This window comes from Ambystoma mexicanum, chromosome 8 (genome assembly GCF_040938575.1).
Source record: "Ambystoma mexicanum isolate Mex_15411 chromosome 8, UKY_AmexF1_1, whole genome shotgun sequence".
Classification (NCBI taxonomy): Eukaryota; Metazoa; Chordata; class Amphibia; order Caudata; family Ambystomatidae; genus Ambystoma; species Ambystoma mexicanum.
The window spans coordinates 1,441,342,665-1,441,414,753 of NC_090929.1; positions in this window are offsets into that span (position 1 = coordinate 1,441,342,665).

The following is a 72,089-nucleotide window of genomic DNA, read 5'->3' on the forward strand; positions in this document are numbered from 1 at the left end:
ATTGAGTAAAAGTGGAGCATCAAACGTGGGCTCAGGTTCAGGGCGATCTTTGAACTCAAGCCCTACACCACTCTTCATGGAGCTCACACCATTTGTAATGTGTCCCGCACGGCATGCAAGGACTCGCAGCATTGGTATTTGATGAAGCTTTCCATCATCAATCGTAAAGTTTGCTGAGAAACCGGCAGTAAAGTCAATAAGCTGATTTGGAACCAGACAGTTGGGGAGTGGCCGTGATCGGTTACAGACAAGGTACTATTTTCATTTGTGGTTCCAAATTTGCAATCAGCACTATCTAAAGGTGCCGTGGGAGGCATCACAGGTAGGACATTAAGTACAGTAGTTTTGTCCACAACAACTGCGTCAGATGCATCAATCTCAACTGCGTCCTTTATGTTAGGTGCATCAATCTCAACAATCTCATCATGGTTAGATAGGGGGGAAACAGTACTTAGGGGTCACACTGTGTCGGCTGCATTCCGGCGCGCTTCGGTGACAGAGTTGACTTACTTGTTTTGCCTGTGTTACGGTACACTGTCCACACTGTCCACAGGCTGACATTTTCGAAGAGTTCTGGGCACGTTCTTCCGCCTCGATGGGAACCGCTGATCTCACCTCCTGGATCATTTCGGAGGTCTTCCAGCTCTTGACACATTTGGGCATGGGTCTTCGGTTGCACAGACAAGGACAGGAATGCCACTTGAGTGGGGACGAGAGATTTTGTGTGGGCACGTGGATTAGACATAGTCAGCAGTAACAAGATTCCGCCTCACCTGCCTCCTCGCCTCCAGAGATTCCAAAGACTGCTCGACTCCACAACCGCTCCACAATGCGAGTCAGATTTTAAGCAGAGTTTACGCCCACCAGGTAAACACTGTAGAGTTACTGCTGCACAGCTATTCAGGTTGACTCCAAAGACTCTGCTCGACTCTGCGACCACTCCGCGGTGCGAGTCGTATTTTAAGCAGAGTTTACGCCCACCAGATAAACACTTTAGAGTTACTGCTGCACAGCTGCTCAGATTGACTCCAAAGACTCTGCTCGATTCTGCGACCGCTCCGTGGTGTGAGTCGGATTTTAAGCAGAGTTTACGCCCACCAGGTAAACACTTTAGAGTTACTGCTGCACAGCTGCTCAGATTGACTCCAAAGACTCTGCTCGATTCTGCGACCGCTCCGTGGTGTGAGTCGGATTTTAAGCAGAGTTTACGCCCACCAGGTAAACACTTTAGAGTTACTGCTGCACAGCTGCTCAGATTGACTCCAAAGACTCTGCTCGCCTCTGCGACCGCTCCATGGTGTGAGTCGGATTTTAAGCAGAGTTTACGCCCACCAGGTAAATACTGTAGAGTTACTGCTGCACAGCTGCTCAGGTTGACTTCAAAGACTCTGCTCGACTCTGCAGGCCTAGCTTTGTCAGAATTCACCAGGCGAGTTTCGTTCAATCTGCCCTGGGACTCTGGTATTTGTGCCAGTGATATTAATGTCCTCACTGGCAGAAGATTCTTGGTCAGTGTGTTTCTCCCTCCACTCAGTGTGCTTGAGTGCGAAAGTGTTGTCTTCTGTATCTTATGGATCTGCAAGAAGCAAATGAGAACACTGTCCAGAAAAACAACTGAAAGGTATTGTGTGAAGGACAGTAGTATCAAGCAAGGCACACTTAGGGGGGGATCAGGGACTGAGGCTTCCCCAACTCTCTCATCCTGCCCCTGCGGTAGGATTTGCTCTGCCATACACCCTAGTAGGCTTCCTATCCCAGGTAGGGTGGAGTCCCTGCCTCCCCTGACAGGGCCAGGCCCCTGAACATGTCACACCCTATGGTAACTCAATATAGCCCCCACTGTGATTTGGCTTCACAGAAAACTAATTTCAAAAACTGATCTTCTAGCCCACTTTGTCAAACATATAAATAAATATAGCTATGTATCTGCAGCTATAGTCCTTCAAGACACCTTAGATTTATACACAATTTTATCAAATAATAAAAGAAAAGATCCTTCCATGACCTGGCCAATATATTTAATCTTGGCAAGCTCCCATTGATAGAATGCATAATCCTGTGCAATATTATTTCACCAGAGGGGACGCAATTCTTTGATCCAATGTGTGATCTGGGTTTCGAACAGCTGGTATGTGGGCCAACCCACTAGTTATGTAACACACTGGACTTGGTCTTCTAGCTAAATCACTGGCTACTGTGTTCCCTCCTTTTCCGATCATATGGTCTGACCATCTCACAGTCCCTTTATTCGTTCATACTCAGATTCCCAGACTGGGTTTGGGTATTAAAGAAGTTCTTAAACACAGCTGGCATAAGGTAGCCAAGGATGACATCATAACGGCCATCCAAGATAAATGTGGGTCTGCTCATATAGTGGACTTTTCCTTTCTAACGCAGACATTTACCTCTGCAGCCGACTCTGTGGCTCCACTAAAGCTGGAGAAGGCTGGATGGTGGCCCTCCAAATCGTGGTTTATTGTAGAGTTAACATCTCTTTGCCTTACAAAACGCCGTGCTGAGCACAAATGGCGGTCTTCTTGCTCTCTTGAAGGAATGTTTGAATTCCAGGAAAGTTCCAAACAATACCAGTCAGTGATTCGTTTAGCGAAGTGTGTTTTTTTTTAAACGAATAAGGTGGAAAGTGCTCTTAATCAACCCAGCTATTTATTTTCTCTGGTACAAAATACTTTGGCATGTGCGACCCCCACACAATCACCATGTGATTCCCTGCCGAACTTCTTTATTAAGAAGGTTGACAACATTCGGGATAAGATTGTCTTATATGGGCTAAGAGCTGACATTCCCAGCACAGAGTGGTGTATCGGCCACTTTTACTCCCTAAAAATAGGCAAATACTTCCAAAAAATTAAAATAGGGAGTAAAATACTCCCAACAAAAAATAGGAAACAGACCTTGTGCCCCTGCTTTCACCCACACAGATCCATGGCTATGTTTGGACCAGTATTGCACGTAGTTCCACAGGAAGAAACTACTGTTATAACTGCCTGATCAGAAGAAGTAAAGCTGTAGCTTTTAATGTGCATGGATAGCTAGGTGCAAAGAAATAATTATTACCCAAAAAATTTAATTTTCCAGTTAAAACATATATTTCCCCACTTATAAAATACTCTCATTGGGTATTTCAATTACATATTTACTCCCTAAAAAGTAATTTTACTCCCACCTTAAAAAAATATCTGGAGCACTGCCGGCACAGATGTTCCATTAGTAGTCTCTGGCAAGACTTGGTTCATCTTCCCGTTGTTCTCTCCAAATGACATTATAGGAGCCACCAAGCGCCTTAAATAGGCTTCCCCCCTGAATCCTATTCCCCTGGGTATCCTTCAAAATTTCATGCCAAAGATTACTTCCTGGATGGCTCTGGCAGTGAACTCGTCTTGTTCATCCGACACTATTCCAGTAGAGCAAAACAGTTGCTCATTATCCCTCTTTTTGAAAAATCCCTCTTTGGGCCCTCCTATTCTTGCTAATTTCCAACCCATCTCTCTTCTTAGTTACATGTGATTTCATTGAATGCAAAATAACTAATCCAAAGACAACTAATGGCAAAATAACAAATTCCAAAGTAACGAAAACCTTTTTGTCTTTGTTTTTGGGGAACCCCCCCGTTCCAAAGCCCCCATTTTTGTTGTTCCATCATCTCATCCGTTGTACGTTCTTTTCTTGCCCTCCAAACCCTTATTCCAAATAACACGGCCATTCCTACTAATAAACAGCCAACTATCAATTTCAGTCCATCTGACAGCCATGAGGGCATCCATGACCATAAAAAGGAGAACCAGCTGTCACCTTTCTTTACTCCTTTATTTTCTTCATCCATTTTCGAGTGCATCAGGGCAAGTTATGATACTGCTTCAGTAAGTGTTCCATTGTCTGCGTCATTAGCAGGGGTAAATGTGCAACATGATTGTCTAATTTTAATACTTTTCCCCACCCCCAAAACCACTATTCCCACTCCCAACACCTTTTTTTAGGTTTTTTTCATATTCATTATTTTGGAATTATTTATTTTGTGATTTGATATAATCACTGCATACTCTCTTCTTCGCTTCTTTATGAAACTGCTTGAAACATTGATCTTGTTTCTTCTTAGTTCCCGTCTAGAAAGCTCTACACTTCTTGATCCCTTCCAGTCAGATTTCCGCCCTAGCCGAGGTACGGAGAGTTTTCTTGTGTCTGTGATAGACGATCTCACTCGGTTGGTGGATCAGGGTGGGTGGGTGTGCTGATCCTTTTAGACCTCTCTAAAGGCCTTTGACATGATGGACCACTCCCTGCGCTTGAACTTGCTGTCTCTGGTTCACGTTTTGGGGAATGTTCTATCCTGGTTTGCATCCTTCTTGTTGGACAGGGGCCAAACACTGGCCTTTTCTTCGTTCTACTCTCAATCTAATACTTTATGTTACGGGGTGCCCCAGGGCTGCGCCCTGTCTCCAACATTATTTAACATCTATATCCAGCCTCTTGTTCTTGTCATCCACTCCCATGGCTTCTGCTGCTACTCATATGCTGATGACACGCAAATCATCGTTCAGCTTGACTTGGCTCAGCCGGTCAGTGCGTCTCAGATAAGGGTTTGCTTGTCGATGGTTTGCAGTTGAATGAGTGACAACTGGCTTAAGTTGAATGGAGACAAGACAGAGGTATTGGCGGTTTGTCTCTCCTCGGGTCCTCACTCTGGCCCCTCAGCTCCTTCTACTCTCTGGTCTCCTTCCTGTTGCCCTCTCGAGCTGGGTCCCTGTACTATACCAGTGCCTGTGTTAAAAAGCCCTGGTTTGAAAATCTCTCTGTCTGTCCACGAGGCACAGGTTAGCTCAATTTGCCTTTCCTCCCCTTCCACCTCCACGCTCCAGTGGTTGCTTCCCTTATCCTGAGCCATATTGACTACTGCAATTCTTTGTTTCTTCCACAACCATTGTATCTTTCTCATTGATTGCAGCTTCTTCAAAATCTTGCAGCATGGCTCGCCACAGATACCCCTTATGGCTCACATATCTCTCCAATAGTTCGCTCGCTGCATTGGCTGTCTGTCCAAAACGTGTGATGTTTAATTAAATCCCTCTGCATTGTTCGCTGGGCCTATTATGGCTGAGGCGCAGAGGACTTGCAGGAGAGGTTTCTACCTTACCATTCAGAACGCACGCTACGCTCACAAAATGCTCATCTGATTTCTGTTGCACGCTTTTGGCTCACTAGGCTGGGCAACCATTCCTTTTCAATTTCTGTGGCAAAACTCTGGAACTCTCTTCCTCTCTTCCCTTGGGTTTATGTAGAATCACTTTAGGTTCCGCCGCTCCTTAAGAACCCATCAGTTTTAGGTTTTGACTGGCCCTGTTGTATCTCGTAGTGCCAAGATGCCTCTGGCAAATGTGCACTTTGTACATTTATTTAACTAACAAAACATAACATTAGCAAAGAAGCACTAAATCCCTTCAATAAGAGCGTATTTAAGCACTGTGCCAAAATTAACAACCTTAGAAACTTTAACCCAATCACATGCATATGTCTGAGGAGCAATAAGCACCATATTCCAAATATGCTAAGCATTGAAGAATATCATGTCCTCTCGCTCTGTAAGTAAAATATCCAAATCTATGTATGGCACATGTCTACCCTATCATGAAGCAGGCAAGATATTCATATCCAACTCCCCTTTATTGCAGCTTTGACTGAGATTACCAAAACTTTGCTGTGGTGTCTTCCTAATTGAATTAAGAATGGTTTTATCGTTTTATCGTTTTCAATTGTGAAGATGTTAAAAAAAAGGCATAGCCTGAAAGATACTTGGGAAATATTGACACTTTGGTTTGGTTAATGTTTCTAATAAATAACTGATGCAATACCGACCAACTCTTCAAGCAGATCTTGATCTCAGAAATAATTTTATCAATATTTATAGTACTGATTTGCTTGGGCTCATGATCATTTTCAATGCCTAAGTATCTTACAATGTAAGTATTGTCGGGGTGATCTCCCGGGGCCGGCAGAGCCTTCCGCGGACCTCCGGGGCTGGGGAGGCCCCAACTCCTCCCACGTCCCAAAAGGAGTATGAGACACACACAAGGAGCAAGGCAACTACTGCTGTTTATTAGAGTAATGGCAGGGATACGCTCAGTCCGTATGCATCCAGAGAGGCTCTCGTCATTAGCGGGGCTCGCAGGCCCTTTTTACAGCAGTATGACGCACTACTTGCGTCACCTCGGAAAATCATCACAAAACCTATCACCACTTCGGGTTAGTTCCCGAGTGGTAGGGTTAGTATAGATCCTCTGTGGGAAGAAATGTTAGTGGATGAGGACGGGTCAGGTGGTACACTTGGGTTGTCCCTAACAGTTGTTACATTGGAATTGTTACAAGGGGACCATTGGTGATTGGTTAAGAGTAATAGCGTCAGTGATGAGCCCCCCCTGTATTCCCGCGAGCCCCCAAGCCTGGGACCATCGTAGTTCCCAGCTCACGGTGCAACTGAAATTGGCAACAATGTGCAACTATGTGTTTGTGCGGACAATGGACAGGTCTGCTTACGGTGTCCAACTTGCCGCTTCGTTGTTGCAGATTGTGTCCCAGACGTGGGACCCTGGCGGTTCTCCGTCTCGTAGGCTTGGCACCTTGTCAGTTCGGCTTAGTCACGTGTGGGGAGACCGTAGCTGGAGTAGAATTATGAGCATTAGAGTTTGTATTTTGTCTCTGAGGGCTTGGCACCTATAAGTATAACCTTGGCGCTGGGCGCGCGGCATGCAGGTTGCAACATCGTGGCCTTGGCTGCGTGCTCTCGTTGGGGCTCGTTCTGCATGGTCAGCACTTGCATTTCATTCTGAGAGGATTTTCGTTTGCGAGGCTCCTGCCTGGGGACTCTTGCTTGCGGCCTACTTGGGCCTAGTTCGTTGGTGGCCGCACATAATCCATACCGTGGGTGTCGCAGGGTGTCAGAGTGTCATATGCCGCATTAGATATACATGGTATCTTCATAGTGATAGGTAGAAAGAAAGCATCGGCAAGCATATACACAAGCTCTTCAGGCGTCTTGCATTTTTGCAGTGCTGTAGAAGGCCTATGTGAAAAATAACAATGATGCATGTCTGTGGGTATGTCAGTCCGCTACGTCATAGCACTGAGTATATTCTTCGTGTTGGTTGGTGTGTGAGTGACCAGTGTGCATGGTGGCACGTGTGTTCTTGTCTGTTGGCTATGTTGTCATGGCATCTCTAACGATGTGAATACTTGTGGCTGTTGTTCTAGTCGAGCTGATCCATGTCGCAGGCGTCGGCTTGAACCGGGCGTACTAGTGGGCATACTCTTCGTATATGCATGTTTTTGAAGCAGGGTACTTTGTCATCTAGTAAATAAACGAACTACTCTCGTGGGGGGTGCCTGGGCCGTAATCCCCTAGGCCATGGTCTGAATGAGATTGGGGGGGTGTTATCTCATTCTCCCACTTCAGTCCCCCCTCTGGTCGACTTGTCGACCACAAAATCATCCTTCTCCTTATCTCCTTTTACTCTCCATGCTTTTGTTATTCCAGCCAGGTGTCCATAGTGGTTGACATGATCTTCAAATGACCAGTACATATAAACGCATCCGCCACCGGGTTTACAATATACCCATCTTCCAAAATAGCTCCTCGGGTTCCTCTGGTTCTCCACCTTCACAGATGGCGGGTCTAGGTGATTTTCAAGTATCTGTTTGCGCAACCTTTCTCTTTCTTGTATAATCATGTCCGTGTGCTTGTCGTCTTCGGCTGGTAGCAGGGTGTGCATGCCGACCATTTCCATCATCTCATCTGTTGTACGTTCTTTTCTTGCCCTCCAAACCCTTATTCCAATTAACACGGCCATTCCTACTAATAAACAGCCAACTATCAATTTCAGTCCATTTGACAGCCATGAGGGCATCCATGACCATAAAAAGGAGAACCAGCTGTCACCTTTCTTTACTCCTTTACTTTCTTCAACCATTTTCGAGTGCATCAGGGCAAGTTATGATACTGCTTCAGTAAGTGTTCCATTGCCTGCGTCATTAGCAGGGGTAAATGTGCAACATAATTGTCTAATTTTTGCACAAACTCCTCCTTCCATTGCCCTGGGAGGTCTAGCACATATCTATTTTGTAGGGCCACCATGCATAAAGCCCTCAGTTCTTCTTTTATTGCATTAAATCCATTGACGGTGGAATTAATTGTCATCATTAGCTCCCATCGGGTTGTCTTGAGCCACGTAGCATTTGCATATGCCTGCAGTCCTGGGTGTATTATTGATGAGAAGAACATTGCTGCTTTGCTAAATAGTCTGTGTTCTGGTGGAATGGCAGTGAGAGCTGTTTCCGATCTTCCCCACAGGTAGTTTCCCCTCAGTGGTTCTCCTTGTCTTCTCACTCTTGACAGAATGTTTGTGTCGTCGTTCTCGTCACTTTCTTTAAACGTCACATATCTTTTCCTTCTTTTGTCTCCTTCGTCCATCTTGGGGAAGTTGGCCATGTTGACATGTTTCTGAGGCACAACCAGAGATGGTACGTTGATGTGTACCACAGTGCATATGCCATTCCATGATGGAGGTAATGTGTGGTATGCTCTATCGCCGCAGGCACAGCAGGCACAGCAGTGGTCCATTAGAACTGCTGTGCCGGCACCCCCCTCTCGTATCAATATTGTACTTTTACAGTTGTTGTTATTTCCAACATCAACATCACCATTATGTTGATAGCACAGTATGGGTGCAGTTAGCGGTAGTATAGTTATTGGATCTTCATCTTTCTCCAGCCATGTTAATAGTGGTACACTTTTTACCCACTCCATCCAACACTTGTGGTTTGTTTCATTTATTGAGTTCGGATTTTCGTTTGTTACCATATTGCTCCCCACCACTCCCTCTGTCCATCCTTCATTTGTGTATATCTTCCCATATATTACAATGAGAGCTCTTTCCCAGCAACCTTGTTCACCAGCAATTTCACTTGCATATCAATCACACGGCAGGTATTGTAACGTTACTTTCTTCGTCTCTCCTTTTTCAGGGCCACCCGTTATGTATCTGAACCCTTCAGTGTGTAGACGGTAGCTGTTGTACATCTTAAGTGTTTTGATGAAGTTATTTTCACATGGCTATGAGTCTCTTGTCTTCCATTGCAATGATTCCACTGTCACTTTAAATCGTCCTTTTGTTTGGAACAGTGCCATATATATCAGGCATTCAACTATCCTTGCCGGTACTTCAGTAGCTACAAACGTCCTTGACGCGCTCATGGCATATGGGATCAATGAGCACACACAGCAGTTGTCCTTAGTTGTTTGCTTACCAATTTTGGACATGTGCTGATACCACATGTTGTTCGTGACGTGTGCTGAATCTGTGAGATATGTGTCAATCCCATTATTATCTCCATATGTGCTACGTTTAACCCTATTCCCATTACCTCTTGTATTACTTGCACCACCTGACACGTACCTGTTGCAGCTGTGGGAGGGGGTACATTAGTTTTAGGTGCAGCCACATTCGAGAAGCATAGTATGTCTGCCAGACAGAGGCAGCAAGTAGACCAGTGATGACTAACACTCCTATAATTTTTATTACAATAGCTAATATCACTGGCATTTTGCTCTTACCTTTACTGCGGTCCTGCAGCTAATTCTTGGTGATGTTAAAGGTGCCCGCCTGAAAATTTCTAAAACATATGCGTTAAGGTGTTAGTTATCAAGCTCTCCCTATCAGGTAGTCATTTAATGCCCAGGCGAAAAGCTGTTCCCATGCTAATCTCAGCGACCTATCTCTCAGAGCTGGTAAGTGCTCGTGGAGATGTGGGAATGATTGTTCTATGGCCAAAATGAACATGTTGTAATATACACGTATCCGTCTCTTCTTCAAATATTTTGGTCTTTTTTATAGCGTATACAAATTGGTGTGACAAAGCTTCAGGGGTGTTATCCTCTGTGGGTAGCATTTACCCCTGGGTAAAATGCAATGTTAGTTTCTTCACTTTTCTTATACAGAAACAGTTGTGTGCAGTACCTGCATGTGCGAAACAAAAAAGAGAGAGAGAACATGCACGTGTCTACAGGTGTGGTGCAACGTAAAAATTTGTTAGGCAATGTTCTTTATTTGGGTAGTGGCAGGGGCGGGCTGGCTGGGGCAGGGTTTTGTTTGACCTGGGATCTCGTGACCATGGGGTGGGCTGTGGCCGAATGTCCAAAGTTTTTATAGTCTGTGGTTGGGGAGGGGTCAGGGGCAGTGTCGCAATTATCTTTTGTTGCAGCTGCTTCTGTGTTGTCCTTTGTTGTGGTTGTTGCGGTGTTGGCCCTGTTGTCAACACAAGGGCGGGTCTGGTCTTTGTAGGGCTTGACGTCATGTAAGGGGTTCCACACTTTCTTATCACAGAGTTTTACAACTCGAGGAGCTACTTCTTCCATGTGGTGGGGCCCAGTAAATCTGGGGCTGTTCCACCTGCGGTTGAAATTACGGAGGAGAACAGTAGTCCAGTTAGCTTGTTGTCCTTGCTCCTCATTTCTTTCTTCTTGTCCAGTTGTTTTCGACCCTCCCTGCGTGCGCTCGAGCTGTTGAGAGATAAAGGCGACTCTAGTAATCAAAGAAGACACATATTGGTATATTTCATCACCAAAAACATTTGCAGAGCTTTCATAGTCGGTCAAGGCCCTTGGCATTAGCGGAAGGCGCATCTGACGTCCAGTCACCACATCGTGGGGTGTGAGGTGGTGATCTGAGCCTGGCCTATTCCTTAACTCAAACAGAGCCAAGAGGAGGCAGTACAACAAGCTTTTCTTAGTTGTCTGTTGGATTTTTGCAATCTCTTCTTTCAGGAGGCCGTTCAGGCGTTCACAAACACCGTTAGCCTGCGGGTGATATGCGCATGCAAACTTGTGTTTGATGCCAAGTAGTGCAGTTATGTGTTCGAATATTTTGTTTGCAAAGTGCGGGCCATTGTCTGAGCGCAGCACTTCGCAAACTCCCCACCTCGGGAAAACTTCCCTCACTAGAAATCTTGCTGCCCTGAAGGCGTCTGCATGAGAGCAGGGCCCAGCCTCTATCCACCTCGAAAAATGGGCATACTACTACAATCATGTATCTGTGTCCTTGACATACATTGATCATGTCAACATAGTCAATGTACAGGTGCAGGAAGGGTCATTCTGGCCGTGGTATAGTGCCTTTTATCACTTGCAGCGTGTGACCGGCTGTGAACTGTTGACATGTTAGGCATTTGCTGATAAAGTTTGCAACATGTGAATTTAACTCGGACAGAACCAGGCCTCCTTTATTCGTGCTGCAATCACTTCCTTTCCTGTGTGCGCTGGATAGTGTAGCTGAGCCAGGGCTGTTTTCAATAGGGCTAGAGGCATAACTACCTTGCCTGTATTATTCTGGCACCATAATGCATCTGTGGGGGACATTGTGCACCCTCTTTTGACCTATAGCTCCTTTTCCGCCATGGGTGCTGCTGCCTGTAATTCCACTATGTGTTTCAGGGATGTGAGTGTATCCCTCCTTCATTAGCATCTGTTTTGCTCCCGGACCATCCTTTATGTTCTTGTTTTTCTGGGAGGGTCCACATCTCACCAAAGTATGCAGCATGTTTGGCATGTGCGTCTGCTGTTTCATTTCCTTTTGAGATAGGGTCATCCCCATTAGTGTGTGCTTGACACTTCACCAGGGCTATTTCCCTAGGGTCATTAATTACTTCAATCAGTTCAGCAAGTAGTAGGGCATGTTGTACTGGGGTACCATCAGCTCTTCTGAAACCCCTTCATTGCCATTTTATTGATCCTAAGTGTACCGTTGATGTGACATATGCACTGTCTGAATATATTGTTACTCTTGGACTGAGTAATGTGGCAGCTGTACACATTTTACTGGGACATACATCCAATCCTCTGTCAGCCTAACCACTGCTGCTCCTGTCCTTCTAACCCCATCACTCTGGTCAATTGTTGAGGACCCATCAATCTACATTATCCCCCCCCTAGGGCACTTTCCTCGACCTTTCTTGTGCTGGAGTAAATTTCGATGGCCTGTGTGCAATCATGTGCGTAGTCACCATCTTCAACTACCTCCGCTATAAACCTGGCTGGGGTTACATTGCTGCACCTTACAATTGTTAATTCTGGTCTAGATAAAAGTATTTCGTAGCCTGATGCTCTGTGTGTGGTCAATGTTGATTTGGGCTTGTTCAATATTGCAAAGATGGCGTGTTCTACAAATAGTGTCGTGGGGCAACCCATCGTTATGGATGATGATTTTTCCACTGCAACGGCTGCAGCAGCCAAACTCTGTTCGCAAGGGAAGTGACCTAACATTACAGGATCCAGGTGTCCGCTGTAAAATGCTACAGGCTTGTGTCCCATGCTTGTCTTTTGTGTCAGTACTGCCTTCATTACTGCTGAGTCGCAATGTGAGAAGATAAAAAATTGATGGTCATAGTTTAGAGTGGCTAGTACTGGTGCTGTTGAGATGGCATGTTTTAATTCGTCAAATGCTTCTTTCATTTCTCTTGTCCACCCCAACCTGTTGTCCCCCTTCTGTGCCTCCCTGAGGGTCTTGATCAGGGGTCCTATGTATGAGCTGTAATCAAAAACGCATGCCCTGCAGTAGTTGCATAGGCCCAGAAACTGCTGCAGTTCTCTCACTGTCTGTGGTTGTGGTGTGTTTGTTATTGCTTGTGCCCTTTGTGGTGCAATGATCCTTCCATTCTGTGAGCTGAGCTGACCAATGTAGAGTACCTGTTCTTGGCAGTACTGTAGCTTTTCCTTGTCTACCTTGTACTCCTTCTCAGCCAACACTGTGAGCATCTTAATTGAGTCCTTCCTACACCTTTCTTCTGTGGTGCTGCAAATGATGATGTCATCTACGTATTGCAGCACCGTGCTCTCCTTCTCGATGTTTCCCAAATCCATTTGTATCACTCTGTTGAAGATGAATGGTGACTCACAGTACCATTGGGGCAACCTTGTGTGTTTCCATTTTGTGTTGCGGTATGTGAAGCTTGTCAGATCCTGTGAGTCTGGGTGCAGAGGTATCTAGAAAAAAGCATTTTTGAGGTAAAGCACGGTAAACCGTGATGCCTCTGCTGGGATCCCACATAGTATGGTAGCCGGGTTAGCTGCTATGGGGTACTCTGCCTCTACAATGTGGTTCAAGGGCCTTAGGTCCTGGATAAAATGCCAAGACCCTCCTTTCGCTTTGCGTACAGGGTACACAGCAGTGTTGCAAGGTGATTCGGTTGGTACTAGTATACCATTGTTTATTAGGGTGGTTATTGTTTCATATATGCCCTCATCTGCCTCTTTCGATAGTGGGTATTGTTTCACTCTTGGTAGCATTGCTCCTTTTGTCAATTTTATTTTTACGCCACCAATGCTCTTGATGCAGCCAACGTCATATGGACTGGTGGTCCACAGTGATGTTGGTACAGCTGCCATGTCTTCCTCGTAAAATGGCACTGGTGTAGGGGCAGGTGCCTTGAGTGCCATTGCCATTTTCTGTGCCACCTGCTTGTACGTTACCTTCAACCAAATGTTAATGCTCATCCCAAACACCATCTCTCCCGCTCAGTTGTCGTCTGAGAAGAGCTCCTCATCAGACACCTGTGTAAGCCTGCATCCCCCTGCCAGTGCTATTACAGCTCTCCAAGCTCTCCCATCCTTGTCTTGGGCATGTACTGCGATGTAGTTAGCAGTTGCCATAATGCTCTTGATGCTCACTGAAATCATTTTCCCCTCAATTTCATTTGCTGGTGTCTCTGGTCTGAATAGGTATGCTGCTGGCCTCCTCCAAATCTTCTTTTCAATTCCAGGCAACCATGCAATTGCCATGTCTGTCCCATATTGGAAGATCTCTGCATCTACAGGCTCAGCCCGGGCCACTGTTTGGCCAGAGTAAGCCTGCAGTATTTGTCGTGCTGTGAGCATGTTAATTGCTGGTGTAGAGCAAATTATGCCCTTCTCCGTGAAGGAGATGGTCATATTCAACCTGCTCATTATGTCCCTCCCAAGTATGTTTACTGGTGAGTCCTTCGAGTACAGGAGTGGGAGAGACATGTCGTGATCTCCAATAGATAAAGAGATGTTATCAGTGCAGAGAACCAACCCTCGAGCCCCAGAGAATCCTTGAGTGTGCATGGCTTCGCCTGACAGCTTAAATGTACCCTCCCATATGCAGGACCTAGTGGTCCCGGTGTCAACTAGGAAGGAACATTTTTTGTCACCTATCTCTACCTGTATACGTGGTTCCTCCCCAGTATTAGGTGTTACTGATAGGATGGGACACATCAACGACATCTGTGGGCTGTCCTATTGTGGATATAGTGACTGACCGCTTCCTGTGTAAGGGTTGTGACCCAATATTGTCACCTTCCCCAGCTGTGTCTGCTGTAGTGGTTCAGCAGTTGTTGATATTGCATTGTCCTGTATCTGTGTAAGCTGTTGTGCCGGTTGTACTTGATGTTGTTGCGTTGTTACCGCCTGTTGCTGTGGTGGTGTGTATGTTTGTACGTGCTGCGGTGGTTGTTGCAGTGGCGCTTGTTGTTGTGGTAGGCATTGTTGTATTCCTTCTTGTTGTTGGTAAGCTTGTTGTTCCCCATAGGCCCTTGCTGCCCTTGTTCCTCCCAGGCTGTTTGGGTGGGCCTCACCTGCAAGTGCGTGACATGTGTCCCACCATCCCGCAAACCCAACATATTGGTGGTTCTCTGGCTTGCCATGGGAAACCCCCCGTGTTGTTCTGGTACCCTTGTTGTCCGTTTGGGTAGTAGCCTCGGAACCCTCCCCCTTGCTGTTGTGCAGGTTGGCTATAGCCCCTCCCTCTTATCATGCTGCCCCTCCCTCTGTAGTTGTTATAGTATCAATTTCCCATTGGCATATATCCTCCTCCTGCGTTTGCCGTGTATGGTGGGGGCGGGGGCATCTGCTGTGTTATAATTTGGGCTGGCTGCTGTAATTGTTGTACCTGTTGTTGTATTGTGTCTTGTGCAACTGTTACTTGTGTGGGGGTTGGTGTTACTACCGCGGGCGTTGTTATTAGTGCTCCTTCCATTGCATATTTAGATAACTTTTTCTGTACCAATTTTGACTCCTCTGCCTTTCTATCTTCCTCCTTTTGTTTCATCTTTTCCTGCCACATCCTGCAGTGGTGTACTATGGTTAGTTGTATTTCCGGCCAGGCCTTGGCTTCCATCCCCACTATTTTCTTCAGCTGTCTCTGTACTTGCTCCGGGAGCCCTTGTACTAATATATGGTAGAAAATTGCTAGTGTTTTATCCCACAGCTCCCGAGTTTCCAGGCGCCACTTCTCCTGAATCTCCTGGATGTAATCAACAGGATCTTCATTCTCAAGCATCTTGCGTGATGTTATAGCTCCTATGTCTAATGTGTCTGGGTACTGGACCCTTAGAGCCTGCCACAGTGCATGTCTGCAGTTGGCAAATGGTGCTCCATCATGTGATGTGTCAGTTATAGTGACCCCTGGGAAGCACGCCCTTTTCCAAATGCCATCTGCAGCATCCCCCAATATTGATATTAGGAGTCCCTTCACGTCCCCTACTGCTAATTTTTGCCATGCAGTGTGTTTTTCCATCTCATATATCCACTTCCCTGCTCCTCCACTTAGTGATGGGAGTCTGCATTTAATATTCTCTTTATCGGCATGCTTCCAGGGGACGTATTGTGGTCTGGCCCCTCCCTTTCCAGAAGTAGCATTAAATTGTACCCCCTCATTTCCCCCTGTGCCCGTGGGGTTATGTCTGTGTATTGATCATCTTCCTCTGTGTCAGGTAATTCTTCAATCATATCAATATTCCAGTTAATTGCTCTATCGTCCTCTTCATTCTTCCTCCCTCTCCTGTTACCTTCTTCTCTCACTGTGGGCGTTCTTACCCGTTCTTCCTGTCTGCGTCCTGGGAGGTCCCTAAGTCTATCGACATATGGGTTGTGCGCAGGGGTTGGTGTCAGTGGGAGTGGTGCTAGAGGTCGTGTTGTTAGAGTGCGTGGCGTTTGTACCGGTGTCGGTGTTAATAGTTGTGACGCTCTCCTTGCTACCTCTTTTACCTTCTCTTCATCTTTCGTATCTTCTTCCCTCCTTTCGCACCACCATGGTGACTCGTGGTTGGTGCGTGTAATGTACAGTTTCTTTAAACTTTCCCCATTGCCTTCTCCTCCACTTTTTCCTAAACATTCTTCCTCCTCGCTGCAAAATCCATCAGGAAAAGACAATCCCCACTTTGTGCATTTTCCACCCACTGTCACCGTCCTCAGATCTATTAAGTCTGCTTCCTTGTGCTCTCCTCCTTTAACAGCTGCCCCTTGTGTTGACGTTGTAGCCACCTCCAAATCCTGGCGTGTGTATGTTTTTAAACCATGCTCCACCCTCCTATCTCCACTCTCCTCATCCTTTTTTCCTATTATTTGACCACCTTTTTCCGCTCTCTTCTTTTTTAATTCTTCCAACACCTCCGGACTTCGCTAGTATCCTCTCTTCCTCTTCCTTCCTTTCCCATTTGACCCGTTCCCTTTTTAATATGCTCTCTATTACTTTACCTTCTTCATATTTCTGGGCGCTTTTTGATGGTATTTTCTTTTTCCACAGTTCCATTTCCCTTTCCTTCTCTTCCTCCCTCCGTTTCATTTCTCGTTGCTCCACTCGTGACACCCTCTCTGCTATTGCCTTCATCTGCTCTGCTTCCTTCTTACTCTCTTCCATTCGTTCCTTCATCCTCTTCTGCTCGTCCCTATTCTCCTTTCTCTCCTTCTTCCTTCCTCGTGTTTCTTGCTCGAACTGTCTGATCAGTGCACTTCGTGTGTCTCTTAATTCAGCCAACCTTTCCTCCAACATTTCTTCCTCTGCCTGTGACAGTTGACCTTCTCTTGTCTTACTCACCTCGGTCCCTGTCTGTGTGATACCCATTTCATCCTTTGCCATCTTCCTCACTACGTCCTCTTCTTCCCCTGTTAATGTCCCTCGGAGCTTTAGGCGCACCTGTGCTGCTACCCATTCGTCTGGTCCTATGGTTGCGATGTGTTCCCCACTTTCCTTCCCTTCCTTCGTTTCTGCCTGTGTGGAGTTTAAGTTCATCATGCTCGTCACCTCCTCCCCTGGTAGCTATCTGTACGGGCATATGGTGGAGGGCTGTATGCGGGGTTGGAGTACCCCTCAGCGGCTGTCAGTTGTTGTCTGGCGGTTTCTCTTAATTCCGTTACTGGGTACAACCCCCCTTCTTCCTTCTTCACTACCTTCTCCAGAGGCATATCTACTGTCCCTTCCTTCTTCACCTTCTCTTCTGATACTGTTCCTGATCCTTCTTTCTCCTTCTTGCTCTCTTCTGCGCATAGTGCATTGCTGCTCGCCATGCCTGTGCCCCCTCTGTTCTCATTCTCCTCTTTGCCTCCCTTTGTTTCTTTGCTCCCTTTCTCCTCTGCTGCCCCTTCCATAGTAAACATCCCCATTGCCCCTGGCCTGGCTCCCTGGAACATCTTCCATAAGTTAAACATCTCTATATGGTAAGCTAATTTCTTTCCCTCATACGTGTTGTGTATGTATGTCAATAGCGAGTTTTATGTGTATGAGTCAAAACTTTCATTCGGCGGCCATGGTGTCAGTATTTTGTTGTCTGTTCTTTGTGTCCAGTCGATAATGTACTTGATCATTTTCTCCTTGTATGGTGATAGTGACGTGCAAATGTGTTGGAGGGGTGTAGTTAAAGCGTTTCCCCTCACCCCAGACCCCGACCCGTAGTATGTGGCCATGTTACAGTGTTTGTTTTCTCAATATCAACCCTCTTTACCTGGCCCCGTAAACTGGGGACTTCCGACCATCCGCTGAAAGGTAATACAATTGCAAAATATACAGTTCTTTTCTTTTAATATTTGTCCCCCTTGATGTCACCAGTATGGCCCCCTACGGCCGTGGCGCACGAAGCCCCCTGCGGCTGCGTGCTCTGTGTGGCGTGCTTTCACAGCCGCCCCACCTTTCCTTCTTCTTCAGACCTCTCCCTCCCCTTTTCCAACCCCCTTGCTGAGCGTGAACGGCGTTCTCTGTGCACGGCCACCTCTCCCCTTTTCACCCCTCCCTTATCGAGAGTTGCTGGCGTTCTCCGTGCGCGGCCCTCTCACCTCTTCTATCCTGCCCTTTCCCTTTTCCTATCCCCCGGCCACTCCTTGATCAACCCGAGATGGTCGCAGTGTCCTATACAAGCCCTGCGGATGGCGTCACCACCTTCTGCAACTATTGCCGGTAAGAAACCTGTATAAGATGAAAAAAAAGCACGGGGTATGTTTTAACGCTTTTGTCCCCCGTAAACCACACAGCTGTCCTCTCGCTTCAAATGGGGCAAGCTAACTCACAATAAACTCTTATAATCGGACTGCGCACGCTGCGTCGCCTCGCGTGCGATACGCCCCTCACCAGGGGAGGTTAACCAGCCAATTATCTTCCGCACTTGGAACCAAACTAGCTACCTCCTGCGGGGAAACTTATCCACCTAACAAGCTTTAACACTCAATTAGTAGGGATACTCATCTACTCATTGATCTACAACGCCAATTCATAGGAAAGCCACACCCCTTCCCTGCAGGTGTCCGCGATCTGAACAAATCAGTGCCTTCTGACAACCACACGTGGTACCTTTCGGCTCCACCCAATTTGCTCCGTGACGCGGTAGGAGACGGCCCTCATGCCTGTCCAGCCACCGCTCACTCGTCTATCGTCACTTATTTATCAAATCTTTTGCGGCACACTGTAAACACATCCCTCCTCCCTTTTCACAATTCCTCCCCCCTCCCGCACATCATTACATTGCTTGTTGGGTGTGTCATACTCACCAAGTCCTCTTGAGGGGGGGCCGCCCGACTGCGTGCACCCCTCCAAAGCAGCTTGCCACCTCCCCTCATCTGGACCACGTCTGGACACTCGCCAACCGCGGGCGGGATACTTCTCAAGTCGGCTCCCGAGGGCCAATATCCGGTTTGTCCGGTCTTCTCGCAGTTCCGCGATGGTCCTGTAGTCCTCAAAAGGGGACAACGGCAGAGGGGGCTGCGCTGCCGGGTCTCCTCGTTGCAAGAGGTCTTGGAGTGGTGCTCTCAGGATAATAGACCTCAAACAGATCTCAGCAGTGCCTCCAACTTGTCGGGGTGATCTCCTGGAGGCCGGCAGAGCCGTCCGCGGACCTCCGGGGCTGGGGAGGCCCCAACTCCTCCCGCGTCCCAAAAGAAGTATGAGACACACACAAGGAGCAAGGCAACTACTGCTGTTTATTAGAGTAATGGCAGGGATACGCTCAGTCCGTATGCATCCGGAGAGGCTCTCGTCGTTAGCAGGGCTCGCAGGCCCTTTTCACAGCAGTATGATGCGCTACTTGCATCACCTGGGAAAATCATCACAAAACCTATCGCCACTTCGGGTTTGTTCACCTATTGGTAGGGTTAGTATAGATCCTCTATGGGAAGAAATGTTAGTGGATGAGGACGGGTCAGGTGGTACACTTGGGTTGTCCCTAACAGTTGTTACAGTGGAATTGTTACAAGGGGACCTTTGGTGATTGGCTAAGAGTAATAGCGTCAGTGATGAGCCCCCCTGTATTCTGATTGGTTCTCCCGCGGGCCCCCAAGCCTGGGACCCTTGTCGTTCCCATCTCGCGGTGCACCTGACATTGGCAACAAAGTTCAACTATGTGTTTGTGCGGACAATGGACAGGTCTGCTTACGGGCTGGTGAGCAGGTCTTTCCCATCGCTGTAGGTGTCCAACCGGCCGCTTCTTTGTTGCAGATTGTGTCCCAGACGTGGGACCCTGGCGGTTCTCTGTCTCATAGGCTTGGCACCTTGTCAGTTCGGCTTAGTCACGTGTGGGGAGACCGTAGCTGCAGTAGAATTATGAGCATTAGATTTTGTATTTTGTCTCTGAGGGCTTGGCTCCTGTAGGTATAACCTTGGCGCTGGGCGCGCGGCATGCAGGTTGCAACATCGTGGCCTTGGCTGCGGGCTCTCGTTGGGGCTCGTTGTGCATGGTCAGCACTTGCATTTCGTTCTGAGAGGATTTTCGTTTGCGAGGCTCCTGCCTGGGGACTCTTGCTTGCGGCATACTTGGGCCTAGTTCGTGGGTGGTGGTACATAATCCATATCGTGGGTGTCGCATGGTGTCAGAGTGTCATACGCAGCATTAGATATACATGGTGGTATCTTCAAAGTGATAGGTAGCAAGAAAGCATCGGCAAGCATATACACAAGCTCTTCAGGCGTCTTGCGTTTCTGCGGTGCTGTAGAAGGCCTATGTGAAAAATAACAATGATGCATGTCCGTGGGTATGTCAGTCTGCTACGTCATAGCACTGAGTATAGTCTTCGTGTTGGTTGGTGTGTGAGTGACCAGTGTGCATGGTGGCACGTGTGTTCTTGTCTGTTGGCTATGTCGTCATGGCATCTCTAATGATGTGAATACTTGTGGCTGTTGTTCTATTTGAGCTGATCCATGTTGCAGGAGTTGGCTTGACCCGGGCGTACTAGTGGGCATACTCTTCGTATATGCATGTTTTTGAAGCAGGGTACTTTGTCATCTGATAAATAAGCAAACTCCTCTCGTGGGGGGTGCCTGGGCCGTGATCCCCTAGGCCATGGTCTGGATGAGATCGGCGGGAGGGTGCTATCCCATTCTCCCACTTCAGTATTAAACCCGATACAGCACCAAGTCTAGGGATGATATTTCAATTTCATGCATAGCCTCTGTAGTACTTGTTTACAGACTATATTAAAAACTCCAGTCTTGAGAAGGCACTCAGAGCAATGCAATGAGTCTTGCAGGGCTGAGTCCTGCATCCCACAGTTGAGGGGAAATGAGCAGGAGGCACTCAAGCAGTTTTGGACCCGATGTGGGGTGATTCAAGCCAGCATGGGGGACTCACCGGCAAATAGACCCCAATTAAACATATCCACAACCACAAATGAACTCCATATCAATAAAGAATTGAGTAACATACCAAAATAGATAAATAAACAATAAGGAACACAGAAAGGGTGATTTAGCTTGTGCTGGCCATCAGCCAAGGAGAGGATGATTCTGCAACCCTTACCTTATTTATACAATAGAACAGTACCTAATTAGTAGATTGGAGGTCATGACCTGGCCATCTATGTTGGTTTGGGAACATTTCTCTGTATTGTCGGAAAGGAAAAATCTTTATTTGTTTTGCAGAAAAGTGTGTTTCTTTGTTCCCGTTGTATAGTGAAGAACAGTGAAAGAAATTCTTTCAATGCAGCACCAGATATAGTTCCTAGTAATTAGTGCAAGCAACCAAGCACAGAAAGTGATCCATATGAACACAAGTGAGTTGGAGGTGGGGGTGTAAAATGGTTTGTTTTCCAGTATGCTATTTGTGAAAGAAAAAAGCCACACAACTAGTTTTGCATGGTAACGTGTGAAAAATACAATAGATGCCAGGTCACAGGAGCATAGTTTAACACATTTTCGGGATGCATCTGCCCACAATATGTGCCTGAATTGCCACTGCAACAACACACTCATGATGGCTGTGCCCAATAATGCTAGTACTGCCACTGTGAGAATACACTTGTGTAGAGAGGCAGATGTAGAGCTCACAGCTAGAGCCTGTCCCCTCACCTCCGTCATACTGGAAGAACAGTAAGAGAGCATTATGTGTGACAACAGCTATTGTCCCAATACCACATCGAAGATGTGAAAGATGTTATGCACTCAGACAACTGTATTGAATGCACCCTTGCACTGATGTGGTGGAAGGATGTCTGCATACACCACTGATTATAGAAGAGCTGTAAGTGAAATCAGACCAGAGTAAAGTGACGTCATGAAGAGGAGACACTAGGACGCACTGAAACGATATGCGAATACTTAAAGAATGATGATGTTTCTGAAGTAACAAGAGAAATAGGTATGTAGAGACAGATAAATCATACACACTAAGAAGATAAGTGAGAAGAGAATTAGCAAACATATATACACAGCAACAGAGAAATGAAATGTAAATGAGACCTATAGAAGCTTGCTGCAGGAGAAAATATAATGCAGGTAAAGTGGGTAAAACGGATAAAGCGGCCATGATGGAAAGATGGATGTCGGTTTTGTATAAAAGTGAGCTAATGTCAGAATTGTAAAACTGACTGGAAAACAGCTTTGTGCGAGGAACAAAGAACATTTGTTTGGTCTGGGATCAAGGATGCCACATCAAGAAGCAACTGTAAGGCACATGGGGAGTCAAGGTTCTTAAGCTACATACATAGGACATATTTCTCTTAGATTAAGTGAAGGGGAAAACATTTGCAAGAGCCAAGTATTGGACGATTAAAAATGTAGAATGCATATGCAGGATGGAGCAACCAAGTGTCCAGAGGCCAAGAGGAGTAATAGACACACACACAAGATTAGGAAGTACCATTCTGAATGTGTAAGAGGCACGGCTGATAAAATGTATATTCCTTGGCCTCAAGAAGGTTCATTATCAAGTAATGTATTACAACACATGACAACATATTTACATGCTGCATATACAGGGAAGAAATTACAGAAAAGGTTAGCCATTTTAGAGCTATGGAAAATATATCAGAGCGAGAAGGAAGACCCACCCAAAAAAGAGTGGATGCTTAATCAGCATAAAGGGGAGGACGAAACGTACTTGGCTCCTCTTTCTCCTTCAGAAAACAGTAGTACAGATACTGAGAAACAGGAATTCTATCTTTTAAATGAGTTAATGGTGGTGGCGGGGTATGTTAATTGGACATGTGAGTGCCCTGCTTATAACAGTGAACACAAACATGGAAAAAAGTACAATTAAAGAACGTAAATATATGTCGACACGCGATGAATATAAAGACTGTGACGAGAGAAGGGACAGACAGTTTGAGATAGAGATTGAAGCTAAAAAACCAAAAGAAGGGAAGGACAAAGCTAACAGTAGTACAGAACGAGTGGATGGGAGGACAGATATTACTGATGATTTTTATTTAACAACTTTATTTTTCCAATATTTGGTGAATGGTTATTTTCACATTACAGTGTATACTTGCATTTCTGGTACAATTCAGCTATTCCCAAATCATAGTATGCAAAAACAAAATCAGTGCCCCCAAGAACATAGCCAGCATACATAGTTTCACTCTGAAATTTCCGAGAGATACAAGTGAAAATCTTCCCATATATCTTTAAGGCGGTTTACTGCACTCTTATGTTCAACATAAAGTTCCTCCCTATTGTTTGCCCATACCATATCATGTAGCCAGTCTGAGGGGGCAGGTGGACGTTTCCATGTCCAACACATCAAGATGGCTCTCTTGGCCATTAACAGTCCAAAATTCAATAGCCTACGCTGTTGTGTTTGGGAAGCTTCCCTTTATGCCCCAACATACAGTCTACCACTGTTAGTCCTAGCTCCCACCTCAGCATATCATTAATTGCTTGACAGACATTTTCCCAGTACCCCACCAGAACATTTGTATCAATTTATATAGTGCTGATATTGCACTTTTATCTGTCACTGCATGTGACAGAATATACACCAGGATGTGTATGCGGCTCGCTTGGAAACAACGGCCATCTCGCTGCCACTGCTGCCTTAAGGCAGTGGTAATAGAACCTTTGTAACATCATATCCCCAACATGCGGTTTCAATACTTCCCACGGTGCAAACACACCAGATACAAACAAGTCACCATACAATCATAATACCAGTATCGTGCCTCAGTCACAGATTACAATCACTTTTCCGCGTCCATTCCTATGGACGCGGAATGGACGTGGAAAAGTGATTGTAATCTGTGATGGAGGCACGATTCAGGGTAACGTTGCCCTGTGAAGATGGAATAATCCTCAATACTAATGACACAGGAGAAACCAAAAAATTAATATTATCCCATGGGATTGGTCGCCCAGTGTGGAGCAAGACTTGGAGGAACAGGCAAGAAGGAGCTATTCCTGTTGTGTGTTGGAACAATTGAGTCCACAAAATAGAAGCAATTCCAGAACGTGACCCACATCGAGCTCCAGGCCCGAGGTCAAGACATCACTGTCTGGACCCAGTGAAGGATTTATTCCAGTTCACCTTTTCTTGCATCTCCTATATTACATGTGGAGGTGGAGTGGCTCATATCAGTCTATGTAAGGCAAAGAGACAACACGATCTTTGTTCAAACGTCCTGAAGAAGGTCAAGATTTTGTGGGCTGTACCTTTAGTGCCTGGAAAAAGACTGAAACATATGTCGACAATCATAAAGTGTTCAAAATGAGAATGAACAGTGAACAACACGTGTATTCCTGATAGGGTTGAAAAATGTATAAAGAATATTGCAATAGTGATAAAAATTCATGATTTCACTGGAAAATTGAAAAGAGTTTTTGCCAATGTGGATAACGTGGGAATACATGAGTCACTGAGAGAGACATGTGTGTGTAAATTGTACTTTGGTTGTGAGTTGATGATTAATGTCAATCGTTATTAGAAATCGGTTAAATGAAGTATGAGAATTGTTTTAAACACATAGAGATTGTTGTATTGAATAAAAATTATTTTTAGAATAAAGTTAAGTTATGTTATGTTACTTTGCATTTATATAGTGCCTTATGTACCATTGGTATAGTCTCAAGGCGCTGGTAGGTTGAACGCCCTCGGGATCCGAAGTTCAAGTCAGTAGAGAGAGTAGGGAGAGTCAAAGGTGCGTGTGAGCACCGTATGTGTGCAGCTGGTGTGGCATTTGTGTAATAGCTGCTTCTTAGCGTTAGGTGTGGTGGTTGAGAGATCAAGAGTATGTGTTCGTTCTGGCAGGTTTTATCCAGATCGATTCTGGCTGCGTTAGGCCTGAGGAGAACGCCTGGCTGGAGGGTGTGTAACCAGCAGTGTTTGGGGAGTATGAGGCGGATGTTGGTATGAGAACAGTTATACCGAATGGTGTCAAAGTATCTCTGTGTTCTAGTTGAATGGTGGTGTAAAGAAGAGAGGTAAGCGTAGTGATGTGATATGATGGTTTACATGCTCTTTCAAACGTTCTATTTACTCAAACCATTCCATGTATGTCGTGTAATTCTATGCGCTCCAATCTGTTCCTTGCACTCCAATCCGTTCCATGCAATCCAGTCCGCTTCACGCACTCCAGTCTGCTCCACGTACTCCAGTCCGTTCCACGCACTCCAGTCCGTTCCATGTACTCTGTCCGTTCCACGCACACCAACCCGTTCCATGGTCTCCAATTCGTTCCGTGCACTCTAATCAGTTCCATGCACTACGATCTGTTCCGTGTATTCTAAGTTGATTTATGCACTCCATCTACATAATTCACCCATACCTTCCACATATTTCACCCGTACCCATCACATACTACACCCCTTCCATCCACATATGTTCCCCGTTCCATCCACATACGTCACCCGTTCCATCCACATATGTCGCCCATTCCATCCACCTACTTCCCCCGTCCCATCATTTACGCATTCATCCGATCTATGCACTCATCCGCTCTATGCACTCGTCCGCTTTAAGGCACTTGTCCGCTCTGGGCGTTCGTCCGCTCTAGGCACTCGTCCGCTCTAGGCGCTCATCTGCTCTAGCCGGTCATCTGCTCTAGGCGCTCGTCTGCTCTACTCACTCACCCGTTCTGCGCACTCACCTGCTCTGTGCACTCACCCGCTCTATGCACTCACCCGCTCTATGCACTCACCCGCTCTACGCACTCACCCGCTCTACGCACTCATCTGCTCTATGCACTGGTCCGCTCTAGGCGCTCCTCCGCTCGACGCATTTATCCGTTCCAAGCATTTGTTCTTTCTACACAATCACCCACTCTACGCACTCACCTGCTCAATTCACTCACCTGCTCTACGCACTCACCCGCTCTATGTACTCACCCTTGCTATGCACTCACCCGCTCTACGCACTCACCCGCTCTACGCACTCGTCTACTCTACATACTCACCTGCTCTATGTACTCGTCCACTCTATGCACTCGTCTGATCTAGACACTCATCCTCTCTAGGCACTCCTCTGCTCGACGCATTCATCCGCTCCAAGCATTTGTTCTTTCTACGCAATCACCCGCTCTACGCACTCCCCTGCCCAAGTCACACACCCGCTCTATGCACTCACCCTCTCTATGCACTCACCCGCTCTATGCACTCACCCACTCTACGCACTCGTCTGCTCTAGGCACTCATCCGCTCTAGGCGCTCGTCCGCTCAACGCATTCATCTGCTCCAAGCATTTGTTCTTTCTACGCACTCACCTGCTCTATTCACTCACGTGCTCTACTCACTCACCCGCTCTGCGCACTCACCCGCTCTACGCACTCATCTGCTCTACGCACTGACCCGCTCTATGTGCTCTTACCCACTTGTCTGCTCATACGCACTCCTCCGCTCTTACGCACTCCTCCGCTCTTACGCACTCGTCCACTCTACACACTCATCCGCTCTGCACACCTATCTGCTCCACCCATCTGCTCTGCACACCCATCTGCTCTACATACCCATCTGCTCTGCACACCCGTCCTCTACACACTCATCCGATCTACACACTCATCCGCTCTACACACTCCTCCGCTCTACGCACTCCTCCGCTCTACGCACTCATCCGCACTCACCTGCTCTATGCGCTTTTACGCACTCGTCCGCTCATATGTACATCTCTTCTCATACGCACTCCTCCGCTCATACGCACTCCTCAGCTCTTACGCACTCCTCTGCTCTTACGCACTCCTCCGCTCTTACGCCCTTGTCTACTCTACACACTCATCCGCTCTGCACACCCATCTGCTCTGCACACCCATCTGCTCTGCAAACCTATCTGCTCTGCACACTCATCCACTCTGCACACCCGTCCGCTCTACACACTCGTCCGCTCTACACACTCATCCGCTCTACACACTCATCTAATCTACACACTCATCTGCTCTACACACTCCTCCGCTCTAAGCATACTCGTTCACTCTAAGCATACTTGTCTGCTCTGCGCACTCGTCCGCTCAGGGCATTCATCCGTTCAACGTATTCAACCACTCTACTCACACCTTCGCTCCATGCACCCATCCGCTCGACGCACCCATCCGCTCGACGCACTCATCCGCTTAACGCACTCGTCCTTTCTGCGTATTCATCTGCTATATGCACTCATCTGCTCTACACAGTTCTTCGCTCTTACGCACTCATCCGCTCTATACACTCATCCGCTCTATACACTCATCTGCTCTATGCACCCATCCACTCTATGCACCCATCCGCTCTATGCACTCATCCGCCCCACACGTTCATCTGTTCTATGCGCTCCTCCAGGTCTATACACTTGTCCGCTCTTACACACTCATCCGCTCTTACACACTCATCCGCTGTGCACGCTCATCCGTTCTACACGCTCAACCGCTCTACACGCTCATCCGCTCTATACAGTCATCTGCTCTGTGCACCCATCCACTCTATACAGTCATCCGCTCTATGCACCCATCCGCTCTATGCACCCATCCGCTCCACACGTTCATCTGTTCTATGTGCTCCTCCAGGTCTATACACTCATCCGCTCTTACGTACTCATTGGCTGTACACGCTCATCCGTTCTACACACTCATCCACTTTACACGCTCATCCGCTCTATACAGTCATCTGCTCTGTGCATTCATCCGCTCTAAGCAGCCTTCTACTACCCATCCACTCTACATACTCATCCACTCTACATATTCATCTGCTCTACACACTCATCCGATCTACACACTCATCCGATCTACACGCTCATCTGATTTACACACTCATCTGCTCAACGCATTCGTCCGCTCAGCTCACTCATCCGTTCCACGCGCTTCAACCATTCTACTGATTCGATTTCATCCGCTCTACACACTTCGTTCATTCATCATGCATTCATGCACTACACCCATCTCATGAACTTGAATCGTCTATTCTGTACTGTCCATTTATGCCATGCACTCAATACATTCCATGTCATCTGTCTGTGTTCTCATCATTTTCCCGTATTCATCTTTCCATCGTCATCTATTAATACATTTCATTAATTTTGTTTGTTTGTCCATTGCAATCATTACATCCATTTTATTAATTTAAACCGCAATTGCTGTTTTTGTAAGATTTATTTTTTTCTCCATTTCGTTGCTTTGATCTACTTTCATCATTCTATTCTATTTGTCATTTTAGTTTACATTAGCGGTTATTAGGTGTGGATTTCTTGCTTGGATCTTGATGTTGTATCGTTATTTGTCTTATTGTTATTCAACGATCTAGTAGTTTGTTGAGTTGATGTCATTGCGATGCTGTTATTCAGTTTGAGTACAGGGTTGGTTTTAGGGGAAGAGCCAAGTTTTCAGTAATTTGCGGAAAGATATTAGATCTTCAGTTAAGCGGATGTCGGGTGGGAGTGCATTCCATAGCGTGGGGGCCAAGGCTGAGAATGATGATCTGCCTAACCTGACTGAGTTTGTTTTAGGTATGACTAGGAGGCCGGCTGAGCTAGTTCTTAGAGTACGTGGAGGGTGGTAGGGTTTTAGCTTGTCTTGAAGATATTGAGGTCCGGTTTTATGCAGTGCTCGGTGAGAAATGCATAAGGTTTTGAAGGTCACCCTTCGGGCCACCGGAAGCCAGTGCAAAGTTTTGAGGGCTGGGGAGATGAGGTCTCTTGGGCCGAGCGCTAGTAGCAGTTTGGCTGCAGCTTTTTGTGCTCTTTGTAGTTTATTCAGTTGGTAAGCATGGACACCGAGGTAGAGTGGGTTAGCGTAGTCCAGTCTTGATAAAACAATTGATTGGACCGCAGAGAGTCAGGTGGGAAAGGAGAGGTATGGAAAGATGCGCCTAAGAGTTTTAAGGTGGTAGTGGCAGGATTTTGAGACGTTGTTGACTTGGCGCAAGAATGTTAGGTCAGAGTCATGGGTGCATCCAAGGTTTTTTACTGACTTAGAGGGAGTCAGTGAATTGCCCATGGCAGATGGCCAGGGTAGTGGGTGTGGAAGAAGTTTAGAGTTGCCACATACCATGATTTCGGTTTTGGAGTGGTTTAGCAAGAGGTGGTTTCTGGTCATCCAGAGCTCTATGTCAAGGAGGCAGGAAGCGAGGTCCGGTCGGCAATTGGGTTTTGAGTTCAGGAGTTTTAGAATTAGTTGAGTGTCATCAGCGTAGTTGTAACACAGGATGTTGTGTGAGCGGATTACTGGTGGGAGGGTGATCAAGTAGAGATTGAACAGGAGGGCAGATAGGCATGCTCCTTGTGGAACTCCCGTGTCGACTGGTCGGGCGTGGGAGGAATAGGTGGCAAGTAGCGTTATTTGGTACCTATCTTTGAGGAACGAAGCTATCCATTTGAGAGCTGTTCCACAAATTCCTAGGGCGTGGAGGCGGTCAAGGAGGATTGAGTGATTGATTGTGTCGAAGGCGGCTGATAGGTCGAGAAGGATTAATGCAGCGCATCCTGCGGAGTCTGCCGTGATTTTAAGGTCATCCCAGATTGAGGTTAGGGTGGTTTCAGTTCCGTGTCGGCTCTGAAACCTGATTGTGCGGGGTCTAGGAGATTGTTGGTTTCGACAAAGGCATTTAGTTGGGAGTAGGCAGTTTGGTCAATGAGTTTGGCAAGGAACCTGGTGTTTGAAATGGGACGGTAGTTTTTGGGCTCGAAAGGGTTGAGGGAAGGTTTTTTTATTAGTGGTTTAACATGGACCATTTTGAATGCGTCGGAAAAAATACCTGAGGAAAGGGATTCATTTATGATTGATCTTGCGTGTTCTCCTGCGCAGGTAGCGGCGAAAATTTCTTTGGTGGCTATGGCCGGGCAAGGGTCTAGTGGAGAGCCGGATGGTTTGCGGGCAGAGAGAAGTTTGAGAAATTGGTGGCGTGATATTGGACTAAAGGAGTCGAACGTTGGTTGCGTAGTGGTCGCAGGTGGTGGGTTGGCCGGTATGGGCGCAGGGTTGCCTGGAGGGTGTAGGAGAGCTAGTTTGGTGGTTAGAGCGTTTGTTCTTTCGAGAGCTGTGGCGTAAAAGTGGAGAGAGAGTGAGTCGCACAGTGATTGTGAGGCGATCGCGGCGGTGGTGGTGCATGATGGTTTGGTGAATTCGGTGATAATTTTGTCAAGTTCTTTGCTGGGGTTTTTACAGTTTAGGATTCGAGAGTTGTAATGGTCTTATTTTGCTTTTCCGATTTCGGCCTTGTACAGATGAAGGTGCTGGGCTAAGGTGCTCAGGTGAGTTTTGCCCTTCTGCCATTTTCGTTCTACGTATTTATATAGTTGTTTACTGGACTTCAACTCAGGTGTGAACCATCTAGGAAAAAGGCCACTGCAGGCAGATGGTTTGTAAGAGGGTGTGTGTCGCATTAGTGCGGTGTTGAGCCATGAGTCAAAGGCGTTGGGGGATAATTGATTAGTGAGTGGGCAGGCAGGCAGGGGAGACTGGAGGAGTGCGTCGGATAGGTCAGGAAGGATTATTAGTTTCTTCCAGCATTTGCGCAGATTCGGACGTTCAGGTTTGGGTACGGGAAGCGGGTTGGGCGAGCGAATTGTGAAAGAGACAAGGAAGTGATCGGACCAGATGATGGGTGTGCGGGGGTTTAGCTGTATCAGGTTGTGGGAGCTGAAGATGGCATCGAGAGTGTGTCCTTTATAGTAAGTCAGGCCGTTTGTGTGGGGTTGGAGGTTAATTGCGTCTAGGCCATCAACCAGAGAGTGGCCCTCATTACGACCCTGGCGGAAATCGAAAAACGATGGCGGAAATGCAATACCGCCATCGAATAGCGCTCGGTGCGATTATGACCCGTCACCGTAAAGTACGATGCCATTAGCGACACCGTAGTGAACGCCAACGCTAACTGCACCAAGTACGCGCACGCGCGCCATGCCAAACCGTAATTACCACCATGGCGCAACGGTACGCGAATTCTGACCCTAGCGGACATATACCTAACGCCATCAAGCATGGCGGAAAGTACCATTCCGCCATGGTGAGAAGTACGGCATCGCAAACCAACCGTAAAAGGCCCTACTGAGTGCCTGTACACCACTCCCTGGCCACATTGCACAACTCCTCGTAGGTGCAATGAAGTCACAATGCAACCAGTGAAATGTACAAGTCACCCATGCATGCCAACGAACAAATGAATCTAGGGGCTCCAAGTGCCTTGTGAGTGGCCATCTATATTTGCCATGGCACCATTGCCGTACTGATGCAGCACAGGCATGTGAAGGTTCAAGTCCAGCAACATGAACTGAAATATGAGACAAACAAAAACAGGCCCCCCATCGACTGACACCAGTGTAAGGCAACATTCAAAGCAGTATCCTGAGTGAGACTGCACCAGCCCTGTACTCCTGCCAGTAAACAAACCAACCATCAGCATAAGCATGTACCACACAAGTTGGCAGAGTGACTGAGCAGCCAGGCTCATCTCAAGAGGGGCCAATGGGAGCTGCAGGGCACAGATGGCACGAATACAGAAGCCATTCCAATGGACATGACCTCAGTCTCCCTCCTAGAAACGCACGCAAACACAGGCACCTGTGACCAGCCATATTCCGATAATCACATCATTCCACCAATCCACCTGGCTGACCGCCATCTGTTACACAAAAGCTAATCCCCCGCCCCTGAGCATGACATCATTAAAACAGTCATAATGGTAGCCCCTATCCCTGACCACACTGGGCTTCGTAGGCAAACGCGCCCAGTACAGTACCACGCAACTATACTCAGAAGCCGGAACCCAATACAGATCTTCTCACAATACATCGCTCCACAAATAGGAATATGCTACATTACTTGCAAAGAATAACGCTACACGGTTAATATCATAATAAAAATTTAATGCACAACAAAATCACCAAGCCCATACAGCCATTAGGTCATGAACTCCAAAATATATTTCATTATTGTGGGCTGCATCCGCAATAAATGACCAGCTTCTTCTTGTGTGAGGCCCTGTTCCTTCATGGTACACAGGGGCTACATTCATGTTCAAAAAGGCAACATGGAAGCGCCTAGAACCGCAGGGCCATCCCATTAGGTAGGCACTAGTCCAGCTGAAAGGTCGATATGTTGCTCCTAGCCACTAGTACTGCGTAAGGGCATGTGGCCCATTGGCGATCGTCCCATAAGATCGTAATGGTGCTCCACTGATTAACACGAAGCAGCAGGTGTCGGGAGTAAAAGCCATCTGCAGGAGTGGCATACAGATGGCAGCGGCAAAAGGGGAGGAGATACCTGTCACCCAAATGAAATGAAAAAGAATAGTATGGGCATCAGAACTTCATTTGAATTACTCACTTCAATGATCACACTAAATCCACAGCCATATGCATGCTAGCCCACTCAAAAGGATTATTCCCACCCAAAAATCACTTGCGAATCATAACTATAAAAATCGAGGTGAAAACACTATTACAAACGAGTGTTTGTGTGCATGCGTCTGTTAAAACAGAATCCATTAGATGGGATTAGTAACGTGCATAGACACAAGTGTTTGAAGGCGCGTCGAGACAGGGAGGGTTCAACAAGGGCAGATAGACGATGGTCCCACTATGGCAGCCCTGCATCACATAGCGCAGGGGAGGTGGATAGATTCCAAAAAGCCCTGTACATGGCAAACTCTCCATTAAATCATCTGTCCATGCATCCATACATCATTCCCTCATCCCGGAATGTAAACGCCTGATTATTTACTCACATAACATGTGAAATTTCCATTGAGTCTGTGCGTAATGCAGTCTGCAAAATCCACTGTGCTCCAGGCCGGAATTCCAGTGTTGTGAAGTAACATGTATTTGGGAACGTCCTGCCTTATCGTCCACTACGCTATTGCGCATCCCATACTATTCATATCAATCATTGCATTCTCGCCATGGCCCCTGTCCCAAGGACATTAAACAATAGAATGTTATATTTGCAGTCAGACCTGTGGGCGTCTCCTCGCCGCTAGCTGAAAACCGAAAGCGCTGTCCTTCGAATTCCTCATTTGCAACATCACGTCGAAAAGGCATCTGTGACCGCTTGAAATCACAAATCCATCCATGTAGTGCGGCAGTGTGTGAAAATGGCAACTGGCTTCACTCACAAATGGGACGCCCCGCCCGTCGGTGAACCTCGGTACAGTGCTGCATGAGGGTCCACAGTTAATCGAGTACTACATTCCACTGACCCTTCACAAGTTTGTTCGCGACTGCAAAGATAGTATGTGAAACAATGGGACCATAGCAGAATGAACATATGAAGCAATATTTCACTGCCATCGGGATTAAATACATGATTGTAATAGCAAGATGCCATGCGTCAAATTGCCGCGTTGTGTGCGGGACGTGCTCGCCCAAAGGGGATTGCAGCTTGCACAGGTGGAATGAATCACCACAGGTGGAGGCTATACAGCCTGAAAACACATAAATTGCACACCCAACCCCCTCCCACAACCACACCCACTCCAAAATGCTACCGGCAGGACTAGCGATGTTGGCCCTGGGGGACCTGATAGCACTGCAAGTACTCCAACTTCAAGAAGAAGATGAACACCAACTACTACAACAACCGGCCGCACAGAGGAGACGCAGGAGGAAGAGGAGGGCAAGGCAGGGTCAGCAAGGCCCACCAGCACAGCCACTACCACCACGCAGGCATCCCGCAATCCCACGCCTCCGAGCTCATCCGTTCAACCTCACTGCTGAGCAGATCCACACCCTCTACCGTTTGGACCGGGACACCATAACCGCCATTGTGGACATGACACAGGCTGACCTTGTCAGCATGATAGATAGCCCAACCGCCATCCCACCCCTACTGAAGGTGGTGTCTGTACTCCACTTCCTGGCCACAGGCACCTACCAGCACACAGTCGGACAGTTGCATGGCATTTCACAGCCACTGTTCTCACGGACACTATTGCAAGTGCTCGATGCCCTCCTGAAGCACGCAGACGACTACATCTCTCTACCACGCTCGGAGCAGGAAATTACGAACACAAAAGTGGGATTCCATGCACTTGGCGGCACACCGGGTTGCATTGGTGCCATCGACTGCACCCATGTGGAATTGGTCGTCCCACATGCCATGGAGGCCCAGTACCGCAACCGAAAACAATTTCATTCTCTTAATGTACAAATGGTGTGTGACTCCAACAGGATCATTACACATTGTTGTGCCCGATTTCCTGGATCAACCCATGATTCTATGGTCTTGAGGAACTCTACAATACCACGCTACATGGAGCGACACGCAGGGAACAGATCCTGGCTACTCGGTGAGTCTCATTTCATGCATGATAATGTGGGGTATGTGATGCGGCGATGACCTGGCAGGAAGGGGGGGGTGCGTACGTAGCAATGTCATTCCACAAACATCCTTTATTGTCCACATACAGGTGATGCCGGGTATTTACTGAAGAGATGGCTCCTTACACCACTCCGGAACCCACAGAACCAGCATGAGGAGGACTACAACCATGCCCACTCACGTACCCGTGTAGTCATAGAACAGGCATTCGGCCTACTGAAGACTCGTTTCCGCTGCCTCAGCAGGTCTGGCGGGGCACTCCTGTACCGCCATGAGAAGGTTGCAAAGATGGTATGGCATGTGTCATGCTACACAACATGTGCGTACGTAGAAATGTGCCCATGCCCCCTGACGCAGAACTGCAAGCACCTGAAGATGGTCATGATGAGGGTGGGGATGTGGCAGCACCTCAAGGAGTCCGCGAGGCACAGGAGGGCCGTGACATTCGTCAGATTCTCATTGATTCATGCTTCTAGCACTCACGCCTGGTGGCTGATACATGGACACGGGACTTGTGGCACTGTGTGTGTCTGGAACATGCACAATATGGACTGTACGCCTATAAAGGCCTCGTACACAAAGATCAATGTCCACACATCTCATTGGATGATTGTGCAATGTTTATAGCATATGTGAAATTATGTTACACACCCCATCGACCCGCCACCCAAGTGAGCCCAACACACCCCCTCCACCCTCCTACCTCCCCCCGAACACCAGTACCAAAGATGCTCATTGTCAGTGGGCAGACGCTATTGCAAGCCCCCTCTCCGGGTATCAGGGGCACCCCTGCCTGTGGAGCGCAGGTTCCTCCCAGATCTACGTTGGGGGCTGCCCTGGACGGAACTTGCAACGGATGATGTCTCTGCCTGCTCACGTCCATGCATGTCCCTAAGGGTTTGTGAGAGCTCAGTGAGCACACGGCGCACAGCGGCAAGTTCAGCACATACGTCTTTGGACATCGCATGCAGTTCCCCCCTCAGGCTCTCGGTGCTTCTCTCCATTTGTACTCTCAGGCTCTCGGTGCTTCTCTCCATTTGTGCCCTTAGTGTCTCTGTACTTCTCTCCATTTCTGCCCTAAGTGTCTCAGTTGATGTTTCTATGGCTGCCTTAGTACCCCCACATTCATCAGCATGGTCCTTGAGGAGCGTGGCCAGTTGCTGCTGTTGCACGATCACCTGGTCGAGGGACTGTTGCCTCTGCTGTGCCATGGCCATTTGCGGTGGTGTCACAGAGGGGCTGATCACCTCATGTTGCCTTGCCACAGGGCTTGTGGGGGATGGCCAGTCGTCGTCTTGTGGGTGCCCCTGCGTGGTATCCTCATGGTGTACGGGATGAAACAAACAGGGGGATTGTGACAGGTCATGGATGGATCCTACATCGACATCCTAGTTTTCTGTGTCGGAGCATGCTGCCATTAATGCAGTGTCACCTATGGTGCTGCTGCCACCAGAAGCAGTGCCTTCTGTGGCATCCATTGGGGGGACCTGTGGTGGTGCTGTTGTGGGCATGCTGGCTGCTGGGGTGCCTGTTGAAGTTCCCTCCTGTGTGCTGCCACTTGATTTGTGCTGCTGCCGTGTCTTGATCCGTGCAGCTGAGGTGGAGGGTCTTTGGCCGTTGGTCTTGGCCCTCTTTGCAGGTGTGCTGGTAGGGGTGTCCTGGAGCTCGTCGTTTGAATCGGACCCTGTGGTGGAGTAAAGGAGGGCGAGCGTTATTAATGGGTCTGTGGAAATTGGAATGGCAATGTATCACATGCATTGGGGTGGTACCTGAGGGTGATTTGGGTCAGGGCCTTGGAGGTGGTTTCATTTTTGTGTGGAATGAGGATGCAGTTGCTTTGCAGACTGCAGTTAGGGTGTGCCTGCTGCACGTGTAGAGGGTGTTTTTAGGATTTTTAATTATTTATGTATTTAATGTGACTTTTAAAGTGCGCTATCAGGCCAATGTATGTGGACGTTGTCCTGGACATGTGTTTCTGTTGCACTATGTGGACACATGGTACTTCACATGATTGGACATTGTGGATTTAGCATTGTTTTATTTGGGCCACCTACCTGATTCTTCGGATGTCTGCACTCCTTTCTCCATCCCTCCGACTCCCTCTATACTCTCCATTCCAATGGTGGAGGCACAGATTTCTTCCCAGGGGGTCAACTTGATGGGTGATTCCGATCCTCCCCCGGTAGCTGTGGCAATGTTACGGTTGGCGGATAGTATGTTCCGTACGCGTATCCGCAAGTCGTCCCATCGCTTTCTGCATTGCTGTGGGTTGCGGGGTGCGGTCCCCACCGCACTTACCCGCTGTGCCACCAGGGCCCATATGGCCTTCTTGTTCGCAAGTGCCGTCCTGGTCATTTGCGTCGAGAAGACGACGGCAGCATTCTCCTGGAGGGTCTCTGTGAGCACGGTGAGTTCCTCACGGGAGAAGTGGACCTGCCGCTTGCGGTCGCACGCTTTTTTCGCTACTTTTCCCATTTTTATTGCTTTCACTAGGGTGGATGACGGGTTGGGATGTGTCTCAGGGTAGTATTTTTAATGGTTGTGTGGGAATTCTGATTTTATAGGTGTACGGCGTGCTGTTTCCCGTTCCGGGACCATGTTTTTACTTCCGTTTCCGTATATTTACGGTCACCGTACTTTCCGATTGCCGCTCATTACGGTGACCGCTTTGATGGGTGGCGGAATTGCACCTAGGGCGCCGTACGACGGCGGTGAGGGGCGTTTTGGGGACATTTCCGCCATCGCGGACTTTGCACTTCCGCCATGGCGTAGTGCTCGTGCCCGATGGGTCGGAATTTGCCGCACTTTACTCCGTCGTGCAATGGCGGAAACGCTATTTACGCTATGGCGGTCAGGTCAGTTACTTTCCGCCAGGGTCGTAATGAGGGCCAGTGTGTCATAGTGTTGGTGGGAATGTCCAGCCATATGTTGAAATCATCTAGAAGGGTGAGGTTGGGATGGTTTAGTTGGAGGGTGGCAATAGATTCGCAGAGGTGGTTTGAGAAATAACTGTCATAGCCAGGGGGTCTGTAGATTATTAGGAAGCTGTGGGAGAACGAAGGGTAAGGGGATAATTTAACGAGGAGTGATTTGCAGGAAGGAATGGAAGGTTGGTTGTCGATGATTGAGGCATGGAAGTGAGATTTGAAGGTGAATGCTATTCCTCCTCCTCTAGAAGGACGGTTCAATGGGACGAGGGAGTATTCGGGGGGGGAAGGCTTCATTGGCTATAGGGGCAAAGTCATCAGAGAACCAGGTTTCGGTGATGAAGACCAGGTCTGGTTTGTCAGAGGCGAGGAGGTTGAAGATGCTGTGCCTGTTTTTTGCCACGGATCGAGCATTAAATAGGATGCAATTTACTTTGGTAGAAGAGGTTGATGTCGGAGCTGCAGAGATGGGTGGTGGGGTGGGAGAGGGTGGGGACTGGGGAGCGAGAGGGGAGGGGTGGTTGATGGTCGATGGGAAGAGTGGCCGAGCGGAAGAGTTGGTGGGTTTCATGTGGGAGTGGATGGACGCGTGTGTTGGGATGGCTGGGTTCGTGTGTTGGGATGGCTGGGTTTGGCACGGGGGATTTGAAGGTGGGGTGAGGGGGATAGGAGTTTCAGTTGTGGTCAGTGAGAAGTCAAGGGCAAGGGGTTTTAGGTAAGGTGAGGCGTAGGAGGAGGGTGATGAGTGGGGGCTGAGGTGGTGGGTCGAGACAGGGGAGGCGATGAGTGCTGAGAGATCGAGGGAGACCAAGTACGTTTCCTCTTTAGTGTCTTTGTTGCGATTGGTGTGTGTGTGAGGGTAGGGGGATTAGAGGGGGAGAGGAATGAGGCTTCCGTTCTTGCTAGGGCTTGTCGTGCAGTTTTTAGGGAGGGGAATTAGTGTGGTCGGTATGGTATGATGATGGGGGTTGAGGGGAGAAGCGTTGGGTGGTTATAGGTTAAAGTTTCGACTCAAAAGAGTGGAATGACAAAAGGGTCAAGTCAATTTGACTGAAAAAAAGGATCTAATTTTTTTTTACCTATACTAGATAAAAACAAATATATACATTTTACATTTAACATTTTTTTCGATCCTTTTGTTTTCGGTCGAATGCACTCTCACCTTTGCCATTCGATTCTTTTGATTTCGTAACTTTAACTGAACAGCGCGTTGGGTGCATGATTGCTGGGCAGAGTGTGCCTGCGAGGCTAGTGAGGGGAGTGGGTATTTTCATAGCAGGCTGATCAGTGAAGAGCTTCAGAGGAGCGGTGGTCTTAGGGTGGTTGACTCGCCATCGTGCCCCTCTGGCTTGGTGTTTGGAAAGCGGGAGTTTGAGGGATGGGGTGGAGGCTGGGTTGATTTGGGGAGGCTGGGACGGGAGGTAGGGTTGGCCGGAGGGGGGAGGCAGTGTACGGTGGTCATTTCCGCTAGTCCTCTGTGGATCGGGTGGACTCATGGTAAGTAACTGTGAAACCACTGGGTGAAATTATAGAGATTTCTAGGTTTCATATAAATCGGGACACTTCTAAGGTCAGCCTGGGCACACTATTATTCACACTTCTAAGTTCAAAGTTTGCACAAAGAGGATATTAGGCACACTTCTAAGTTCAGCTTTGCACGGAGAGGATATTAGGCACACTTCTAGAATCAACTTTGCACAGGTAGGATATTAGGCACACTTCTAGAGTCAACCAGGCCAGGCTATTAGGTACACTTCTAAATTCAACTTTTCACAGGGAGGATATTCTGCAGACTTCTAAGTTCAGCTTTTCCTAGGGAGGACATTAGGCACACTTCTAACTTCAGCTTTGCAGAGAGAGGATATTTGGCACACTTCTTAAATCAACTTTGCGCAGTGAGGATATTAGGTAATCAAATTTAACTTTGCGTAGAGAGGATATTAAGTACACTTCAAATTCAGCTTTGCACAGAGAAGATATTAGGCATACTTCTTAAAAGGAGCTTTCCACAGGGAGGATATTGGGCACTCTTCTAAATCCGACTTTGCACACGGAGGATATTAGGTAACCAAATTCAACTTTGCAAAGAGAGGATATTAGGCACACTTCAAATTCAACTTTGCACAGAGAGGATGTTAGGTACAGTTTCCAGAAGCAACTTTTCACAAGCAGGGTATTAGGCACACTTTTAAATCCAACTTTTCACAGGGAGGATATTAGGCACACTTCTAGATCCAACTTTTCACAGGGAGGATATTAGGCACCCTTCTAGATCCAACTTTTCACAGGGATGATATTAGGGACACTTCTAAATTCAACTTTGCGCAGCGAGGATGTTAGGTAATTAAATTTAACTTTGCATAGAGAGGATATTAAGTACACTTCAGATTCAACTTTGCACAGAGAGGATATTAGGCACACTTATAAATCCAACTTTCCACAAGGAGGATATTAGGTAACCGGAATCAACTTTGCATAGAGAAGATATTAGGCACACTTCATATTCAACTTTGCACAGAGAGGATGTTAGGTACAGTTTCCAGAAGTAACTTTTCACAGGGAGGGTATTAGGCACACTTCTAAATCCAACTTTTCACATGGAGGATATTAGGCACACTTCTAGATCCAACTTTTCACAGCGAGGATTTATAGGCACACTTATAAATCCAACTTTTCACAGGGAGGATATTAGGCACACTTCCAAATCCAACTTTGAACTAAGAGGATATTAGGCACACTTCTAAAAGCAACTTTCCACAGGGAGGATATTAGGCACACTTCTAGATCCAACTTTTCACAGGGAGGATATTAGGCACACTTCTAGATCCAACTTTTCACAGGGAAGATATTAGGCACATTTCTAGATCCAACTTTTCACAGGGAGGATATTAGGCACACTTCAAATTCAACTTTTCACAGGGAGGATATTAGGCACACTTTAAAATCAACTTTGCACTGAGAGGATATTAGGCACACTTCTAAATCCAACTTTCCATAGGGAGGATATTAGGGACACTTCTACGGTCAGCCAGGGCACACTATTAGGCACACTTCTAAATACAACAATGAATTCCCGCTTTATACTTGCAACTATACCATAGGCATGCTGTAAAGGAGAACTTCTTAATGCAATGATACCAACCACAGTATGAAGATTTTTACAATAGTTTAGCATCTAGGGTTGAGTGGTAGGGTAGTATGGCTTGATGTAATTGCCTCAGTCCCTGCCCTTGCCACACTTACTTTTAGTTAGCTTCTTGCTTCTCCTACGGATACCTGCAGATATGACCTGGAGCCGTCACAGTAGGAGCCGTCCTTTGCCTTGGGGTCCTTAGCCGATGGGGCTGCCCGGGCAAAGGGCTTCCCTGGGTGGGTCGTCACTGGCCAAGGTGGGTTGGTTCGCTGGCCAATCTGAGCACAGCGGATGCCTTAAAAATACACCAAATGGCCTGCTGCTAACAACGTACACTCACTGTATGGGCTCAATGTTCAAATGGGGCCTTAGGATACCCAACGGTACACCAGGTACGCTTCACACGGCATGCTGGCCAATCGGAGCACGGGGGGACGGGTCGGGAGGCGGGAGGTGGAGAGCCCAGGAAGCCTGTATCGAACAGTAAAAGAGATTTTCTTGTCATCCTGTACACTCTGGTTCAAAACTCCCCATGCTTGATATTTACCTGAAGAGCCAGAGAGTGAATAACAGGTAATCCTCTTATATTTGGCTACAGGCATCAGGGGAGCCAGCCTGGTCGACAACATGTTTGCATATGTATTTATGAATGACAGCGGTCTATAAAAACTGCATTTGGAGGCCGGTTTATCTGGTTTAAGAAGTAGAATAATTATGGCCTCACGCACTGTGTCGGGTAGTATGCTTGTTGACAGTGCTTGCTCCTACACCAGAAGCAAATGGGGTATCAGCACATCTGCAAACTTTTTATACAATTCAGCACTGAACCCGTCTTCCCCGTCAGGAGACTTTTAATAGCTGTGATTATTTCCCCAACACTAATGGGCCTCTCTAAAGCAAACAGCAAGTTTGTGGGGATCCCATTCAGATGCTTGTCAATTTCATGGTCATTGGCCTTGCCCTTAGGTGTGTAAAGCGCTGAATACAAATTAAAAAAGACCTTGTTGATTTTTACGTCTCTGTGTGCTGCTGACCCATCTTGTTTAGTGACACATGGGCTATGCGTAGTCCCTCTCTCAAGGCCAATTATACAGGCTCACACCTTACCCGGTACATCTGCTTCCCCATATCACCTGGCTGCATCTGGTTTATCAAAATATTTCAATTCTCTACTAGCTGCCTCCCTAAAAGCACCTAGTTCCCTTTTTATGTCTCTTTCTAATTCGTGCGAGGGGGCACATTCGTATCTTTGTTGTAAAAAATGCAACACAGACTCCTGGCTCTCCAATTCCCTCCTTATGCTCTTCAGGATCCCACATTCGGTAGCAATAGCTATCCCCCTCATATATGTCTTAAAAGCTTGCAAGATAATTCTGTGGTGATGGACAAAGCCAGTATTTGTATCAAAGTATATTGCCACATGCTCTTGTCGATTGATTCTATAAGCAATGTATTGCGTTTCAGCAGATTTAAGCCGCCAGTATGGACGCATTTTCTTAACCTCTAGCAATTGCAAGTTCAACATAATGGGGGAGTGGTCTGAGTAAGTGCGCAGAAGGATAGAGCAGCCAGCAACTTTAGTAAGCAACATACCAGTAAGCAGCCATATATATCTACGTGAGTGCATATTATGCACTGATGAGTAGTGTGCATACTCCCTATGGGTGCCATTCAATGTACGCCATACATCACATAACCCTAGGTCTTCCATATGTATTAATATGGCTTGAGCCATGTTTAAGAGAGTTCTAAATGATGTTGTGCAGTCTAATTCAAGATTTTGTGTAGTGTTGAAACTCCACCTCCCCCCACAAATTATTGAGGCCAGCGGCTATTGTGTACACAGCTGAAAGAGATCAGTGTAGAAATCCAGGTTGTCAATATTAGGACCATAGACATTGAGCAATAATACCTCTCGCCCGCTCAATATGCCACGCACTGCCACAAATCGGCCATTCTTGTCTAATGTAGAACTAACACATACAAATGGAATGGGTCGATATATCAGTATCATAACACCCCTGGCTCGGGACAAATAGTTGGTATAAAATCTGTTCGCTCCCCACCTCGAAACCAGCCATTCTGCCCGTGGACCCGACATGTGAGTCTCTCGTAAAAAGAGTACATTTGCCTGCAGTCTATTAGCATAAGCCATAGTTTTATGTGTTTTCATGGGACACCCCAGCCCTCTTACATTCAAGCTAAGCAAATTAATCATGTGCAACGTTGGTTCTGAAAAAAGTGGCAACATTTGCCATATAAGGAGCAGTGTTGGCAAGTGGTGAAGGTGTGGAAACACATCAGGTACAGCCAGCACAGTCAAGTAATGTAGTATACCCTATAGCTCAAAGTTGGTATCATTTCTGGCCATGAGGTAGACACAACGACTGAGAGGAGGATGAGGTGGATTTTAAAACCCTCAGGGAGAAGGAGGATTTAATGGGGGACAGCAGCAGCAATGCTGGAATTGTGGGAGGATAGGACATATGGCCCGAATGTGTAGAAGTAGAGGGGCCATTCAACAGAACTGGGAAGCTCAAAGAAGGGGGATGGGCCACACTCTGCAGTACAATACAGAACCAAAAGAATATTATGTCCATGATTACACGCAGAATCAGACACGTGCGTTGCAAATACAGCAAATGCAGAAAGGTCCCTTACAAGCACAACTGCCACAAGGGCAACCAGAGCAAGCACCTATACAGACGCAACAAGTACACACCCAGCAACCACAGACACCACAAGCAGTAGAGCCACAAGTAGTGCCACAATCGAATGTGAACACAGGAGATCAAGAAACATTCACACCCAGGATTGGGAGAGTGACTGTGGTAGAAGGAAATCCTTTCACGGGTACAGGGATTAATTTATATCCATAATAGGAAAGCCCACAGAGCAACCTGATGTGTTTAGTTCTATCACTGATACCAGACCCCCAATAGGAACCAAGGGTCAGGGTAACGATAGGAGCCAAGCCATTTTAGTTTCTCGTAGACGCTGGAGCGACTCGTTCCTGTGTTTGAGAGGGGAACTACCCAATGTATGACTTTGCCATGAATGTGCAGGGATTCTCTGGGGCTATGAGCTTAGTTCCTTTTACTGATGAACAACCAATTTCTATAGGAGAACATGACGTGTCGATGCCACTATTATAGTCCAGTTAACATATTAGGATGTGACATAACGACAAAACTAAATATGACGATATCTTTCACTGACAAAGGAATAGTGTGTTCCACTCCAGGGAAATCTTACGTAAATGTAAGAGAGTTTATATTAGCATTTGCAGGCCAAAAGGCATTACGAGGTGTCCCTTTAGACCCAGAAGTATTTTTATATGGAGTGAATATTCTGTTGCCATGGCTTCCTAGACTGGTAGGTGAAGTGTTGAGAATACCAGAATTTTTATTTAGGCCAGAAATACCTGTGGGTGATGAAGAAACACAAGTTATCCCTTTAGAGTTAGAAGCAGCAGTGGTGAGACAGGAAAAGGTGGTTGTCCATGGGACTTGTTAAGAGGGAAGAGGATGGAGAGCAGTAATAGCTCTCGGTGAAGGATACAGACTAATAGATATGACAGATGAAGAATTGTATAGGGATGATTATTCAGATGATGAATTCATTTTTTCATAAATCTCACTTATTGGATTAAAGTATAGAATAGAAAAATTCTGCAAAGAATGGCACTGGTAAAAAAGAAACTGTCATTTTTTCAGGAAGATTTAGAAAAGGTGCCAAGCATCTTGTGAACCAGTAGTCCATATGACTTGGGCCTATTAAGTGGAGCTGGAGCAGTTAAAATAAAACTTAAACCAGGAGCAATCTTGCCACAAGCAAAACAGTACCCCATGCCCAGAGAAGCCTATAAAGGTATATTTGAAACTTTTTCCACTTTATTACAGCAGGGAATATTAGTACCATCAAAATCCCCATGTAACACGACTGTGTACTGTGAGAAACCAAAGGGTGTCTCAATTGCTAGTCCCCAGGGATCTCTCTCTCAGATGGCAAGGGCACGGCAATCGCCTTTGGATCCAGACCCTGGGGGTGGACCAGTGCGGGAGGATCAGGGGTCTTCGAGGTCTGGGGGTGAGGAGACCGATGGTGAGACACAGTATTCCCCCCTTTCCCGTACACATAACCCATCCTATTTTATAGGATTCTACAATGTCCCAAATCCCACCCCCTTTCTACACAAACACTCGACCAAGGAAGAGGGTGACTGAGAGTAAAGAGGCTAACCCTTACATATCTCATTGGACATGTCCCGCTAATTGCGCCAGGCAAAGTCAAGCACTTGACTTTAAGTGTACACATCTGATACCAATTAGCACTCCTTACAAGGATAAAAGGCGGAACATGGAGACACACTTTGAGCAAGGTGGAACACGAACAAGAGCAGAACTTTTGGGGCAAAGGCAAACCAACTGGAGCAAAGCGACAGAGGGAGGAACAAGAGCAAAGAGTAGAGAACCCCAGGAGTTCCCTGCAGGAGGTTGTTGCCTCGAGATGGCTGTGAAAGACACGTGCAGAATGCCAAATCGCAGACAAGAAGACTGCATTGTGTTTCAAAGATGCCACCGACCCTCCTGGGTGAACGGCCGAGTTGGGTAGGTGAGGCCAAGCCTGTGGTATTAACCTTGACTCGTTAATTAAAAACTGCGAACACAAGACAGAAATGCACACAGCCAGTGAGTTGGCAAGTGACATGAAAGACTGGTGTGTGTTGAGGAAAGATTGAAATTGCAACAATATATTGTACAATTGAAGGCTGCATGTATGTTCATGATACACGAAGGAAGGCAAGCCTGTGACAAACTTTGAATTATCGACAGCTGTAAAACCAGCGATACTGAGTAGCGGAGTGGTCCGGTGAGAGGAAGTAGCCCACTCAAAATATCTGTGAAAGGTGAAACATTTTTGTTATGAAGCGATAAAGTGAATGAACTATAAAAGGCAAAGTGATGAAAAGTAACCCCAGTAAAAGGGGGGGAGTAAAAGTTGAACAATTAACTTTTGTGCTTATGATATCGAACTACCCAGACCAAGAGACACTGGGGCAAATAACTCAAGAGTGTGAGCTGAACGGAAAGTTGAAGTGGCCCTGCGGAGGTCTATAGTTAAAGTCACACACATTTAAAAGTCTTCGACATCAGGAAAAGGTCTGAACCAGACTGAGAGAGACCAGAAGTCTGATAAGTTAGGGAAAGGGAATACCTAAAGAATGTGAATTAAGTTTGGGGAAGGGAGTCCCTGCAAGTGTTACTTTGAAAGGTCAGAACCCGACTGAGGGAGACCTATGTAAACATTTTGCTTTGAAGGGTCGAACCTGACTGAGGGGGACTGATGTGAACTTTTTGTTGAACTGTATTTTGAAAGCTGGAAAGAGAGACTTTAACGTCGAAGGCCAGGCGGGCCTCGATCCACTTTTTTGATCTGACTTTGTTTTGAGGCCCTGAGCCATAGTGTGTCATCCTGCCTACGTGGACCGCCTTACTCTGTGCTGTCTAACGTGGGGAGGAGAGCTGACTCAGCCAAATGTATTCTTTAAATTCTAACACTCATTTTCCTATGCATACAAATACTCCTTTACACATTTCTTGTTCAAGAGATAGAGCATGCACTAGGTTTTGTTAGTGTGTGCCATTTTGATTTGACAGACTCAACTAGGACTGTTTTATTTATTATTTGATGGTTGAGACTACTCCCATCCTAGCTATAGTACAAAGCAGGAGTTTTTCCAAAGCTCAAAAATTGAATAAAGTTTTTACAAACTGTACCTTTTGTGTCAGTGTCATACTTATGATACCATGCCTCCCTTACAGTACCCAGTGAATAAATCAACAGGGGGGTCATGGAGATTTATTCAGGGTATCCATCCCCTAAACAATATAGTCAAAGCAGAGTTTCCTCTGGTTCCAAATCCAGCTACGATATTATGCAATATTCCAGCCACACCCAAGTATTTCACAGTAACAGATTTAAAGACTGCCTTGTTCTCAATTCCCCTTCATGAGGACTCACAGGAATTTACCTCGTTTTCATATAGAAACCAGCACTGGAAACATACAAGACTGCCTCAAGGGTACTGTGAGTCCCTCTTGATCTTTAATAGGGTCCTCCACATGGACCTGGGTAACATACAACTCGAGAGCTAAATAATTCAGTATGTGGATGATATATTTGTGTGCAGCGAGACAGAAGAAAAGTGCAGAAAAGACTCAGTTCAATTAATGACCATATTAGCAGAGAAGGTATATAAAGTAAACAAGGAGAAATTGCAATATTGCCAGGAAGAGGTCCTATACTTAAGACAGCTAATCTCTCAACAAGGGTTTACAGTTTATATATTAGAACACTTTTAAAAGGACTTACGGAAGCACAGGAAGGCAAAAGTAAGATAACATGGATAGATGAGATACCTGAAGGATCTGAAGAATTAAAAAGGGCAATGTGTACAGCTCCTGTGTTAGGAATTCCAGATTCTAATGACATTTCTTCTATTTTTACACTCAAATGGAGAAGTATTGACAGCAGTTCTCACAGAGAAAACACCATTAGGACATTGACATAAACCATTGGCTTATTATAGTGGGATTCTAGACCTTGTAATGAAAGTACATTATCCTTGCAAACAAACATTAGCTGCTGCTGCTTTCACGATTGAAAAAGCTGTAAGTACTGACGTTATTTGTCGAGCATGCCTAATTTGCCATTTTTGAAAAATCCAAAAGTACATTGACTAAACAAAGAGCATCAGAATATGAGGTATAATTTCAAACCCAGCAATCAAAATTGTTAGATGTAGGGAAGTTAATCCAGCAACGTTTATAGCAGAATCCATACAGAAGGATTATGTACATGACTGTACCACATATACTGAATTCTATGATGATATTTCTCCATGTTAGATAAAATGCTCTTGGAGGGGGGAAACTCTATTTATTGACGGTTCTTCAGAAATTGACCAAACAATGGGAGAAAGACATATGGGAATGGCAGTAGTGAAATTAAACCAAAGTGGTGAATTTGAAGTGGTAACAAGTGCGAGACTGCCTTCAAATTGTTTAGTACAGGCTGTAGAATTAGTGGTGCTTATCGTGCACTCCAGAGATATGAGGATGAGGAAGTGACAGTGTACTCTGACTTGTCTATGTGATGTCAACCGTACACGCAGGATTATCATGTTGGAAAAAGAGGGGTTTCCTCCGTGCAGGCGACATGCGTCTCTATTGGGTAAACTCATTGAGTCACTAAAGCTCCCATTGGCTGTAGTGGTGAACTGCCCAGCCCATAGTAAGAGGGCAGACATGATTTCTTCTGGAAATGGAGCCGCAGAGGTTAAAGCCAAAAGGGCAGCATATTTTCCAAATATCTCTGATTTTGAAGTAGAAAGTGTCAAGCAAATGTCAGGACGATGTATGTTGGTACAGAAGGTTTTAAGATGTTATCCATTGTATAGAGAAACAGGGGTGTTTTTATCCCTCACTGAGGCTTTATGGAGACAGGACAGCACTGGAAAGCCAGTTATGCCCCTAGCAGTATTGAAGGTGGTGCTGGAGCAGCTTCACTACCCTGCACACACAACTAGAGAGAATCTTGCTGCCAAAATTGCAGAAGATTGTTTCACGACAAATTTATTATAACATGTGGCACAGTCTATTGTGAACTGCATCGTGTCCCAGAAGTTCGCAGCAGGACACCCTTTGAGAACAGTAAGAGTAGCAATTCCAGGATTTAATGGTCTTTTTCAGCATCCACATATAGATTATTTGGATATGTTACAAACATGTAATGGATGTAGGTATATGCAAGTGGTAGTGAGTACCTTTTTCAGCTAGATTGAGACATGTCCATGTATGCACCCCGACTCCACATGTGCTGCCAAGTTTCTCATATGAGAGGTATTTCCTAGATGGGGTGTGTGCAAAGTCCTGCAGTCTGATAATGGGCCACATTTTGTAAATCAGTTATTTGAACAGATCACTCGTCTATTAGGTATAAAGCATATGCTTGTATCTGCCTATCAACCACAGGTGAATGGTGTATGCAAGAGGTTAAATGGGATTCCTAAAGAAAGGATATCCAAAATAAAGATCAGTTTGAAGAAGGGATGGTTTCATTGCCTACACCTTGCATTATTTGCACTCAAAAATCAACCTTGCTCAAATTACCGCTTGACTCCTCATGAGTTTGTGACTGGATGCCATATGAGAATACCTCCTGCTCCCCCCACTTGATTAGAAACTGATGCCCACAGTGTAGCAAAAACATTAGGTGATGAGATACATGAATATTTGACAAATATGACCGCTAGTGTTTCTTTTATTTCTCAACAGATCAGAAAACAGAGGGACGGGTTGAAGAAGATTGATGAAGACAGCCAAACAGTTTATAGTAGTGACTTGCAGAAACAACCTAGTTTGTATCCAGGGGACTAGGTACTTGTTAGAAGCTTTGTGTGCTCTTGGAACAAGCCTGTACCTTGTAGAGGGGGGGTCACTCCCACTGCTGTGAAACTTGTGGGAAGAAGGGCCTTGCTGCATCTGAATGACATAAAGCCGTATGAAGGAGAGACCCCTACCTCTCCCGCACCCCTTGACAGTTAAGCAAGAGAAGAAGCTCCATGGATGATGATGAGATCAGCTACCAAGAAGCAGAATCAAAATGTACTGGAATTGAGACACTTTGAACATTTTGAAACCTACGAAGCATAATGGAAAAGAGCAAAGAACATTTGAAGCAGTTCCAGAACTATGTTAGATAGGTACAAGGAAGAATGAGTTGGTGATCAAGTATAAAGAAGAAGAGCATGTTACATTTCATGTTACCTATAACAATAACATTGCACACATTCGTGTATGCTGTTTTCACTTAAGTATTGCAGTCTTACCTAGCTTTAATAAGACAACATGTTGATGTTATAACATTTTTTAGAAATCCCAAAACAGTCATATTATTTTGAGGATCATCATTGCTATAGTTTTGCAATTTCTGATATAAAAAGGTGTGACTTACAAAAAGTGACACAAATTACACATTGAATTAAAAAATGGGAGATTTCCAATGTATAAGATAATCACTGCCAGCAGGAAGAATGATAAGCTTCTCTGAAATACTTCTTGTAATTTCATTGTGTACACCGATTTGTCTTTTCTTCAATATTATTATGGCATTTCGCCACATAATGATTAACAATGCAGATGAAATATTAAGCAATGAGACATCCCCTTTTATCCTCAACAAAAGCACAAGTAATATTTTCCCTGACATTTCTACACAAATTACCTGACTTAAGAGAGATGAGATGTTGACGAAGTTCATGAGTCTATAAATACATATCTTGATAATTCAGCCCATTTAAAGAATAACATGTGGTATCAACACATGAAAGAGGTGGGTAGGAGGATGTCAGATGAAATCTGCTACATGCGTTCTCTAATCCCTTATGCCATGAATACAGCCAGAACATTAATTGCAAGAAAAATACCTATGCATGATGCAAAGTGCCTGAGCCATCTAGCAACATGTACCACCAGAGGACAATTTGAAGGAAAATGGCCAACCCTAAAATGGAGATCAAGAAGGACATTTCCATATGAAGATGAATACATAAAAATGAAGCAGATGGAAAAAGACCTGTCTTGGATGAGTAGAATGCATATGTACTCTCTCAGCTGTATGACTGGAGACCAGGCAGACCAGATAAGGATTGTTGAACAAAAGAGATTGGGTTGTGCAGATGTAGGGGAAACACCAGGATTTCCAGGGAGCTGGAAAGACATCAGCTATTAGTATATGGACGAGTAGCAACCAGCAAAGGATGGGAAGACGGAATGCTAGCCTGTAGCGCACACTTATTGATGACAGCACCAGTACAGATAGTGCAAGTGGTGAATGAGAAATGCCTGAAATCATGGGACAAGTATGCAAAGTAATTAACATGGGACACATATGAAGCAGGACCTGTTTCATACTGCCAATGAAGAATGCCACCATGTGCTTCAGGAACATGGGGTTGACCAAAGTTGGAGAAAACAAGGAATATATCCAGATAATTGATTAATCAGGAATGAATGGAAGAACTGTTGTGCTGATGGCCCATTATTGAGACTGTGGAGAGCTCACATGCAGTTGCCAAAAGAATGAGGAGGAATATGTTCTGTAGTAGTCATACATGTTCCTGCATAGGTAATTCTCCAAAGTGATCTCCATATTTAAAGCTTTCGAAGATGGAAGCACACCAGAGCAAGAAGAGGTCATCTAACCTCCTTTGGCTGAAGTGAGAGAACTATTTTTCAGCAAAATCAATAGCAGCTTATGATGACATTCCAGCTGAGCATAAACGATTCAGTAAGACAGCAGTGATATTTACAGCAATATTCATGCCAGGAATTCAGATTGTGGCAAATGCTAAATGGTTACCAATTACCAGATGGGAGCTGTTACAAACAATAAACACAACAGTAAAAGGATTTAATGCGATTCAAGAAGAATTGAGGGCCATCAGACCTATGAACCGCCAGAACAGGTATGTGTTGGACTTGATCACAGAACTGGAAGAATGCCTGTGCACCACAATTGGGCCTTCCTGTTGCACACATACACCTGCCCATGAAGGAGATAATGGAACCCTGACAGAGGAAATAACTATGCTGTCAACCCCGTCATACGAAGATGGAAGAAGAGGTAGATGTCATCCGCAATCACTACCGCGGGTGGTGGCTCCTTCCACGTTGGAGGCTAACCGGCAGGTAGAGAGGTTTTAGTCCCTTTTTTGTGTCTGGTAACAAGTCACGGCCAATCACAGCACTGCCGGGTGTTTATCTGCCCTTCTAGCCCGGCAGTCGCTGCGTTTCAACCCATTGCTGGTTCTCGTACCAGCGGTTCTGGTTTTTGCGCTCCCAGCGTTTGCCCTCTGCTAGCCTCGGCGTGTGGCGGGTTTTCTCTGCTTGCTTTTCCCTTCTCCTAGGGATAAGTTTCTTCTACTTACCTGACGGCCGTTTAAGTTTCAGCAGTGGCCTTCTTTTCTGCAGCCTCTTCCTTGCCGATCCCTCGGCACTACTTCGCTTTTTCCTTCTAGTCTCGCCGCTTCGGCGGCAGGCGTGTTTTTTCTCTCCTCTTTGCCGCTCTTTTCTCCCGCGGCTCTCCAGTTTTCCCTTGTTTTCTCTGTCCATTGTTTTCTCTCCTGTATTTTCTCTCTTTCTTACCGCGCCTGGTAGGTCCTTGGGCCGGTAGTGGCTTCGGCTCCCTTCACCTCGCTTTGGTGTCGCATTGGACTTCTCTCCTGTGTTCAACCCTGTGGACCTCGCATCTGCTTCCAGTCCTACTGGGTACAAGCTTGGATCTTCACCTACCTCATTGCCAGAAGTATCCTAAGGGTTTTTCCCACGTGTGGGTTTTTTCCCTTTATTCCGGCCTGTTCCCGGTAACGGGGTCCCAGGACGGCTGTCTATTCAGTTGTCACTGTGGCTTCTCACCGAGACAGGCAAGTGCTACCTAAAAAAGAACGGGACTACCTGAGCCGGCGGAATCTACGGAACGCAGGCAACTCTGAAGACTCAGGTGAGGAGAGTGTGGAGGGACGGGAAGAAGAAGGGGTTCTGCAGCTTACACAGTCACAGATTGAAACGCCATTAAGGACGAAGATGTCAGCCGAAGAACAGGTTCAGGAGTTATGGAAGGCTTTTCAGGCCATGTCACTGGAATTACAGGGGGTCAAGACGGAGAATGCCCTGCTAAAACAGATGGTAGCGGTCCGGGAACCCTCACATCCCCCGGAATTGCCTCCTATGGCTCTTTCGTCAGGAAGATTTCGATGGCTCTCCTAAGAGGGTAAAGGAATTCCTGGAGGCCTGCAATGTGTACTTTACCTTCAGACCACACACCTTCTCCACGGACCAAGCCAGAGTAGGGTTTATGGTCTCAAATATGACAGGGAATGCTTTAGCCTGGGCTACTCCGCTAGTTACTAACAGTAATGCCGTTCTACAAGATTTCTCGGGTTTTCAGAACCTACTGAAACAGACTTTCGAGCGACCCGAACTATCTTTTACTGCAGGTGAGGACCTGCTGGATGCACGACAGGGTGCTCTAGATGTGCTGTTGTACATCTCCTCCTTTAAGACACTGGCAGCAGGAGCGGGATGGTCCGAACAAGCACAATATGCGGTATTCCGGAGAGGGTTGAGAGATGAGATCAAGGATGAGCTAGCCAGATCCCCACGCTCTCCCACATTTCCGGACTTACTGGCTGCGGCTCTCCACATCGAGTACCGTCTCCAAGAGAGAAGGACAGAACGCAGAAAGCAAAGAGGATCACAGAATAGTCTAGCGGATGCCTTATCCCGCAAAGACTCCACCAAGGAACGCCTGGAAATCAAGAGGGAGTCCATGTTCAAACGCAACCAAATCCTAGCCTTTGTTGGCTCTTTCCTTAAAGAGGTGAAAACTGCCCTCATTCAGGAAAAGCCCCAACTATCCCTACGTATTACCTCTCCTTTTCAACAAAGAGGTGACTGGCTTTTCTACAAACAGAAAATGTACATTCCCAAGGGTCCTCTTCGTTCTAGAATCCTGAAGTGGAGTCACGACTCTCGCTCGGCCGGACATAGAGGGGCTGAGAATACCTTTGCGCTCCTCTCTAGAACGTTTCTTTGGCCAAACGCTAGAAATGAGACATACGAGTATGTCAAGGCTTGTCCAATTTGTGCCAGAGCCAAATATTGCCTGGGAAAACCGTTGGGTCTACTCACTCAGGTCGAACTCCCAACGCGCCCCTGGGGTCTCATATCTACCGATTTCATTGTCGATCTGCCGGTATCGGAATCCTGTCCCTGCATTATGGTCACGGTAGACGCCTTTTCTAAGTTGGCACATTTCTCTCCTCTTCCAGGTCTGCCCACTGCGGCTAAGATGGCGGAGGTCTTCTCTCGAGATATATTCAAGCTACACGGTCTCCCCGATAAGATAATCTCGGATCGGGGAAGTCAGTATATCTCGAAGTTTTGGACTGCCTTCTGCAACCGTTTGGGCATTGAAAGAGCTCTGTCTTCAGGGTTTCACCCGGCGACCAATGGTCAAACGGAACGCCTGAATGCGACCCTGGAACAATACCTAAGGTGTTATATATCTCAACATCAAGACAACTGGGTCTCGCTGCTTCCCACGGCAGAGTACTCGTACAACAATACCAGGCATTCCGCTACAGGACTCTCTCCTTTCTTCTGCACTTACGGGGTTCACCCTCGTGCCGTGTTTCCGGAGGTTCCCAGCTACACCAACTCCCCGACGGTAGAAGAGGTATTAGGGAATATTAAGGAAGCCCAGACTTCAGCCATGCAGAGTCTAGAGGTCAGCAGAAGACGGACAAAATCCTGTGCCGATCAACATCGGAAAGAATGTCCAGTATGGAAGCCAGGAGATCAGGTGTGGTTGTCCACCCGGTTTCTGCCCAGATGGACAAGGCCTTCTAAACTGTCTCCTCGTTTTCTTGGACCTTTCACTATTCTCTCTAAAGTCAATCCTGTGGTTTTTCGCCTTCGGCTTCCCTCCTCTCTTCGCCGCATTCACCCGGTTTTTCATTCCTCTCTTCTCAAACCTTACTGTCCCGATCTTCACCATAGAATCATTCCCAGATCTATCCTAGCACGGTCCTCGGAGCCTGATGAGTATGAGGTATCTAAGGTCCGTGATTCCAGGTATTATTGCGGACGTCTTGAGTACCTGCTGTCTTGGAAGGGATACCCTGAGTCGGAGGACTCATGGGAACCGGCTTCTCAGGTTCATGCACCAAGGTTTTTGGCTACTTTTCACCGCCGCTATCCAGGGAAGCCTGGGGCGGTTAGGTGGGGAGGGGGTCATACTGTCATCCGCAATCGCTACCGCGGGTGGCGGCTCCTTCCACGTTGGAGGCTAACCGGCAGGTAGAGAGGTTTTAGTCCCTTTTTTGTGTCTGGTAACAAGTCACGGCCAATCACAGCACTGCCGGGTGTTTATTTGCCCTTCTAGCCCGGCAGTCGCTGCGTTTCAACCCATTGCTGGTTCTCGCACCAGCGGCTCTCATTTTTGCGCTCCCAGCGTTTGCCCTCTGCTCGCCTCGGCGTGTGGCGGGTTTTCTCTGCTTGCTTTTCCCTTCTCCTAGGGATAAGTTCCTTCTACTGACCTGACGGCAGTTTAAGTTTCAGCAGTGGCCTTCTTTTCTGCAGCCTCTTCCTTGCCGATCCCTCGGCACTACTTTGCTTTTTCCTTCTAGTCTCGCCGCTTCGGCGGCAGGCGTGTTTTTTCTCTCCTCTTTGCCGCTCTTTTCTCCCGCGGCTCTCCAGTTTTCCCTTGTTTTCTCTGTCCATTGTTTTCTCTCCTGTATTTTCTCTCTTTCTTACCGCGCCTGGTAGGTCCTTGGGCCGGTAGTGGCTTCGGCTCCCTTCACCTCTTTTTGGTGTCGCATTGGACTTCTCTCCTGTGTTCAACCCTGTGGACCTCGCATCTGCTTCCAGTCCTACTGGGTACAAGCTTGGATCTTCACCTACCTCATTGCCAGAAGTATCCTAAGGGTTTTTCCCATGTGTGGGTTTTTTCCCTTTATTCCGGCCTGTTCCCGGTAACGGGGCCCCAGGACCGCTGTCTATTCAGTTGTTTCTGTGGCTTCTCACCGAGACAGGCAAGTGCTACCTAAAAAAGAACGGGACTACCTGAGCCGGCGGAATCTACGGAACGCAGGCAACTCTGAAGACTCAGGTGAGGAGAGTGTGGAGGGACGGGAAGAAGAAGTGGTTCTGCAGCTCACACAGTCACAGAAGATGAGACTGAAGAGGATGACTGGTTCTCGTACCTGTTTTCTTTGGTTCCAATCTGGTTGGCAAATGCCTTCAAGTTTCTTGGAGCAATACTAGCATTAGTAATGCTGGGATTCTGTCTTGTCAGAATAATTATAGGACAAGGAAAGAAGACATCAAAGAAAGCTATTGGTATTAAGATAATGGTCAGACTGAATGCACCACCCGATAACACCTGAAAGTAAGTCCTGCGGCACCTCCAGGAACAAAATTGTATTACCCCCAAGGATCATAAGAACCATGTGGGACATTGGACATTCTGCCAACCAACTGGGTAGTGTTGCCATATGACCTGGAGGGTGGATGAGCACATAAAGAATGCAGGTGACCTGAGGGGGGTGACGAAGATATGGATTCCAAATAAACCAAAGTACTAAGAAATGATGAAGAAGATTGAGAAGGAAGTGGTCGCCCAGAGGGGAGAATATAAAGAGGCAGGTGTACATGTCACCTCTAGAGCCCACCTCCTCACCTCTGTCATACTGGAAGAACAGTAAGAGAGCATTATGTGTGACAACAGTTTACACCCCAATACCATATCTAAGATATGAAAGACGTTATGCACTCAGAGAACCATACCCTCGCACTGATGTGGTGGAAGGATGTCTGCATACACCACTGAATATAGAAGAGCGGCTCCACAAATTCCAGAAGCTCCTCCAGACTTTCCTTTTCACCTCCTCCTTCCCTCCCTCCTATGTTAAATCCCACAGTTGCTGAAATTGGTGACAAGGGCCCTTATGTGTACTCCCGGGTCCTGCTCACTCTCTAGCACTTCCACTTCCCTCTTGATACACCTAGCACTTACCCTTCCCCACTCTCTCATCCCTTCTCCCTCTCTGCACTTGCACATTCTGAATGCTCACAAGGCCTAGTAGGTTTGCCTCTATCTTTTATTGTTGTATTTGTTCTTCATTCCCATGTCCCCACCCTGTTGCCCTGTGGGTGCTTTGAAACACAGTTTACTTGATGTATAAGTGCCTTACAAATGCACAATAAAATAAATAAAATTGAAATAAGTGAAATCAGACCAGAGCAAAGTGACGTCATGAAGAGGAGACACTAGGACACACTGAAACGATATGCGAATACTTAAAGTATGATGATGTAACTGAAGTAACAGGAGAAACATATTTAGAGATGACGAAATCATATGCACTAAGAAGATAAGTGAGAAGAGAATTAGGAAATGCATATACGCAGAAACTCAAGGCAAATGAGACAAATTGAAGCTTGTTTCAGGAGAAAATATAACGCGGGTAAAGCGGCCATGATGGAAAGATGGCCTGCGGTTTTGTATAAAAGTGAGCTGAGGAGTCTTGAAGGGAGAGATCAGAATTGAAGAGCTGACAGAGACTGGAAAACAGCTTTGTACGAGGAGCAAAGAACATTTGTTTGGCCTGGGATCAAGGATGCCACATCAAGAGGCAACTATAAGGCACAAGGGGAGGCAAAGACAAAAAGCTACATAAGCAGGACATATTTCTCTTAGATTAAGTGAAGGAGAACACATTTGCAAGAGCCAAGTTTTGGATAATTAAAAATGTAGAAGGCATATGCAAGACAGAGCAACCAATAGTCGGAATAGTCTCCAGAGGTCAAGAGGAGCAATAGCACCCATCTCAATTGAAATAAATAGCACTAAATACAAGATTGAAATGACAAATTCATGGTCTCCTCACACGTGGTGCAAGACTCGAAAAAGAAGCCTCTTCATTAAGCTCCAATTGAAGATAGTGATGTACCTACACTCCCTTCAAAATCCCGAAGAAGAGAATAGTCAGCAAGGTCAAGTAAAGAGAAGAAGCCTTGAGTCAGGGCCTAACCGATGAGAGGTGGTAGGCTAATTGACCATAGAGGACAGTGATCTGACTATGTTCCCCACACCAGGGATTGGTTTTGCTCACCTGCTGCTAACGAGTCAAGTGTCCAAGGTTGGAAGAGAATGACAACCAATCGTAAGAGCCTATGAAGCAGTGTGCCATAATGTGTTGCAGGGACCAATCTGTTGCTGTTATTCTGCTATTAATCTGTATTATACATAGTAAGAGATAGTTCAAGGCATGCTTACCTGATAGTGAACAGCCAATTATGCTACAGCGAGTGCTCCAGGAATGCTGTTTGTCATCACTGGGCTCCTGCTGATACTTTTTTACGTCTGCTTTAGTCTCGAAATAAGGAGCGCAGAGCCAGGCAAACGTAACATTTTGGAGACTTTACTCATACGCAGAACTTTGGCCATGCCCCCAGAACCGAAACAACACAAAAGGAGTGTGTGAGCGTTTTTCAGAAGGGCATCCAGCGAGTGCTCCTGGAGTGCTTTGTGGCATCGTTGGGCTCCTGCTAATACTTTTCTACATCTGTTTTAGTCTCGACTGCAAAGGTATAAGAGGATACTGTTTGACATTTGTCAGCTCATCTACAGAAGTTCTCCATATTAACAGCCTATTTATCTCAGCCAGACAAATGGTACGTTTTGGAGACTTCACTCATACACAGAACTTTGGCCACAGCCCCTTAACCGGAAACAGCAGAAAAGGAGCAGATGCATGCATCCAGTGAGTGCTCCAGGAGTGCTGTTTGGCTGTTTGGAATTTTCTGGGGTAAGGCATAAATTATTGCTTTGAATTTTCTGAGTTGGTTTATATATCCAGTTATCTAGATACCTTGGCCTCTTTGTCTCTGAAGATCTCCTATCGTAAATATGAGGGAAAACCGGCAGGCATTCTATGGCTCCTCTGATATTTTCGAACCGCCGGAATAGTTTGATGTGAGCCATGGCTATGCCCCTACCCCCGTCACCAGTGAAAATCTTGTCAATTAATGAGCAGGTAGAGGGTTTCAGTGGTGGAGAGGGGATTGGGAAAACAAATCCGGAACCTCGTGAAACTGCTCTCTCCGTACCCTCATCAGCAATTGAGACATGGACCCTACCACATGAGATACAAATTCAAATCCTGGGGGGGGGACCCAAATGAGTCTGATCCCACTACTCAGGATCGGCTCAATGGCTCTTTTTTTTAATACAACTCACGTTTTTGGTACAGGGAAATAAATTCACTTGGTTTATCAACTCGCCCCTCAGTTAGCAGGGAAGAAGGGAATAGTCTATCTGATGCACAGCACTATGTTAGTTCTCCCGTATTGGTAGAGGATGATACCAATGTGGTGGCATCAGCCATAATAAATGTACATGACCACCTGTTTGTTGAAATGAAAGTACAAACATCACACCTAAATGAAATCAGTAATCACGTGTTATCCCTCCTTCATTTGATGAAGAAATCCCTGTGTGTATTAGAGGCCCGGTTGGCTACACTGTCACCAAGGAAATGGCGAAGGATTGTTCCTTAAAACATGTTGAAGTGAACTGCATCACAGCAACTAGCAAAGAAACATTGTTGGAAGGGGCAGAACATAGTAAAGGGGGGGCTAATCTTGATATCGGCTCCACTAATTATATTAACTCTAAAAATAAATATAAAAAAACAAAAGAGTGTAAAAAGACCTTAACTAAGAAAGCTCAAATTAATCATTCCGCAAATGTATGTGCGATTTTGCGCAGTCTGATTTAAATGATTATGGTGAGCTCCTGAATATCTCAGTAGAAGAAATAGCTCCTGATCAGCAGGTTAGCACCTATACGAAAGAAAATTGATAAATCTTTGGAATTTAGGGATGAAGTAGGAAGGTCCCGGGAGGTAACACAGGAGGGAGTCTCTCCATCTAACGGGACATATGTTCCCTCTGACCTCAGGTTGGTGGATGCCCTGAAACATAAGGGGAAAATAAATGAGGAGGAGAGTAAGCACTGCAAAATTACTAAAACTCCCACGTTTAAAATGTTTGACTTGACCAAGAAGGGGGGTCGGTGTGAAAAAGGGGGACCAGTAGAGGATTTGCTGACAAAACATCCATCTAAAGGGCATTTAACAATAAATGGAAATGAAAAAAATGATGTGTTCACCATGGCCCCCATCCTAAATGAGTCGGAAATTAGAGACCTTATAAAGGTGGTAATACGACAGGAAAAACAGAAAGCAGTAAATACGGAAGGAAGTGACTCACATGAGGCTGAGAAAAAACAAACTGGCAATCTTCATAAAGAAATATCGGGCAACATGGGGGTTGGTCAGGGTTACTAGAGTTCTCAAAGTAGAATAAGTAATCCAGATGCAGATAAATGAATAAATACAGGAATGGACCATTGACCGCCACCAATGAGCCTGGAACTATTGTCAATTGCCTCTCAAGGTTTAATGGAGGCCAACGTGAAAGGCTTTGATAAGGAGGATGACAGTGTTAAAGAAGTTAAAAAAATGTCATCTCAATATTGGGATGCCAGCAGGCAGAAGTGGGCTCTGCTAATGGGCAGGTGCTCAGATAATCATATAGCTAACAGACTTAAGGAATCCTGTTTTAGGGATCCAGTGTTCCCAAATTAAATTAATTTTATATTCAATTACATGGTTGATAAAGGTGGACTGGATTACTTGAACAGGAGTACAGTACTAGCCCTTTTTAATGAAATTCCTCCATGAAAAACTGATAGATTTCATCCATCTTGGAAGGTACGATTATGTGCGTCTGGTAATTCCTTCAAGAATGGTTTATGGGGTAGTGATGTATGAACTGGAGAGCATCATTAGGCTAGGCTACGACCTCAGCATTTTTGATGCCCCCTCTAGGGTGGATCAAGAGGATAGAGATCGGGAAGGCATTGATCAGCAGAAGCAGGATGAAGAAAGAGAGGGCAAGGTTGAGAAAGTAGATAGGGAACCAAAATTCAGGCGGGGGGCCATAATTGGCACTGGCTAGCAATGACATTGAGAGAAGCCATCTTCCAGTTAAAAGAAATGAAATATCCCCTTTAGCATAGCGTTTAATCTCAAATTAGTCTCCTGAATGTTCAAGGTTTCTCCGAACTATGTTCTGACTCAAAACTGTTTTGTTTTTTGTGTTCTTTTTCCATAATATGTTTACAAGAAACCTGGGTGACTGGTCTCCCTTCTCTTCAAGGCTATGAGATAGCCATTGAACCAGTTACTTAGGGCATGAGGGGCCGCCCTGCGGGGCGTCTGCTTGTAGCCGTACGTCAAGGACAGTGAATGACCATCATAAATCATCATATGGTTTGCAAGGGTGTCCTCGCTGTCACTATTAGAATAGATGAAGGTGATCATTCCAGTCAACTTTTGTTGTTTAACATATATTGGAATGCCACTGGGCACTTAGACAATATGATACTATTGGTGAATCAAAAGATAGAAGAATTGTATTTGACTTGCCCTGGTGGCCAGGTGGATGTGTTGGGGGACTTCAATGCAGGATGCTCTATAGCCCCTATAAAGGACTGTGATCAATTATTAGAGGGAACCTTTCTAGATTCAACTTAATTGAAGGACGAGTGTAGATTCCTGGTGGTGAGTGCAGCCAGATGTAAAAAAGTCAAGGGCCTAAGCTGGTGCTCCAATTTGGAAAATTGGGGGCTACGGCTACTATGTGTAACCTCAGAGGGGGCAGGACAAAACACTGAAACTTGGTTTGGTAATAAGACTTCACCCTGTATAGACTATATATGTTTTTCAAGCCTTATATAATCGAAATAGAGCATTTGAAATGTTGAGTTCTGACCATTGTGATCACGGATTACTTCTGGCAACTTTTGAATGGAACAAATTACATCATATCACAGATATTTATAGCTCCAAGGTACTGCTAAATCAACAAGTTAACCGATTGAGATGGATTGAAAAGACTGTAAATTTGTTTAACGTACATCTCCCTGTCCTTCAATAAATATAAAATGACTGTATTGCCTATAATTAGGAAAAGGAGGTTGAGTGGCAAACAAGTAAAAACTCACCCCCACAAATTTGATCTTAAAATACAAGAAATTAAGAGATGTCTTAGAAAAGAGATAAGCCAAGTAAAGGATAGTATGGTTGGGGGAAGAGAGGAGAAATCCATCTGGATAAAAAGGTTAAATTGCAAATGGAAGAATTGGATTCAAAACCATCAGTTCATTATGCTTCAAAATGATAGTGAGGCTATGTTGACTTCTTTGAGGGAGGAGAGCTCAAGTAAATTCTGGAGATTAATTAATGACCTTGAAAGGACTCAGTCCACGGTACAAACTAACACTATAAGGCATTAGCTATGGGCAGTGCCTTTTAGACATCTGAATGAAAGCAAAGTGGGGAGTAACGAAGGTAGGATACGCTAGTCTACCATCTTTAAATACGGGTCACTTGCCTTTTAGAGATCTGTATAAACGAGGAGTGACTATAAGTTTGAACTGCCCAGTAGTAAAACATGCCTTATGGACCTTGAGGTTCACCCAGAAGTAAAAGCAGATAAAATACTCAACTTTCTGCCCTACACAATTTTCAAACAGAACATCTACTTGAGGTCAAAAATATTGTATGTACTCTTCACTGATATTTTCAATACACAAAGAATTCCCACAACTTGGAAAGTATCATATGTAATTCAAATTTATAAGAAGGGGATAGGATGTCACCTGGCAATTATCACACTATCTCTTTGATGGAAGTGGACGCACAAATCTTTGCTTAAATACTTTTAGGCCATATAGAAGAATGGTGCACTGAGAAGGATATCCTTCACATTTTTCAGTTGGGTTTCCGGAGATATATGGGTACCGATTGTCGAGGCCTTTTGTTGAGTAGTGTACAATAGCATGGAGAGATGCCCCAGCAGCAGTATATGGAGCTTCTATGGATCTTTCTAGGGCTTTTGATTTGGTTGATTGGCGGATATTGTGAACCAAACTAAACAAACCTGGAATGGCCAAAAGTCTATTAAGTATACTGATCTTTCTGCATAAGGACTCTACTATCCCAATGAGCCTGAATAATGAGGGTTTAATGTCCCAACCTATTCCAACCTAAAATGGTCTTAGACAGGGATGTATATTGGCCCCCACATTATTTAACTTCTATATGTCAGATGTGGGGGAGTTTCTTTCTGAATAAGCCTTTGCTCCCCCGAAAATTGGCAAGTTAAAGATAGCCTGGCAGCATATGCGGACGATTTTATGTTTATGGATTTAGCACCATTTCAGGGTATATCAACAATACCAAAGTTAAAGAGAGTTTGGTATACTTGGGGTATCCAGTGGTCGGGAGCGGTGTTCCTCTACTTCTTTTAATGAAGTTTTACCGTTCCTATGCTTTTATTTGAAAAAGAAACCGTTCCGGAACGGTTTTGTTTTAAAATAAAAGTGTAGGAAGCAGTTGAAACTTGCACTTTCAGTGCGGTGCACTAAACATTTGCTTAAACTGCAGGCACATGCATTTGGGGGTTTATATTGTGCATGGGAGGGGGCGTGGCGATGGGGTTTGCGGGGAGTGGTGCAGACCAGTAGGGAACATAGCTCCACTACTTCTTTTCGTACACTTCGACCACTGGGGGTATCGTATCATTGCCCACCCCAGTAAGAATTTTTACAGGAACTATTTAAGGGCCAAAGAAACAGCCCTAGCCTGCCAAATGTTGAAAGTGGACAACAAATACGGTAATTATTCTGTCCTGCCAGTAAGAAGGTTCTACATTGCTAAAGCCATTGCAAGGTTGATTTCTAGATTAGAATTTCCTCCAGAGTGGCTAATCCTGGAGTTGCCTCGTTATGAGACTATCCTATGGAGGAAAGTCCTTTACCACTTGCCGAGGTGTGTTACATTTGCAGCCATTCAGTATGAATTAGGTTTGCAATTCTTGCAAGTATGATTCAACGGAGACTGCTGTCCCTTTTGCAAACAATTTACACTACCCCAGGGTATAACACCTATACTACTCTCGAGAAAGAGGGAATGGAGTGGACTTTTAGGAGGGGTGTGTACCTGTTCTCCAGACACAATGTATAAACATCTTGGAAAAAATGGGAACCACACTTAAGACAGGGAGAGAAAATCCAAACTATGTAAAGAGAATCATTTGTACATTTCATTGGTCTATTACCATGGATGAAGTAATAAGAACCAAATTATTTGGTCAGATTTTGTCATATGAAAAGTATTAGGAACATCAGAATTGTATTTGAGTCGCTTTCTGGGGAAAAAGGCAAGGAATAATTGTATGCGCTCTAGATTTAATATGTCATTAACCAATGAAATTGTATGTATAAGGAGTGGAATTTTGTCCAATCTAGCATAGTGTAGGTTCTGTCAAGACCAACCCGAAAAAGAAACATTACTTCATTTTTTAGTCTATTGCAAAATTTTAAGATCCCAAAGGATCAAATATGTTGGTCAATTTGTGTCTAATCTGAGTTGGGTACCACTTGGTTGTTTATGGTTATATATGATGCACAGTAAACATGTTTCATTGAAATTAAATGTTTATAAGTTACATAAAAATGTCTGTAAATTACTTAAGTAGAAGGATTCATCTAGGAATTAAGATAAATAGATGTCCTGAGCTATATGGTGAGCCATTCTTGATAATTTAGGTGTTTAGTTGAACTTTGTTAGAAAGGAATGCATCTGTAGTTTTTCTGATACATTTCTGGTAACTGGAATTTTTTTTCTTCTATTTAGGTATTTAAGACTTATTTTTTAGCAATTTAGACATTTGAGCTATTTTAGTGTTTTGATATTTGTATGTATTTTAAGCAGTTTCATGCATTTTCTTACAGGTTTTCTTGGCAAAACCAAATACAAATAAAGCAAAATAGGTTACTCACACATAGACAAAATATAAGTATATATGTTCCCTTAACTAAGCCCTCCCTATGGTAGGTTTTACTATTTGCCATGTAGGATGACGTCATATATGACGTACATCAAAGTATAAAGCCTTTATATGATCAAAATATAGCTGAGCGTGTGTGAGCTGCAATCTGTTTGGTCACCAGGTTTCCCTACTTTATTTGAGTTGGTAATAAAGTAGTACTTTGCCATATTCCTTGAGTCTGTCCGGTTATTTGAGTCTGAGATCATTTATTGGTAATTCCATGTGGCACTTGGAACCCTCCAGGTGCCACTGCACACTTGTGTTGACTATAGCAATACACCTGTGCACAATAACTCATGTTTTTCACTGTGTTCAATAATAATGTACTTTCCAGTAGGTGCACATGGCCTGACACCTTTGGTAATATTAGTAGCATCTCATGTGGCATAAGCTGCTGATTGTGACCACCTTTTCTTTGTCGCCACCCTTTTCCAACCCTCTGTTGTCCTCGCTACCATGAAAGTGCGTGGTGGCATGATCCCACAACAGCAGGACTGAGCGAAGCCCAAGTGACTCCGCATGTAAAACATAAAGAAAACGTTTTGGTAAAGTTATTGAATAACTAGAAATAAGCATGTTTTGGTTGGTGTACGTGGTGCACAAGGAGATCATAAGCATTCTGAAAAATGGCATAACTCGCGCCAATACCTGCCACAGTTATCTCCTTATATGTTTAAGATGTGTGTCAGACAAACATTCCAGCAAAACCTACAAGCTGAGTTATTGAGGCTTTTTCAAGACATTTTCATCTGGCCCTGTAACACTTTTTCTGCCAGCCAATGTGCACACATCTCTGCTGGCACCACCACGACCACTCACTTCTCCTCATCATATGCCCCCTCTCTGCGTACATGTTCACACTACAAATTCACGCACATACATTCACATACATGCACATTCACACATTTACAGATATACATACGCACACTGTTTTTTTTTAATGACTCACCTGCAACCGGCTACAGCAGCCTGATGACAGTCCAGGGAAGACTCCACTTTACCGCTGGATGGCCCATCTTGCATACTGTAACAAAGCATGGGAAAGTCTATTAATAGTTCCTGCCTGCAACACAGCAATGAGCGCCATAAGATTGAGGCCCTTTACAAGCCATCAGCACAGGGATGAGCAGGAAGCCTCCTACGCTAAAATTGCCCACAGTTTCCGCAGTCACTGGGCCATGCAAGGTAGGGGAGGCATATTGGGAAAGTGCTGCCTGGAGACATGTCTGAACACAAAGGGAAAACAAGTTTTTCTCACAACATGGTATGTACCATGAGCCGCTATCAGCTGCTCACTGAGCCTGCTTTCTGGCTCCACCCAGTGGCAGGTTGACAACCTGTGTCTCATTATGATCAAGCATCACCTGTTTAAGAAGAATATAATGCATCATTTCTGCCTTTGTGTCTTTAATTGAATCTAAACCATCGGTAAGGATATTGTGGGAGATTAGTTATTACAGTGGCAAACCACCAAAACACAGAAAATGAACAACCAGCACAACTAAAGTTTAGGTGTGCTGTACACTCCAGTTTCCCCTTGCTTGAACAACCATGAGACAAGTCTGGCAAAAGTTAGTCAGCGTGATTCTGATAAATGTAGTTTTGGAGCCACCACAGAATCTGCATCATAGACAGTGCTGGAAAGGATGGATTCTGGTATATGTAGTTCTACACAAAACACTTAGCAACCAGTTTGGTGTAATATATTGCATGTCTGGGCATCTTCCTGGAAACAAGGATCTCCTTAAGTCTTTGCTTCCAGTAACCTTAAGAGAGCACAGTTTGGTGGCTGAAATATTGGTTCCTAATGATGTAATTTCCAACACAGATGCTTGTCCTTCTGGTCTCGGAACCGGTCAGTCCCTACAGCAAAACACAGAATGAGCCTTGTCACACAATGTATGTGGGTTGACTCTGGCAATGATCCAAGTGCACAGGAAGGTTTGGCAGCAAAGGCGTTTATTTGAGCTCAACAGGAGGATCCTAGAGTATCGTGCTTCTCTGGCCAAGACCAACGTTCAACAGACAACCTGAAAATCTGTATCATGAGGAGGGAGGAAGGCAAAGGAAACTTATGCAACCATAACAAGAGTTAGGCTAGACACATCTTTCTTAATACTCAAACAAAATGTTGTCTATGGATTGCTATGAAATGCAACCATGTGGAACCGTGAACATTCAGATAAAGATATAAGGTGCTGCTACCTAATCAGGGTGTGAGATGGGCGTCCTCACTCCTTAACTCTTCCCACCACAATCTCTGCTAGTTCTAAGGATGACTCACTGGCCAATATGTCTTCCTGCCCCTCAGCAGTGCCGTGACTCTCATCTCTCACTAGCTCAGTTCTGGGGGAAACCTGATGGAGAGCCACAGTTGTTGAGGAATAATGATCTAATGGACTTGGTGGCACCTGCATGAATTGGGATATCTATGATTTATCATTGACTGTGGGTAATAATTCTGGGAATACCCAGTCTGGTTGGTACCCAACCCCCTTGTGCATTCATATCACATTTTGCCCCACAATCCATATTCTACACTCTGCTCTCTATGGTAGGGACAGCGTCTCCCAAAATCTGCTTTATTCTAATGGTCAGGCTGAACCTGTGGAGCCTCCTGTCCACGTGGGTGGGAAATCTAATGCAGACCCAATGACCAGTACAAAATTCTTGTTCCGTGACCCTGATCCTGAAATCATATTGGGCCTGGGTAGAGGTTTTCTTCTCTAGTGCCTTTAATGAGGGTTGATATATGCGTGGGGACCAAGCTGATGTTCGCCTCTCCATTTAACTACTAGGGTAGAATTTGGTTAGCAGCCCTCCTCCCTTGCATCATTTCAAAATAACCACATCCTGAGTATTTGCCAATTAGACTTCTGCCCAAAGTACGGAACTGAAACCATCTTGCTGGACCTGAAAAACCAATTGGATGACATCAAAGACACTGGCAAACTCTCCCTGCTCCTCATGCTGGACTTATCAGCAGCTTTCGACCTTGTCGACCACCAGACACTTTTCAATCACCTCACCTAAACAGCCACCTTGTCCCTGGCAGCCACAGATTGGATCAGATCCTTCTTGGCAGACAGATCCTCTCGGGTCTTCATGGATGATCATGTTGCCCCACCAACTCCAGTGCCTGCGGCCTCCCACAAGGATTTTGCATCTCCCTCACTCTGTATAACATTTATAGAAAACCCCTCTTTGATCACTTGGATGTCCTTTGCATATTTTCCACAAATTATGCTGATGACACCCAAATACTCCTCCCTCTCTCAGGCACCTACCACCAAGACGTTGCAGCCATCAATTCAGTCTACGACATCATCTAAAACTGAATGGCGACCCACTGGCTATGTCTAACCAACAACAAAACTGAGATCCTTGTTGTAGGCTCGCACACAACACTCTGCAACATGGATCCCGCTTACAAAGTCTTCAACAGAGACTGAAACCTGATCCAAACCTCACCTGCAGCCAAAACCCTGGGCATCTATCTAGACACTACCCTTGAACTCCCACACCAAGTAAATGCCATTGCCACCTCTGCTGCCAAACTACTCAATGCCAGCAAGCCCTTTCTCACCACAACTAACCATCTCGCCGTAGCCAGAGCCATCACCAGAGCCAAACTGGAATACTGCAAAGCCCTGATAGCAGGCACCTCTGAGCGGAACTTGTGCACGCTACAATCTAATCAAAACAATGGCCTCCGGGCCACCCTATCCTTGTCCATGCACGGCCATTTCTCAGAAGCCAGAAATGATGGCCACCACCTTCCGCAATGTCAGCGAATCAAATTTAAGACTCTGTACATTGCACATAGGTGCTCACTAACACTGCCCTGGCCTACCTCTCACGTCGTGTGGAAAAATACACTCCTCCATACCTACTAAGATCCACGAACTGCTGGTTCCTCAGAGGACCTAACTTTCCTCGAAAGACTGCAGAAGGATCCAGCTTTCCTGTCATTGCTGCAAAGTTCTGGAACAATTTCCCCATAACCCTGAGAAGAGAACCTTCCTACTGGACCTTTAGGAAAAACCTGAAAACCTGGCTTTTCACCTAAGGCACCCTGCTCTAAGATATCTCGCTCCTGCAACCTCTCCCAAATGGACAAACCACCACCTTTTTATGTATTCTTGTCTGATGGTACTGTCTGATACCTGATAGCCCCCCACTGTATTTTTGTCTCCTCACACAATGTAACTAGCACCTAGATACCTAAGTGTTCAGTGCACGACAACAAATGAAAAATAAATAAATTAAATAAAAGAGTCCACTTCTGTGAGAGTATTGTGAGTGTACCTGTACATTTCGAGAATATCATCAATCAGGTCCACAACCGGGGACTCATTCAGCAGCGCAGTCTGCATGCTGTCCTTTCCAACTCTGTTGAATCTCTCTGTACACTGTTGTTTCATCGAAGTTAATCACATTGTGGAAATTTACTTCACTGAAATTACCTTGTATTGGGGAAAAACGTTATGTATGTGTTGAGGGGTAGGCGCATGGGGGTGAGCGGGGAGGGGGGTCAATATACGGTGGATCTGGGGGTGATTTACTTTGATGAAACCACATAGAACTAAATCATTCAACAAGACCGTTATCCTATGGATAATATTGGGGTACAATCTGATGTTTAATTCCCTTTCCGCTTATGAATGTACTCATTTCATGTGAGACCAGTTAAACCCCATTACCCGTTACAACAGGATCTGGCTGTCCTTCACAATAAACACTTTCTTGAGAAATTTGATCACCCTTTTCACCGAACTCCGCGAATTCTACTTCTGGTCATCTTGAGGAATAGTCAATGAAGAGGATGGAAAAGCTCTTGTCCCTCAGGATCCTAGTGAAAGGGTGTAGTTTGGTCTAGTGATATTTTCCATCATGGGACTTTCCCTTTCCGAAACTGCACAGAGGTCATTGGGGCACTGCAAGTGAGATGTTTTTTGTCGTTTCCCACATAGTTCTGGCAGGACCTGACAAAAGGTCAATTTCAGCGTCCATCAGAAGTCTTCACGAGCTAACGTCTTTATCCAGTTAATACCAGGGTGGCCCTTGTGGGTGCCTTCTATAATTTCCAATCCCCACAATCCACTGTTTCAATTTTGATGGCATAAGATCTCGCTTGTCTGCATCTGCCCTCTTGGGTTCTATGACGTTTTTCTCATTCATGGCATCAACAATTGCTCTCAGGACCTCTTAATCCTCAGATTCCACAGCTTCAATAGGGTGAGGAAGTAGTTAAAGGCAATCAATGCAGTGTTTGATTTGCCTGGTTTGCTCTGCATTTCATATTCATAGTCCTGCCATTATGCAGGCTATTCTGGTGGATACTTTACTATATCCACCGTCAGTTAGAATTCAGACTAGGGTCTGTTGATCAGTACACAGGGTGAAGGATGTGCTCCATAGAAATGGCACACTGTCCGGAGCCAAGCAATGGCCTCTTTCTCGATAGTAGAGTAGTTGGTTTCAGCACCCTTCCACGCCCACGTTGCAAAAGCCACTATGGAGTTCATGTTCTTAAAATTAGTAATTTGGCGGCAGGGAGCCGTTAGGTTAGGTGTTAACATACATGTAGATGACTCCCCATCACTAACTTTTGGTCATTTGCATGGTTGAGTGCAAGTGTGCAGGGCAAAAGGTGGCGTACAAGTGTACTTGCATGTCAGACTGCATATATCACAATTCTAATTAGATGCTGCCTGATATGCTCGCATGTCGGGCAGTACTTCATTTTCATTGTGAACAATGCTTACTGTGTGCACACAGTAAGCAGTATTCACAATTACAAATAAAAGGCTGTCTGACATGTCAGGCAGCATTTAATTGTAATTGGCCAAGCAGCCTGCCATGTGAGCATGGTAGACAGCTTGTAAAATGGATCCCTATGCGGTCCGCCTGCTTTATGCTGGCGCATAAAGCTGGCGGACCCCATAGGAATCTCCTGCATTTGCGCAGGTGGAAAATTCCTACAGGCTGAAATGCTGGAGTATTTGTCTGGCGGAGAGGAAGGGAGATGGCCGAAATGCATGTTGCATTCTGCTCCTCCTCTCTGCCATACAAACACATGGAAATGTGACATGGCGTGATTGAAAGGCGTAAAAGCCTTACAAGGCTTTTACGCCTTTCAATCATGTTACGCCACAACAAAAATGAGCTCCTATATGTTCTCTGTCACTGCTCGAAGTCCCTTGTTGCTGACATCTACGGTCATGATAGTTTGTTGGCGAGTATAGTATTGTTTAATATTCAATGTGTGTGCTATGTCCTCCTTAATATACCCAAAGGCATTTTGCTGGGCAGGGCCGCAGGTAAACATCACAACTCTTTTCAACAAATCACGAAGAGCTGAACCCTTGCTATGAAATGCTGCACAAACCTCGAATAGAATTTGCACAGGCCACAAAAATGATGTGATTTCTTGTTGGCATCCACCATCCATTTTGTGTTTACTCCTGCGGAAATGCAGCTTGCACTTTTCTTGATTGAGGGTAAGACCCTTGCTTTGCACAATAGTAAGCACAGTCTTAATAGTAGCTTTGTGTTCCTTCGCGTTCTTCGAGAAAAAGTAGATCATCTTGTAAACAAATTACATTGTTCATTTCTGTGAATATCCTACACGCAAGCAGTTAAAACATGTCTGTGGCACTAGTTAGGCAGAAGGGCACGGGAAAGAACCAACAGGTGCCAAACAGTGTTATGAAGGTCGTTTTACTTCTTGAGTAAGAATTTAGTTCAAATTGATGGATGGATGGCTGATTTTAATCATCCAAGAATAGTATTTTGGTCCGTTTTTGAGGTTAACATTATTTTTAATATTTGGCACAGGGTGGCAGTCAATGGGGATTGTGATGATTCAGAGATAATTACCCCAGAAAACCTGGCCTGGGACCCTTTTCATGTGGTCAGGTAAAGGCAGACGCTTCCTGATCCTAACCCAGCTGGTGGTGTTCTGCGGGTGGATCTCATGAGGGGGGATCAGGTCAGGCAGAATGGGGAAAACGCCTTTAAGATTGTAGGGCCTCTGGGAAAGTTATTAATGGCCTACTGTAAAATTGAAGCTGTGCAAGAAAAGCATCATTTGCACATTGGGGACTTGAATTTCCACAATGCCCAAGGTACTGGGACGAGGTAAAGGGATGTGGAGGCACTAGACTGCCAGGTTCGTTCTAGTGATTCTAATGATCCACGCCTGAGTATGGTGAGTATAAAGGGCCCCCTCAGGTTCAGGCCATTATGAGTAGTAGAAGGTAGAGTGTCTGCAGTGACACCACATTGCAGTGGCAGCAGAGGAAGCAGAAAAACAGAGCAGCCAGAGCCGCCACTATGGTCAGAGTGGATGACGGTCCCAGGAGAGTCTCCAAACTTAAAGACTTTATATGCAGAGGTTGCGCAGCGGAAGCCTTGCTTTGGAAAGCTTTCCCACTTTTATGCCCCTGAATCCAGAGATTGCGTGGTGCTAAGCGTGAGTTTCAAAAGCTTTCCCCTGTGTAATTCGTGCTCCGTTGGCAGGCGAGGACCGGAGTGTTGGTGGAGCGAGGAAAGCTCCTCTCCTGACCGGCACGTGGAAGGTGAAGAGAAACAGTTTAGCGTGTAAAGCGAAGCGGAAGAAGCAGAAGGCACAGAGGCAGTGGAGGGAGCGGATGCATATACAGCACCCAGTGAGTTCACTGTTATTATGGGACTCCGCAATGCTCCGTAATAATCCGCTAGCCACAAACAATAGTTTTGAATACCGAACTGATGATAAGAAGTTAAAGTGAGTGGCAGAATCATACTAACTTTAAATACCGAACTGACACAAAGAAGCCTGTGAGGCAGATTAAGAACTGTGGAAGCAGACAAGATTATAGTTATACTTCTAAAATGCAGAGTAATTGCCAAAGCCAAGAAAGGGCAATACTGAAGCGAGTCATCAAGAACCAGTATTGCTAAAGCCAAAATAGTGCCATACTAAAACAAGCTAATAAGAATCATGTAGTATCCTAGCTTAACATCTGCTATGTGTGTCTGTGAGTGGGCAGTGGAGCTTGGAGTGTTGTTGCGAGGCCTGGAATGGGGTGAGTGTAAGGGTTCCAGGAAAGGACGGTTGAGGGACTGGCAGGGAGAGAGCAAAGGAAAGCAGAGGCACATCACCTTATCTCATATCTTACTTTCCCACTGTAACTGAA